A 72089-nucleotide genomic window follows, 5' to 3' on the forward strand; every position below is an offset into this window, starting at 1 on the left:
GTTTGATACTGCAAGGATGCGATGACGAAAATTTATGATAAAAAATGTTCACGTTGTTACACAACAGTACTATACTTTCGGAAGCTTGAAGTCTCCCTTGAAATCCCCCTGACTAGTAGCAGAAATTCTGAGAATTCCGTAATTCTCTAGAAATTCTGAGAATTCCGTAACTCTTCTAGAAATTCTGAGAATCCCGTTACTTTTCTAGAAATTTCAAATTCCCTGACTCCTCCAGGATATCTCGCTCACCTCGCCACCATGTATTTCAAGTAATACAAATCTCCTCATAAGAAAGAGTAACCAAAAGCTTTCTGATTTTTTAAATTTTTTTAACGCGATATTTCTTTTTCTCATTTCATTTTTTCATCCTTCCTTATTTTTTTCACTTCTGGTCTCGAAGGAGGGGGGGGGGTCAGGACTCCCCGGACCCTCCCTTGGCTACGTGCCTGGTTAGGTCATGCGTTATGTATGTGTATGTGTGTTTATGTGTGAGTATAACAAACGGTTCTGCAAACTCGAAATATTTTAACATCGGTTCTCGCGAACCGCTGCGAACCGGCCGAATAGCACCACTGGTTACACATGATATTCAAAATAACTGCCTTCAGAAGGCAATACCTAAAGTCTCTTCGTGGCCAATAATGGGCCTACCTATGTAGATGATAAATCTAGTGATACCACAATTTCAACCAAAATGTTACATATGCCTTTTCTGCAATGACCAATTCAATTATAGAGATTTCTTTCATGCTTTTAGCACAATAATTTTATATTAGATACTTTTGAATGGAAAAGCGTTATGGGACAATCGAAAAATTGTATCAGTGATGTAATAAGTTAATAAGCCCAAAACTGTACACCCAATAAATTGCCTCATATTTCTCTGATTCACTGTTTACTACATTTATCAATAAGATTTTTTTTTTTAAAGTAATAATATTAGAAGTGCAAAAAGCACGTATCTTCTCATAAGTCCTTAAGCACTATTTCTTTGCTACTTTTCACCAATGTCCGATCTCTTTACGCCAACAACTAGCTTAGAGCTGCTCAGCTATTTATAATGTGTGGATATAATCATCAAACCCGTTAGAAATTTGGCATGTGTAGAATGTGTCATATCTTTACTTCATTTAAATTGTTTGACGATATTTCAGTACTAATTTTCATTCTCACTCACATGTAGCCTTGTTTTCTACAAAGAAATTTTAATTTACTTTAGCCATTGACGCTTATACATATTATCTCAGCGCTTAGTTTTAACAAATCACAAATACAATCTAAAAGAAAAACATTACTACTGAACAATCAAGTATATAAGGAAAGGAACAATAGTCCTTCTCCTAGAGATAATTTTGACAAATGGTTCTCCTTCGACTATCGGGATACATTTTATTGTAAATTATTTACTGTGCAACATAAAAAAAAAAAAAATAGTTACAGGCAATGCTCCCAACATAATCGCCTGAGAAGAAAAAATCATTACTATACTATGGCTTATGCCCTTTCCCGAGAGGAACGTATCACGTCACCCTGCAATGTTTTTCAAGAAATATTTATTTACGAGATATGAAGAATTGATATTTTTTTTTTAAAAAAATCATCTTCCAGGTGCCTGTTTCTCAGAACTACTAGTTTTGTAATACTAGTGTAATGATTTTCAAAATCAAATAAATGCAATTGTACATACCATAAAATCATAGCAAATTAGAGGAATCAGCGTTATTATTAGAAGTGTTTAGATTATAGTTCTACTATTATTCTAGTTTTTCTACATCACGACATTTCTCAAACTACTTGTCTTGTAATTTTACAACTTGTAAAAGAAAATAGAAGACTAATAGTTTTGAGAAATAAGTGCCAGGAAACTATCCTTTGGTTTGCATGTACGGAGAAGATACAAATGCAGCATCTGGAGAAGTACATTAGAAGTTTTAAAATTTGGTTCTAGTGGTTTTTGGCCCTTTGTACTTATAAATAGGCAAACAGACTAAAAGCTCTCCCTGCTAGTTTAGTGTTTGTCACATGCGCTTTTGAAACATGGGGACTCAAGGGCGCCGATTTCTCTGTAAATTTGGGGGGGGGGGCATTCAGATGCAGAAGGCATATATATGAGGAATTTAAGACAAATTGCATTAAAATTATGCCAAATATTGTATATTCATAAATACAATGTGGGGGCAAACATGAGCTTTGGGGGGCCCGAGTCCCCTCGCCCCCCAGGACCGGCGCCCTTTCGGGGACTCAAGTTTTATGGTGGTAGAAAATGTAATACAGTACGATATTGTCCAGATTATACTTCAAACTGTAAGTCTACGTCTTATTTTGCCTTTATGCTGAAAAAAAAAAAAACGTCAGCAACTACGAACAGGCTAATAGACAAATGGATATCCACAAATAATATTTCCCGGATACATAATTCATAAAATGTGTTACATGGAATGTCGAATTCTGTTTCGTAATTTATTTATTTCTTTATTTTATGATAAGAAGACTTCATATCTATCGTTGGAAGCAAATATAAAAGTGGATCTGAAAAGATAGGAGGACGGATGACGTCACACAGTCCCCCATGCATATCTTTGCCCATTGTAATGTTTTATGAAGTGGGAGGACTCAGAGATATTTTTTGCAAGTGGGGCAACGGCGTCCTCCCGCGTTGCTCCTCACTTTTACCCCTGGTTGGAAGTTGGAAGAAAGTAAAAACTTGTATATTTAATTATATGCTAGGCACTGAAAAATTAATGAGTTCTCATTATGTACCAGTCTTTGTAAAATTTGCGAACTGTAAGGAAACGCAAAAACCTGGAACAATCAATTATAATTCTTGTATATACCCATTATTTCAAATGAAAACGTAAAAATTGGTTTATGTTGGTGCTAACCAAAAAAGAATGTCCTAGCTGTGCATTACATACCAACATATGTATAACATACGAAGAATACGTAGTTTCAATGGTGAGACATGAGGGGTATTTACTTGGTGGGCTGGCTTGTTGGCACATTCCAGTACAGTTTGCGTCGATCAAACGGAAAATATGGAACATTCACAATAGCAAATATAATGGCTATTTGCGTTTCCTGTGTTGCGTTGTTGTACGCAACATTTTGTAAAGACTGGTTCGGAAGTATGTATTTTGTTTTATGAAAACTAAAAAATGTCCAACTTCTTCACTTGAACAAACTGGACTTGATAAATAATACACTTAATTTTATACAAGAGGTCTTATTTTGTAACGATTATGCAGTTCGCAACCCAACGCAAATAATACTGCTATTACATTTTCTGCAAACTAAAGGCCTCATTCAAAGTCGTTCTGACGTATGAATAGCGTCATACTAAAGGCCTGACTACTGCAGGAAACATATGTTAGTCGAACTCTTTAGTATGGCACTAAACAGACATCAGAACGAGTCTTCATACGGCCTTAAATCTCTGGTTTTGCTTTTGGTTAACGAAGACAATATGGAATGAGACGCAAGGAATAGTAATAGATAACTTCTGAAGCTTCGTCTAAGTTCATTAAATACTATTTTATTCTATATTTAATTCGTATTTACATTTTAACATTTTTTAAAATTCTTATAAGTGTTCACTAAATAGTTGAATTTAAACAAAGGAACATATTTAGTGGTTTTATTGTTTTCAGCGTTGCTTTACGCGCCTTGTGTACCTGGCAGCAGCGTTGCGTCTGAAACAAGCGAACGTAGAAAGTCGCACAGTTTGAGAGGTGCATATTGAAAAAGAGAGGAAAGCCGGACCACGTTTTCCCTCGTTAAACGTCGTAGTGGTGCCTGTGGTGTGCAAAACGTGCTCTAAAGTTCGAAATATTGTTTGTACAGTACTCAGTGTATAAAAGAACAGTGATTTGCTGCGTTTTTCGCACGGTTTGTACAGTTGCTTGAAGTGTAGGAGTACGTGGTGTTCCATTTTATATTTTCGATATGTCGTCCAGTGGCGCTACTCCGAAGAAAGTGAAGAAGGTGGATGGAGCCAGTGCTTCGGGAGAAGTGGAAGAAGGGCGCGATTATGATGCAGAAACACAAAAGGCGTTAGAAGAAATAGATGCATGCCAAAATGAAATCGACGCATTAAATGAAAAAGCCAGTGAAGAAATTTTGAAGGTCGAACAGAAGTACAATAAGTTGAGGAAGCCATATTTCGAGAAGAGGAATGATATTATTAAAAAGATACCGAATTTCTGGGTTACTGCGTTCGTAAATCACCCTCAAATATCAGCTATCCTTGATGAAGATGAAGAAGAGTGCTTACATTATCTGACCAAGTTGGAAGTTGAAGAGTTTGAGGACATCAAGTCAGGATACCGAATCAAGTTGTTCTTCGATGAAAACCCGTATTTCGAAAATGATGTTCTCACCAAAGAGTTTCACCTGGGATCTACAGGTAACCCAGCTTCACAGAGCACTCCAATCAAATGGAAGGAAGGTAACGACTTGACAAAGAAGGGCAAGGAGAAGGCTACCGGTAAAGGAAGAAAGCGTCCATTAGAACAGAAGACTTTCTTCTTGTGGTTTACAGATCACGGTGATCCCTCAGCTGATGATATAGCGGAAGTTATCAAGGATGATATGTGGCCCAATCCATTGCAGTATTACCTGGTACCCGACATAGAAGTTGAGAACGGCTTGGAAGGGGAGGAAGGCACAGATGAAGAAGACGCGGACGATGGTGTGGTAGTGGTTGAAGAGGACATGGATAGCGACGGTGAGGAAGCTGAAGCGGAAGAAGATGAGGACGCAATGGCAGAAGAATCCGATGAAGAAGGTGAGGGCGCAGAGGGTGAGGAAGAAGATGAAGGTGAAGGGGCAGGAGGGAAAGGTGAAGCCGAAGGTGGTGATGAGTGAGAAATTGTTTAAAAAAAAAACTGAACTTGTGAACTAAGATTTAAAGAACATAATGTTGTGAAGAAGAAAAGTGACTGTATGTTACGAGACTTTACTGTCAGTGATTTCACTTTCATTAATTTACAGAAAGGTGTTATTTGATGATAATACTGTGCAGTCCAAAAGAAAAATGGAGGTAAAACCCGTATTCGTCATCCATTCTCATTGTCAACGTACATTTGAATCTGTGTATTATATATAGAGAGAGGTTTGTAATAGCTGCCATATATATATATAAATATATATATTCATGTTTTGTCTAAAACTTCTAGATAAAGACAGTACAAAGTTCACTTACAGTAATCCGGACAGCTTTTTTGTGCACACACACAAAAGTAACTAAAGAAACGGTAACAGGCCTCATCACGTTTTCCTCCCGGTTAGACTTTGTTTAACAGTTAGATTAGAATTACTTCAATAGTTGCTGTTAGTTGTGTAGGCCTACGTGTAAAAGAATTTTGTGTCATTTTAAATTAGATCAATAAAATAACTTTCTTATTTTTCTTTATGTATGGTACCTTCTCTTTCTGGTTATGTAAAATGATTCCGTACAGTTACTTTTTGGTTTTTATATATATATGAAAAAAGGTAGATACTCATCTATTGTTTCACAAACTTTGGTCAGTACGTGTAAAATCTTCATACATGGGTGCATTTTGTGTCAAAATATAGATTGAAGTAAACTATTTCGTATTTTACAAGAAACTAAGAGCTTTTTTTGATTTTCAAAACGGTCAGGTCTTTTAAACCATATCCTTTCTATAATCGTAAGATTTTTTGAAAAAGTTTAAATCTATAATGTTGAAATTTGTGTGTGTAATGCCTCAGTTGTTTTTGAGTAGTTATGTGATCCTGTTTTTACTTGCTAAATGAGTCTTTAGGTATATATTTGCTCTGTGAGATTTACAAGTTGTCGGTGCAGGGTCAATTTCACTACTACGATGTGGACACGAGATGAATAGCAAAATCTACTCTTTAAGTGGCTGTCTCCTTTAGCTTAAATGGCATAATCATGGAACGTAAAACTCAGATTTCATTTTCTTTAAGTGATCATTTGTGCTTAATTATTCGGGAAGATAGAGCCAATTCGAGTATAATTAGGCTGAAGTTGTGCCAATATTCTGTGAATTAATTTCAAGTGTTCTGGTTTTAAGAGAAGGTCTTTTTTTGCTACCGCAGTTTTATGTTCCTTGGTGGATACTGCCATCTTAGAGTTATACAGCTAAGAATCGGAATGTTCTTATGGATAAGTTTTGGTTAAAACTATAAAGGACCAGCGTTCAAGTCTATAGAAAACTATTAAACTTCAGTAAATCGTTTAAGATTCATTTGATTAAGAGAGTCCTTTATACTTTTATTCTAATCCTATTCAAAAAGAACTTTCCTGTTCCTAGCGTGGAAAACGATAAGTGCCAATCATCTAAAACTAAGCAGCGGTAGCGAACAATTTGGACGAATATTGACAATAAAGTAATCGATATAGTTTTCGAATATGCGTCCTTTGCAGGTTGCTCAGTGGTTAGTTACCGTAATAGAACATGAATAGGGTGAATACAATGATGACTGGTTGATAGGTATACACGTCCTGTGGATTTGTGCTACTACTGTTAACTTATTAGATTCGAAACTGTTATTAACAGGTAAACTTCCATACATGGTATCCGTACATTAACTGATATTACCTCAACATACTGTAGTCTTAGAAACCATACTCAAGAAGCACAATGTTCTAGCTAACAGCGTATCAAAAAGTGTTCCTAGTTTTGTGTACTGTATTGAAGTCCACAAATATTTCGAGCGCTTTCTTGGTGTTGGAGTGAAAATAGTGAGGTTCCTAAAACTTCCGAATAGACGGAGTTTTTCTTAAAAGCTAGGTAAATGTTTAAGTAGAATTTTGAGACAAGACGTATGGTTGGTTTTCACGTAAACCACACTTGCACTAAAGTGATTCTGTAATGTCGATGTGGTACCCGCAGTAACTTTATTTCAATTCGGTTGGATTTTACAGTAGATTTCATGTAAGATCGATTCGTAGATTTAGTACCGGTATTACTCACGATAAATAACATCAACTAAACTATGTAAGTACTTACTCAATCAAATCATACTGTATTCAAACGGTTACATGCCTGTAGCTTTGTAGTTCTAGGAATTTTGTTGTGTAATATATTCGTAACTTAAATGATACGTTGGACGAAGGTTTTCTGACTGGAAGATACTATAAAATCTACCGTGTTGAGATTGATTTACTGAACAGCACTATTTTTGTGCAAGTGTGATTTACGTGAAACTTAATATGTACCATCATTTTGTTTAAACATTTATTTCGTTTTCAAGAAGTGCATTTGTTCCGAAGAAAGAAACTTTATCAGCCTCTTTTGACTTTACACAGTCGGAGAACAGCAAGAAAACGTTCCATAAATTTTTGTTTTAAATACAGTACATCAAAGTAGGTGCAGCTCCTGGTAAGTGATACTATAACCTTCATTTTTACATGGATGCTACGTGTGGAACTGGAACTATTAAGAGTATACACTGTTATACTAGTGTTCACTAGTTTGTTTTTCGATTTGGATTACATGCACAGAAGTAGAACTTGTTTGCCAATTGAAACGGTGTATTTTCTCTTCGTAGTGTGTGGCCGATTTGATAACTGTCTGGTCGTGTGTTGACTTTGTGGCTTTAGTGCAAGAAATAACGAAAGACTGCTGGTTGCTCTTTTATTTTATTTTTGATTGTATTTTGTGGTGTGTATTGCTTTAAATTTAAAAAAAAATAAAAAAAAAAAAAAATCCTCTTGTGCTACTGAAGGGTTAAAGACAAGAATTAATTCTTTGGAGAAAAGTACTCATTGAATATGTTTAGGAAATCATCACTTAGTTGTATCACTCACTTTGTAGAAAGCTTTTTTTTTCTTTCTTTTTTTTTTTTTAAAGTTCTATATACAGAAATAGATTTCAAAAGACTTTTTACCCACTTTAAATAATACATTTTTTTTAGTACGTTCGTGTTCCGAGCAGCAAGTATAAACTTACATCATTTCTGCAATGATAATTTTCAGCTAAGCTTTTGCTATCGTTTTTTTTCAAAAGCCTTCGTTGTTGGATGTACTAATGTTCAAGCAGCTTTCAGAAAAAAAAAATCTTTCTTGAAATAGCGCGCGCGCGTTTTTTTTTTTTTTTTTTAATTAAATAAAGGAGCAACTAGCAATTATCCGGTAAACTTCCAGTAAAGTGTGTGTAAGTCTACGCATAGCCAGTCAGTTGTTAACTGGCTATTGTTTGGTTATCGCATCAACTTGCCAATACAAAAGAAATCGAAATAGTTTAAATTAGCCAGTCGCGTGCAGCATTTCATAATACCATAAAATCCTTCGGGATTAACAAAAAAAAATTACGAGGCATCCATGTAATTTGAAGGTTTATTTCAGTATACCAGATTGCTGTATATCAAAACATTTGATCCCAGCTTGATGCACTCGGACTGCTGTTTCTGAAATTCTTTGATTATGTGAAATCAAGATCATTGGCCGATGGTTACAATAGAAAGCGGATCATTTCACCTATAGATAGTTCTATACTTTTATATGACGTCTATGTTACAGAAGGTTCAACACGAGTAGTGAAAGCTACAGTATGAGATTAGTGGATACGTATTTTATAGTGAAATGTGTTGTCTCACGAAAGTGTATGATAGAGAAGTTCGACAAATTATAGATGTTAAATATTTAGTTCATTAACATGATACGGAAGTAGTGCAAGTGTGCATTTTTTTTTTTTCCTCAATACGACACTAAATAAGAGTGAATGGATGCCACTATACGTGCCCAATGTTCGAGTAGTGTCATGTTCCTTACCCTGCTCTACGTCAGTAAGGGTTATTGCGTAAGTATATTTTGAGAATTCTAGTTTTAAACCCTTCACACTGCAGAAAAACAATGGATGAAAAGGAATGTTCTGAAATGTGCACTAACATAATATAGAACGGATCAGCTGTCCTTGAAGAAAATTAATGGTAAAGGAATGTAATCACTCAGGTTGGTTTGGAAAGTAGTTGATATGTCAAACAGAAATGAAAGAAGTATGTGGATGCTATATAATTAGTAAACTTACTCTTATTTAACATACTATTAGGTGTACTGTTTCGGTGTCTTGACACTTTCCTTGGCAGCCATGTGCTACTCATTTCTCTTAAATTTTGCCTTGCTCAGTTCGTGTGTGCTCGGTAAACATAGATGTGGTCGTGAAGAAACTTGAAATGTGATGATGTAAATTGCTTGCAGTAGGATTGTCCTCTTCAAAGTCTTATGGCTGTGAAAATCTTACTCATATGATTTTTATGAAAAGTTCACAGCAACAAGTTTTCGAAAAGAAAGTGTCAGCGAACACCTAAACAGTACAGTACGTTGAATATTAAACACGGGTAGAAAAGAGTATTTTTACAAATTATGAACATGCGTCAGTTCATATATTTAAATAACACCTATGCTATGCTTTCTAAATTAATGACGGAATAAACAACGGATACTCTCCTTTTTGTAGTTATACTTAAGATCAGTTGTGTTATTCAGTAATTGATATCTCCATACTGGGTGAGGGTGTATGTATCTTTTCTTATAGAAAATAATGGGTCCTGTATAGTGCGAAACAGCGTTACGAGCTCATTTATGGGGGGGGGGGGGGTGCAAGTTGAAAGTTCTGTATTTGTTTTTTAAAAATCTATTCTCATGCATTACTGCCGCGAGAAAAATGTTCCGTTATGAGTTTATTATATTTTTTTCACAAAAAAAGAAACTATGTAACACCCACTGACTTTCTGCCACTTTATAAACTTTAGGAAGTAAGGGAAAAACAAAGGAAGCGTTTCTCTGTGTGTTTGGGTCGGGGGGGGGGGGGGGAGGATACGAAGTTCTATCAGGAAACTATCGTATTCGGCATTAATGGATTAATTTCTACTATGCCTTTTCAAACCACATTTTTGATTATTATTCGGTTGCGATATATCCGTCAACAGAAGTTTATGTCCACTTCATTTATGTTGTGCTGTTTAAATTGGCAGAAGTCAAATCAATTGATGTTTTTTGTTACTGAAAACTACTGAGATTGGTAACTTAATTTCGAAGTGTTTACAAATATGTATGATCTGTACATGTACTTCCCGTAGTGATTACCTTACAGAACCTTTAAAGGGTACTAGGAAGACTATTTTCAAATGGGTGGATTATTGAAAAAGAAAAAAAGTTCATATATGTGTACAAGATTCGAGGATGGCATTCTGTAAGACTCAGGCGTATCTTCCAAGATATTACTGTAAACGACATTGCGGGATTTGTCTCTAAATGTAAGTCAAAAGAGATCAACTAAGTGATTTCATGATGTAAGACTCAGAATAATATAACTAAGTGGCAAGATAATTTCATTAAAGAAAAACGCGATAAAAGTAACAAATTTCGAGTAATTTTAGGTCACAAATTGCATACTGCAATAGTAAAATCAATTCATCATGTCCAGAAAAGTAGCAATTGTTCTGTTATTCTAACCAACTTCTGTGTAGTTCACGTCTGCAGTGTTCAAGAGATGACTCACAGTTTATGTTGAAAGCTTTTCGAAACCTCATTGTAGGAAGAAATAATCTGGGTAAGTCGGTAAATCTATGTTGCTCTTTAGTATAATTATCTTGTATGTGTCGAGACCCCGTGGATCATGTCCTGCAATCAGCTCTCTTGGAGGTGGGATATGTGATGAGGAACGGCGTTTACTGTAAAGGTTGATTGTGCAGCCACCAATTGCGTCTAATTGAAGCCAGTAATGGTAGGTTCTGTCCTTCATAACTTCGGTGTTGCAGAAGTAAAAGGTAAACTTACTATTATATTGAACTATGGCGTAATGCTCAGTTAAAAGGAACGAAAATAATTACTTCTTTAAAACGGAATTTCAGACTTGCAAAACAAGACTATATCGCGTAAATTAAAAGCATTTCTACTATGCCTTTTCAAACCACATTTTTGATTATTATTCGGTTGCGATATATCCGTCAACAGAAGTTTATGTCCACTTCATTTATGTTGTGCTGTTTAAATTGGCAGAAGTCAAATCAATTGATGTTTTTGTTACTGAAAACTACTGAGATTGGTAACTTAATTTCGAAGTGTTTACAAATATGTATGATCTGTAAACGGACATTATGAACATGCGTCAGTTCATATATTTAAATAACACCTATGCTATGCTTTCTAAATTAATGACGGAATAAACAACGGATACTCTCCTTTTTGTAGTTATACTTAAGATCAGCTGATTCAGTACACAAGGAGTGGTATTTAGGACATGTATTACTTTTTTGTGTTTTCATATAGTTTCAATTTTGCTGAAATTCGACTTTAAAAAATCATTTGTTAATGATAATGACTGGTCAAATTTGGAATTATAGATATCTATGCTGCTGAATTGGTATTGTATCTGGTCGAAGCAGCTTATGATCTTTCTCAGTACGGTTGTATGTGTTTGTTTTCCGTTGCGGTTTTAATACTGAAAAAAATCTAATACTATGAAATGTAATAATTGGTCGTACAGCTAATAATGGTACACACACATAGAAAATTACGTTTGTAAGAAGTCGTCTGAAGCAAATGCATCTATGTTAAGTTGTATTTTTGTGAACCATTATTTTACTATGGATAAAACCCTGATTAAATTACCATAGTTGACCAATGCGCTGTAAGACTGTCGAAACTAACAGTTTAGGTATATGTTTCTTGATCTGTAGAGTGTCTCGTAAGTTCATCTGAATAAATATTCACAAACTTAAATTTTCAACGGGGGAAGGGGGACGGTAGTTCAGTGGTAAAGCACTTGCCTCTGGTGCGTGGGGTCCCTGGTTCGATCCTGGGCTAAGTAAGTTTGTAGTGAACACCATCGTATCCGTGGGTTTTCTCAGGGTACTCCCGTTTCCTCCCACATTATCATTGTACCAAATCTCGCATCATCATTCACTTGCTTTAATCCTTCGTCTTCCTAAGCTTAAAGGGCATAACTTGCGACGTTAAATTAAAATATTTCATTTCATTTAAATATCCATCTGCGAAAAGTTAGAACAGCGGCTAATCAACTTTGCTTTTCGGTTACTCTCCTAGGAATAAACAAACAAGACGGAACAGGATGCAATACAAGTCAGCATTAATAATTACCGGGAAAGAGCTTGCAGTTGTAACCCTTTATTGGAAGTTTTCACATACGTTCATTTTGTTCATTACCGATAGTAAATGTCTTAAATTAACTCTGATTAGCCAGATGTTCTTGACAATACTACAATATTAAGTTGCTTACACCGTTTAATGCTGGAAAGTAACTTTGTTTTGAGTTGGTAATTTTAATCTTGGTTGAAGGAAAAATGAGTCATTCCACTCCTTATTTCAGTATTATATAGAGCACTCATAATATGAGAAAATTATATTGATAAATGGAAGAAACAATTTATTTTTAATACACCAATTCGTCTGTAGGTGCGAATTCAATTATGTACAAAGAGTGAAAAACTACACGACTGGACTGGGACTTGAACGCATGATCTTCGGCGTGCCAATTCCTTAAGCACTACGTTACCCAGTCTCATACATTCCATCATTCTTGAAGGCGGTGTGGTTAACATATCGGTACGGTACGCCGATGATCCCAGGTTCAAATCTCAGTCCAGTCGTGAGTTTTTTCACTCTTCGTGTGTACACTAGAAGGAATTGAAAGTACAGAGCAGGTCATCTAATCTGGGTTTGTGGCTAAACCGTAGTTTTTCCCTCGTTGAACTTCACAGAATTCACATCTGTAGAAAATATGGTATAAAACTTCCCCTTTATGTTATTTTTATTTATATATTAGTTGAATATATCCATGCTTCGCACGGGGGCTGTATTTGGAAGCGACTACGAAAACTGAATTTGATACTAATATCGGTCATTTTGGGCTATTTTTTACATGTCTCGGATCTCCCCCCCCCCTTCTCGCTGACTCCCGGCCCGCATTCGATTGTAACTAAATTTGCAAGTCATCGCTAATTGAAGTGTCACTATTGATTTCAGCGACCGCAAAAACTATGGATTTGACACTAATATGAGTCATTTTGCATTACTTTTATGTCTCGGTATCCCCCCCACGGCCCGGTGCCGACTAGCGTGAATTTGAAAGGTAACGCGATCAGAATTTCACCATTGATTTCAGTGATCGCGAAAACTATGAATTCGACACTAATATCTGTCATTTTCTACTACTTTTACATGTTCTGGTAAACGCCTCCCTGAGACCACCCTGGTTCGAATTTTGACAAAAACGTTTTAACTCTAGTCTGGAGCCTGAACCGATGTGTTCGTGACTAAAATTTGGTAACTCTCGGTGAATTTGTCTGGTTCCCAAGCCGATTCCGGTAAACGCCCCCCCCCCCCGCCTGGTTCGAAATAAAAAAAAAAGGCTTCATCTTGATCTGGGGCCTGGGCCAAGATACCCCTGACCAAAATTTGGTAACTCTCGGTCCACTCGTCTGGTCCCCAGGCCGCACACAGATAGACACACACAAACAAACTCTTGATTTTATTTATATTAGATTTATTATTAAGTATTCTGGCTGTTGACAGATTCTGGGACTAATTTTGAGGTTTTAATTTATTTATTTCTTAGGTTCGGGCTTGGAAATGTTTCTTTCACTTTTTTCAATCGTCAGTCTCCTCTTTAACTCCCAATATTTATATATTTATTGTACAGTAATAGTATTGTGCTAGTTTCGGTCATCACAATGGGTAAATTTTGTCTTCAATTTTCACATATTTAGAGTAAATTCAGTACATTATGTATTGTTTTTCTGTCAGGTGGTTGGATAGTAGCAGCAGCACTAGAAATCATACGTACACACATGTCCAAAATGATTGTTACATATCTACAACTGTCTTCTTGTATGAATGTAATTTGATAATGATCTTGCAGGGTACTTTTAATGCTGATACTATGTGTATAATCGGGAAGTGTATATTTGTAATAAATTTCATACGAAAAGAAATGAAATGAAAACTTGGAGTTTTATGTCCCACGGTTATGCCGGTTGGGCTAAAGGAGACGGTGGTGATGAGTGATGAATAAAATGGTGGAATGAAGAAAGTGGGAGGAAACGGGAGAACCCCGAAAAAATCAACGCACGCCGTGTTTGTCCACCACAAAGTTCACTTGGCGGGGGCTGGGATCGAACCCGGGACCCCAAGCACCAGAGGTGAACGCTCTACCACTGAGCCACCGCGGCCCCTCATACGAAATGAATTATAAATATGAAAATTAGAATGAGTGAAACAAATTGTTGCTAAATGGACAAGACAGTTTTATTTTCGTTTTATTATTCTTATTTACTGCTCTTTTGACATGAAATTTGCCACATACATGTCTTTGCCGATTATACAATACTAACATTATAAGAAATACCGGGCGAATTCGTTATCAAATTATATTCTTACAACAACATATTTATATGCATGCGACAATAATTTTGGACATGAGTGTACATCATACAGGGAACAGGATGAATTAATTATATGGTTGTTAATCTCTCAGGAAATGAGTGTAGTGAATGCCAACAATCCTTTCGCCTAATTACGGTTGAGGGGAAAGAAGGATAACATATTTGTATATCTGGACATGTAATCTGTAGAAACAGCTTTGTTACTGTTTAAGACTGTTATAAAACTTTTTTTTTTTCCTTCAAGGAATAACTAACACATTATACACGCTTTCATTTATAGCAAGTTAAAAGCGTTTTTTTCCATCTTTCAGAAAGAACAATAGATTTGTATCTAGGTTTTACTTACCTGAGTGAAATATCCATCTAAGGACAGAAAATTGATCTATACATAATAGATCGTACATAATAGATAATAGTAGGTATTTGTTTCTTTTTCCTGCAGGTTACAATTAGTTATTAAAAAAAAAAAAGGAATTATGTTGGGATTAGAAAAATCACAGAAATATACCTAGGTAAGTAATTAAAGATGGCGTGGTGGTCAGGAATTGTTAAAAAGAGTTTTTTTATGTTTGTTTTTTGGATGCAGTCATTTTCAAGGTCGTATAAGCCGTAGACTATAGTTTAAGGTAACTTTTAAACCAAACACACTCCCACAAGGATTGACCCTAGAATTGGCGGAAGAAATGTGCATGGTGCTTGTGACTGATACTTGGGAGCGGTTTCCGTTTGAGATATACTACAACTGATAGCCAGAATTTTGCACTGGATATCAGTAAGTTTGTTATAACTGCAATCTTTGTAAAATTTTCAGAGTACGAAACTCTGGGAAAAATAAGGGAACTTTTCATATTACTTCAGCATTATCGTGTAGCATACATCAAGATGATTAATCTTCAGTCGTCTTTAAAAAGGAATGTTATTGGCTGTGCAGCATATATACCTGGTGCATTGAAGGTCCGGCGCTATAGGCCAACTTCGATGTTAATAAGTATACAACAAAAAGTTGGAAATCGGTGGTATTCAATCTAATATGGTACTAATTTAACAATTAACCAGACGTTTGGGTTTTACACTGGTAAGGAATCTATGTTAAATGAAAAAGCAACTTCAGCAGGTAATCCGGTAGTTGTTTCTCCTCACCATATCAACAATACAGGATTGTTAGAGAGCGGATTCAAGTGTTCTAAGCTCCTTGAAAAATATGCTTGTTCCCCATGTAATTTTTGCGTGTTTTTACGTTCTGCTCGAACTGTCTGCTGAACTGAAAACGCTGCGAAAATAGTGAGTATTGCATGCTTGTTACAACTATTTTGTGCTCTCTGTGTAAAAAAGGTGTTTCCTTTTGGATTTAAGTGGTTGGTGATCTTGCCTTCGGTATGGGAGGTCAGGGTTCGATTCCCGATAGTAGTGCATGTGGTTCGAATTCTACCACGCTCAACTATAGGTCCGTTTCTCATATAGCCTCGGTAAAGATACAGTAGTCCAACAAATCAATCTTATGTATTTTATTCAGCATTATTGTGAGGTATTTCTGTTAACGATAACTGAGTTTGTACAGTATGTCAATAGTCACTGATATTGGAACATATTAAAGATTGTAAACTCATGTGATGCACTGGTGTGTAATTTACACCTAGTAAAAGTTTTGTAGGCATGATACTTTCCACATTTTACAATGTTGAAGGAAAAGATCTTGAAATAGTGACTATGGCTGCCTCAACACCATAAAATGGCATAAAATATTGTGAGGAAGAATTGGGAGTTATCAAATACGGCTAAAGATGATGGATTTTTTAAAAATCATGGAGACAACCAAGACGCAGTGTATTTATATTGTAAGGATTAACTTCACTAGTATAACCGACCCTGTGTGAGCGACAGTAGCACCTGAAACCATACCTAGGTTTTTTTTTTTTTTTTTTTTTTTTTTTTTTTTTTTTTAATATTTGTCCAGCAGTTTGTAAACAATTTTATTACTGACAATCATTTCCAATGGCATATGGCTGGCTTTTATCTATGTTTGACATTGTTTACTTTTCTTCCATCTCGTAATGTTTTTTTGCGAGATTATAAATCTCACTAAAATTATGCTCATGCAAGAAGACTGTTGCATAAAAGATTACAAAAATGGCTTTTCAATCATAACTTGACGTGTACATTTGAGTGCTGTGAAACAACGATTATTTTCAAGATGAAACGTAAAGTTGTATACCACGCTTCAGAAACGCTCATGTCTCTCTTGCAATCATTAATTCTCAGCTCCTTTCGTCTTACCAAGTACTGAAATACATTAAACAGAGATAGGATATTTATTACATTTCTTGACCACCATAATTTAACATGCGTGCTTCAGTGAATTTGCATGAACTTTCTAGATGAATATTTATATTTTGGCAGATTCTTTATTAAAATGGCTTTTAAAGTAAAGTGAATGACTAAATATAAATTTATGGTGCTTTTGCACATAGCATTATAATATTTTGTGACTTGTAGTAACTTTGACGCAATTCGAATATTGGGCAAAATTGTTTTAGCATGTATAGAGACGTGATAGGCTACGGCAATCTACAACTGCTTCCGCTTTTGTAGATTGAAAAGGGGAGTAGCAACCTCTTGCCTTACCGAGCTACAGAATTCTCATACGTTAGAAAGAGAGTAAAGAAAGATTCTTCGCATTTTCAACTCTGAAGTGATATTTCCACTGTATATGCATGAGTCGAAATAGTCATGCTGTGTATTCTTTCAAACTTATGAGGATTCTTCTGTAAATTACCTTAATTTTAATAACTTAGGTTTTTTTTTTTTTTTTTTTTTTTTTTTTTTTTTTTTTTTAGGTATTTAGATTAATGTAGTTTAATGTTCTATAGTAGCGTTTCTCAAACTGGTTCTCGAGGTCTGCCCTTGTGGTCCTCGTAGATTGCAAATTAATCAAATGAAAGACAGAAAAAATATAATTCAAGTGAACTGCGTATCACACTATAGTTCATAATTTCAAACAGATGTACATTGTAGAATTTAATAACATGAAGATTATACAAATTACAATAGCTTATCTGGATGGATTATTATAAAATAACCTTGATAACCATCGATTACAGTGAAAAATTAAGTGAATTTTACTCTATTATTTATATTGAATAATACAGTGGCCGCAATAACAAAATGGCGTTAGTGGGTGGTAATCGGAACTGTTCGAACAGTCGTATTTTCTTAAGTGACATTGTAACTTAATGTGTGCCCAACGACGTTGCCATAGTTTTGGTCACTGTTACACTATAATTAATGATTTACACATGTTGGTTCTTTCTTTCTGTATAGGGAAGAGAGAAATGAACAAACATTGACCAACTTGTCTGCACATATGGGTCGTTCCTTCTCAACGGAAGAAGAAATATTCTGTTGAAAGCAGGTTGAAAGTGTCAAAGCAATACCAAGCACTCGAAGTTTCCAGATTATTATTATTATTATTATTATTTTTTCACCAAAACATTTAAGACATTCCATTCCTTACTCATGTGACGGAGATCATCTTTCACTCATTGCCCTATTCTCGCCGAGAGCTGTCGTCCAGTTCGAATTTTGTTGGCAACATCGAATTTCGGAGAAAGTATCTGTTTCACTACTAGGTAGTGGAAGGAAAAAGCTATATCACCCACCAAGGCTTTTAGGCTCTTGCCTAAAGAATATACTGATGTTAACATATGCTCAAAAAAACTTTCGCAGGAGACAAGAGTAGGGTGGTTTGTAGAGCATTTTAACTAATGAAAATGATCGCATGAAAAGGTTTGGTTTGAGAAACGCTGTTCTTTATGTATTTAACTGAATTTGTTTTTTATTTTTAAAAAAATCTTTTTGATATAGTAAGTACATTATTGAGGCAGTACCATGAAAAGTTGTTTTCAGTAATAATACGTGAAATTTTGAAGTTTTAGTAAGCAATTTTTCGCACAGTCATGCTCAAAGAAACCTGGCCACCCACCTCTCTTTTAAAGACCAAATTCTAGGAACCATGTGTAAGAAAGTGTATATCATGGCTTGAAAGAATAACCTTAGTTGGTGAAAGGAGATTCACCATTAATCGATTTAATTTGAGCTATAGGTAAAAAGTATAAGATCTTTTAAATAGAGGTGAGTGGCCAGGATTTTTTGAAGACAACTGTACCTAATCAACTGTGTGAGAAGTTTACGTTAGATTCTTTCGTATTTACATATTAAATATACATATATGATTGGTGAAGCTTAATATTGGTTAAATGTCTTACTATTTTCTTTTAAAATGATTATTAAAAAGACACGCGTTAAGTTTTAACACTGATGACTCCTACTTAATGACGAGTAATTGTACTGTTTGATGATTAAGATCACTAAAATAGTTTTTACTATGCCTAAACAAAGAGTTTTTCCCGTGAAGCTAAATGACTAGGATCTTTGGTTCGATTCTCAGTGAAAATACGTCTGATTCCGATCCCGTGATAAGTATTGTGTGTCATATAGCATCAAGCAGGGAAAAAGGTATTCAAGTTTCAAGGCTTCTCCGGCTCTTTCCTCAGTGCTACACTACCAAGCTAATAACAAGATTAATGAGCTCCAGTAAGAGTGTGAAATGTAATGGTGTAGTTTTTATTTTATTCGAGTAATGGGATTGTGCAGAGTGAAAAATCCTTTCGTTATGTCTTTAGCTAGCAGTAGCATAATATTACACATTGAAGAAGGGGCTAAAGAAGGCTTGAAATCGCGTGTTTTAAAATTAACACGATAATGTTTAGGTAAGATGTCTTGGTCTTTCTAAATATTGAATATGCATCCTGTAGCATCGATCAATAAATGTATTCGTAATTGTTCATAAATCTACACAAAGAAGTGTAGTAGTAATATATTTAGAAGCTTCATGTGCGGTATTTAGGATCAATAAAGTATATTCATAGTTTAAAACCACAGAGACATCTTACCCAAACATTTTACCACAACCGATTTCAAAGCTTCTCTGGCACCTTCCTCAGTGCTACGCTACCAAGCTAATGACATGATTAATGAGCTCCAGTAAGAGTGTGGAATGTAATGGTATAGTTTTTGTGTTATTCGAGTAATGGGATTGTTCAGAGTGAAAAATCCTTTCATTATGTCTTTAGTTTAGATAGCAACGTAGTGGAATATTACTCATTGAGGAAGGGGACAGAGAAGCGTTGAAATCGCGTGTTTTAAAATTAACACGACAATGTTCGTGTAAGATGTCTTGATCCTCCTAAATATTTAATATGTATCCTATAGCATCGATCAACAAATATATTCGTAGTTGTTCATAAATCCACAACAGACAAATGAATATTTGTGTTATAAGATTCAAAACATGCTCGAAGAAAATACCGTACATTTTTGAATCGAAGATTTCTCATATTTTTTAACAAAGGAGTACAGAAAGAAAAAAAAATCTACAGCTCATACTGGGTATATAAATCTACACTAAAACATATATATCAGATACAGACCTCCCTTAGTTTCAATCACTGGAAGAGTCTACTGAATCTGCATACGTTCAAAGCTAAAGCAGAAGACGATGAAGTGAGTAAAGTTGTAGCATAATAGAAGCTCGTAATAATTCTGTTCACTAATGAAAAATTCCACATAAGTCACTAAAGCAAGACGTCCCCATACTTTTGGACACGAAATTGCGCCAAAAAATATCGTCTTGGATTCAAAAATATATAGTGTGCGGAGTTTTGACGGGGTGTAGGCTGAAATGCTAGAAATACAAAATAATATCCGTGGTAGAGCGCCCTCTCTGGTATGAATGGTAACAGTTTCTATCCCAATGCATGTTACCTATAACATATAACATCCTGTGTTTTTTCTTTTATTTTTTTAATTAAAGTATTAACATTAAGTGCTAAGTAAAGTAAAACCTTATCATAGAACTACAGCAAGTCTTCCATAGCTATAACTAAGACTTGAGTGTATCTACAAGATTCTTGGTAACAACAATAATAATAAAAGTGGAAACTCACAAAAATTGGATCATCATTCTTGCAAGGAATTGTTATATGTTAATGAATATTTTGTCTTTGTTTTTTAATGCTTGTAGGACGCACAGACAGAGTATGTTTAATTACCGTAAGACGGGATTACTTTGCACAAAGTATGAAGAGTCTCACAGTTCTCTGTGGTAAAACCATGAACAGTACAGAGAAAGTTTCAACTGCCACCGTAAGATAGAACACCTAATTGTATTTTGGCTATAATGTTGGCGGTTAGCATAGCATCATTGGCGGACCCAGAAAAGTACTTTGAGAGGAGCTTCACTCACAAATGCTTCGGTTTTTTTTTTTTTTTTTTAATCACTAGATTTTTGGGGTAGCTCGCAGCTTATACGCATAGGAATGACTAACATTAGATTTTCTTAAAAAAGAAATCATGGAATTTGGGTGGGCTTCAGCTTGAAAGTCCGAAACCCCGTAAATCTTCCACTGATTACGGAGTACGGTTGGACAATAAGGAATAACTAAGGAAAATCAGTTAATGGGATTTTTTTTTTTTTTTTTTCTGTTCGTGAGTTGGCATTTTTGTGAGACATATGCTGAACTATTAGAATGTGGTTTCTGTACCGGCAGCAGAAAATACATAATTTTCTTTACAAATATCGAGAATTCAAACTAAGTGCTGATACCGGTACAATCATTCTAATATCAATATTAGTAGACTGCATGCAGTTTTGTGTAGAAAGTAAAATGTATAAATACTGAAGGGAAAACATTGCACAGAAACGTTATGTTCGTATGTTGAACATACTTTTTTGTATGTTGTGCAAAGTAACCCCATCTATGGGGTTACTTTGCACCAAAGTTTATATTTCAATAACTATGGTCATAGTGAATGTTTACTAATGAACTTGCACTAATGTTTTCCATATACATCTAGCTATTATATGTTTAAAATTCAGTGTTCTAAATCTTTACTTTTGTAAGTTATATGCGATTTTCCTTAAAATTGCTAAAAAAATATTGTGCAAAGTAACCGCGTCTTACGGTACCTGCTGTGTTAGAGATTTGCTACCTTGTACTTTTCTGTGTGAAAATACGTATGAAATTAGCTAAAATCAAGGATATAAATAAGTAAAATAAATCAGAAAGCTACTCAGTGGGTAAGGTGAAATCGAATTATGAACGGGGAAGACAATGTAATAGGAATTTATATGGAGAAACTGCGAATTTAGTTCTAGTATCCTGTAAGAGTAAAGAAGGAGAGAGGAAAAAAAAGATAACAACTGATGGATAGGATGAAGAAGATAGTAATGACACCTTGTGCATCAAAATTTCTCAATTCGCAGTAAATACTTGCTATTTATGGCAGTACATTTATGATGATGAAAGTTTCTTGAAGGAAAGAAAGAAAGATAAAACATACACGAATCATAACTTAGTTTAAAGTGAAGAATTTATAGTATCCTAAGCTGAAACATTCATATGGCATAATGCCATATAATTCTTATATTACTTTCGACAGTCAGTTGATAATAATTGCGTCATATTGTGCTATGAATCAAATTTGTCACTTGTTTCATGTAGGACATTTCTGTACAAACCACAGTATTCACTGTAAGAATGTATAAATATAAGAATTTAGCTCTTGCAGCCACCGGTTACGCACAGCAATAGAAATATATTTGGTGAAATAGATTATCCGGAATATTCTAAAAGCTCAAAAGTTGTAAAACTATTTAGTGAGAAACCTGTCGAGCAAAGAGAGGATATAATGAACTACTACCCCCGACATGTCGAAACGTATATACTAATGAACAACTTGCGATTTTATGGATTATTCAGAGACGAACATGAAGATTTCAAAGAAGAAATGAAAATTGCACGAGCTATTAAACAAAGAAAATAAGTTCACACGGATTTAAGCGAAGCAGATATTTTACGTACGAACATAACGAAGGAGACTAGAAAGTTCAAATGTAGTTTACACATTATAATGGAGTGAGAATTATACGAACAGAAATAAATAGATTATCCGGAATATACTTAAACTTCGAAAGTTGTAAAATCATTTAGTGAGAAAAGTTTGTAACCAACATTTAATGACAAATGATTTAAAGACTGGGGGTAACGGTGCAGGAAGAACGAAGATTATTGTAATATTAGTGTTAGGTAATTGCACTTCGTGTGTCGTTCGAGTTGTTTATAAAAACAATGTTGTAAGCAGTAAATGTTATGGTGGATTCTTGTGGTATTTGATGTCACTTGCGGAATACTAACACAATAAGTGTAAACAACGTAAATGAATGTAAGTAAATCGAAATATATCAAAAGGAAAGTATTGCAGGACATTTGACCTATACTATATCCAATGGAAAGTAAAACTCCAGAAGATAATATCCAAAACACTTGGATGTGTACAATATTGCGAAATAGCAGTGAGGGGCTAAAAACATGTGGGCTACTAGTAATCGCTGTGATCTTGCTAAATACATACAGAAGCTCCGTGAAGAAAACTACTGCGTTTCAGTTCGATGCAAAGTACAATGACAAATATACAAATGAGAAGGCTCAGAAATGAATTAACAACTTATTTTCATTACACATTAAGTCTTCAGCTATTCTGTGCAGAATAAACGGTTACACTGCTTTCATATTATTTCGATCAGTCTTTGTTGTCTGTACAAAACTGAAGACTATAGTACTGGGTAATAAGCTTACAACAAGATACTTTCAAACGTTTGACTTTGTTTCTTATTTGGTTTACGATTTAATTTCCGTTTTAGTTAGTTTAATAATAATAAAAGCTGATGAATTAATATTTTTATTACCTTCTTGAGACTAACGTGAAAACTGTGATGATGATGATAAACCACATGGTGAAATGAAGAAAGTTGGTGGTAACGGGAGAATCCGCTTCGGAAAAAGGGACCCCTTGAGCTGTAGGTGAATGCTCTACCACTGAGCTACCGCGGCCCCAATAACAACTATCTATATATTTCTTAATATAATCTAAATCAGCGTTTCCCAACCGGTGCGCCGCGGCACACTGGTGTGCCGTGAATGGGCCGCTAGTGTGCCGCGAGGAAGTCGAAGCAAATTATTAATTCTATAGCAATCAAATTGCAAGACGAAGGAAAAATGTATATTTTTATTTCACATTACTATGAACCTCTACTATGAATCTACAACTTTAAGTTTCATACCGTGTTACTTTTCTGTACATTTTTAATGTTGAAAATATATATTGGTTATCATTGTTGTGACTATTATTGCTTCTTTATTGTTGCAGACTATTTTGTAACTTGAAAATTTAAAATAACATTCAATCCTTTCGACAAATTAAATACATTTGTATTTTAAAAGTAAAAAAGATTTGTTTGTTCGTTCGTTATTTAGTGATCTTACTTCTTAGTGAAAGGTTGGATACAGTTTTCGAACAAGAAAGCTTAGTTTTAAAAACCTGAGTCCAATATTTCATTGCAATTGTTTTATATTTTTAAATTAGAATGAAAAATAAGCATAATAATTTACCACGGGGAAAAAAACCGTGGTTGAGCTTTCTTCTCTGTGAGAAGGAGATCAATAATCGCAGAAAAAATGCTAGTTTTATATTTACAAATAATAATATCTATGAGTGCGCGGCGAGAATTCAAGTTACATCCGTAGTGTGCCGCAAGTTGAAAAAGGTTAGGAAACGCTGATCTAAATATATAGCAGCATTGTTTTGGTGTATGTCCGATGGTATAGAAATGATCAGTAACAAATTTGCTATACATGTATTGCTCAGTACACATCGGATTTTTTTTTCTGATCACACCGTTGCTCGTGTGACCGATTCAATTCTCCTTCGTGTATATTTCTAACAATGGCATGCATTTTAAAGAATAGTATTTACGAAACAAGCTCCGTGGATTTTTTTTTTTTAAATAAGAACTGAATTTATAAAATGCGTTACCGTATTCTCAGGTAAAACAAAGTAGGAATTTAGTTGGCTTCTTGATAAAAGTGAATAATACATTTTCATTCTTTTTGTATTTATACAATAACTGAATATGAATTTGTACCAAAATTTTAATCAGTCAAAGGACTATAGTACAATATGGCCGATACGATTTCTGAAAAAGGACTATAGTACAATATGGCCGATACGATTTCTGAAAAAAGAAAGAAAGAAAGAAAAAAAAAAAAGCGAAAACGAAGAGATGCCTTTCTGATATATCTGGCGCGACGTAATCTACATTATAATATTCAAACCGTAATTTGTTTCAGTATGAGAATTTCTAAATGCTGACTTCTTTTTATACCCAATACTCAAGTTCGATTCAGAATCATTTCGTTATTGATGTGCAGTGTCATGTGCATATAAATCATTAGTATATTGAAATCAGCACTCATGATATTAACATCGAGCTGTTGTTAATTGAATTGAATTCACAAGTTTCGGGAACAACAAAGAACATTTTACTAAATATGTAAATTCCAGTTTTCGCCACCACTTGAGTTGAAAAAAAAAAAAAAAAAATCTGAATGCATAATTAGGTCATGACTTCAGAATTTTATAAATTTTATGGTTAAAAGCCTAAAAGAGAACAAATATATACAGTAAGATATCTCATAACCGGCATTACCAAAACAACTGCACTTTTATATTTTTTTGTCGATTCGCCTCGGGCAAGCGAATCCAGGCTGGACGCTTTACAGAATAACTTACTCTAGTCTGCTTATTGGCTAAGATAGATCACGTGGGAATTTGTACTGTACGCGACCAGAACTCACACCACTAAACTTCATTCACAAATAATTCAGTATATGCTGCAAAACTGAGTTTACATGAATACATTTTAAACTCTTTGTTTATGTAGTTCCGCTATGGCTACTCCCGCAAAAACAAGAGGAATGTTCTTATGTTTAGATTAAAACTTGAATAAATTCTCGAAATATATAGTGTACATTCAGTTATCCGGAAAATGACCAGTCTCGTTGTATCGGTTACGAGAAATCTTACTGTGCGTATATATATATATTTGTTGAAATTTTCGTATAAATATTTTGAACCGAGAGTTGATTGTACGTACGTATTGTTTTTAGGATTTGCTTCTGAATTATGTGAAAATTAATTGGTAAAAACGAAGATTACGGAATGACATTTAATTTTTAATGGGACTTTCTGATTTCTTGCCCGAAAGTTTTAGATTTTTGGACCGTTTTCAAGGAATAAATAAAAAGCAAGTATTCGGTCAGTTATTGCAATCATGTACGTGACCGTACTTCTGTTAGAAACAATAAATAAAAAGTGGTTAACAGTAAATATAATACTATTTCCGGGTTAGAATACAGAATTAGTACAATCATTGAAAAAAAAAAAAAAAAAAAAAAAAAAAAAAAAAAAAAAAAACTTTCAATACTATTTTAATAAGTTACATATTTCTCATTATATCACTTAGAGACATTGTCAAAAAAACACTTTTCACTGCTTATTATGAACTGGTTCATATTAACCTTGTGTTTATTCTAAGAAACTCATCGCATTATTTCCAATAAATCTAACTTAGTCTGCATTTTCCGTATATGTCTAATTGGTTTTGAATTCCCTTTACTCACAACCAAGGTGGTATCTGCTTGAGGGGGAACAATTATGGTAGTGGCTCCCTCATTTGGTTCTATTACCATAGTTTATGAATGGAAAATCAAGGAAATAATTAGCTTGATTCGGAAAAAACTTCCGAGAAAATAAAATTTTATCCTTTTATTGGAAGTTTCATATATGTTGCTTTATGTCATCTTAATGAACAAAACCATCTTACTATTGCCTCTGTTGTAAATCTTTCTTTAACAGAAAACCTTTCAATTGTCTAAAACTTTCATCGAAGAAGAGTCATTTTCGTATGAAGTTAGATGTTTCTATCGTTCTTACACCTATCAGACATTTCACTTGTTGGCAGTTGCACCCGAAGAAAATTTTCTAGGGAGGTGCCATCTCCATGGTTGCTATATTAGTATACATTTTCGTGAGCCAGAAGGGGGGTCCGGGCCCCACTCTGCCCTCACCTTCCGGCGCCCATGCTTGTTGGAGACATGTAGCGTTATCTAGAAGCATGACGAAGAGTTACATGTATTAGAATATATATACATGTTTCAGGCCTCTCTGCTCTCTTCTTCGGTGCTCTTCTATTACTACACCGCTCATTGAAACATGATTATTTACTTTGTCCATCCATAAAATCCCATGCTTCAATATAAAACCTTTGTAAAGAGGACAATGTTAGATCATCCATGCTTTATTAAAATTATTTTGGTTGAATTATGCAAACACTGAATCATACAGAAATATTTATAAACATGAATGGGAATGTTGTTTGAAAGTAATTACTTACTTAATAGTTGTAAGAATTCTGAAATGTCAAAAAATAGGATGTATTCTCACTGACAATGATTGAGAAGACTATTATAATAATAAAATGTAGCACTGACACTTCTTAACTTGTTTCAGGAATAGTTTCAAAAATCGAAAAACAATTGAACGATGACTGTCGCTGCTTGTCAGTATGCAGAAATTTTTAAAGTGTGGTTTGATCTACTGATGTCCTTTTTACAACGGTTTTTATTGAAGTATGGGTTTTCATGGATTAGCGGAGCCTATAAAGATATTTTAGTAAGCGGTATAGTAGTAGGAAAAAAAAAGCCCGAGAAGGCCTGAAAGATGCTATTATGATTAGGTCAGAATGGAAGAAACTAGCATTTTTTTCTAATAATAAATATGCATCCAATACCTTCCATTAGTTATCTGTATATTTATTATTCTTTCCATTCCAAATTATTTCATATGACATAACAATTTGAATATTGATTTAAAGTTACAAAGAAAGTGAATTTTTGTCTCTTTTCAGAAAGATAAGTAGCTCTTAAAATGTGGAGGAAGATTCCGTGTAAGCGTACAGATCTACAGCTGGGCGTAACACTATGTGGAGGTCAATGCTTCAGGTTTGTACCGGTACACTTACATGATAAAACTTACTTTTATTTTTGTTTAATGATCATTACTTTCTTCAAAATGTGCTAAGAACTTTAACACTTTACCAAGCGTAACATGTTTTATCGTACAATTATGGAAAGATAATGGAAAAAATAATAACTTTCAGTTTTACGTCCCACGTAGGCCATGTAGGGTAAAGGAGACGATCATGATGAGAAAAGAATAAAATGGTGGAAAGAAGAAAGTGGGAGGAAACGAGAAAACCCACGCACACCGTGTTGTATCCACCATAAAGCCTACTTGGGATCAAATCAGAGATGACCGCTCTACCATTGAGCTACCGGAACTCCAACAGATAATGTGCAGAATGAACCTTTTAAATGAAGGGAGAAGAATTGTAATAACTAATCTTTTGGAGTTACTAGTCTCTTCAGAAAGTTCATACCACGTGTATAATCCATTTTGTTCATAACATTGGAATGAATGAATTATTTTTAATAACTTAAAGCTAATGTAATATTCATATAGCAATAGAAATGGGATCTTTGTACTTCATATTTGTGCGAATCTTCAATGGACCCTATATATTTCAACCATCTATCTTCTTGTGGCCGTCTTCAGGGTTGAATCTACGTACAAGGAAATATCCTGAAGATGGCTTCAGGAAGATAGGTGGTAGAAATGTATTGAGCCTTCTGCGTACGAGATAGCGCTAGATATCGCAAATCACAGAGTGTATGAGTCGCAGTGGATTAGGCCTAACGTCATTTGATAGCTGACAGTTGAACCTAGTAGATGTGCAAAAATATCTTATGTTCAGATGTAAGGTATTGCGCCGTGAAGATAAATAAACTTTCCGCGAAACCGCCACATTTTACAATTGAAGGGGTGGATTCCAAAAGAGCCTAAGTCAATTTTTGTCAATTTTAAGATATTGGTTTTATTAAGTTCCATTTTAGCATCTCCGTATATTGAACTAGGTCTTATGCCAAAACTCCATAAATCAAATTAATTATAGGCAAAAGAAAACAGTGGTGTTTTCCAAAATATTCATAGTCAGCAGTATTCTCTGAAGTTATTTTCTGCCTCATGCCTAAAAACACTTATAAAACTCTTGCTATGGATGATAATTTCATCGTTATCTTACGAAAAGTAGACAATTACAATTTTCTTTTATGTAGATTACTTTCCTTTCAAAGAAATTGAATAATGTAAATACACATATACACACAAAAAAAGAAAAAAAATCGTCTTCTGAAAAACTTACTTTTTTTGACAGGCTCTTTTGGAATTGAGCTCTTTAATTTTATTTTGATAAAGGTAAACTTACAAAGCCGTGAAGTAATTTGTGCTATTTATGGGCAAGATACGTTATCGAAAGCTACAGGCAAAAGATCATTCAGTCGCCTTCATTTTGAAAATTTCTATGTCCAAGATGCTCCACACATTGGGTGATCAATCACAGTAAAAGTGGATGGTATTCTGGTCAAAGTCGAGCAAGACTGGAATGTAAGCAGTCATGACATTCCCAGAGACCTACCTTGTGAAACCATTTAAAGCTGGCTACAAAACCAAGCTGATATTTTGGTGCCACATGATCTGACTTAAAAATATTTACTAGATCGAAATTCTATCTACAAATCTGTATGATCTCAATTCATATCTGAAGCGGTTGATCATGACTGATGAAAAGTGGATAACTTACGACGACGACAATGTTAGAAAAAGATGGTGGTAGAAACGAGGAAAAGCTTCACAGTCTGTAGCAAATCCCAGAAAGGTTATATTATGGGTTTGGTGGGATTTGAAAGGGCATCGTGAATCACAAGCTCTAGCTGTCCGGCAGAACAATAAAACTCGGACCTGTACTATCGACAATTAGTGGGAGTGCATATAGCAATTCAAAAGAAACGGCCGGAACAGATCGACAAAAAGGATGTTGTATACCATGTAACAGCGCCAATGGCGGGTATATACATATCTTGAACAACCCGTCAGAAACTGACGGGTAACAGGTTTTTAATGCATCTGCACTCTGCAGTATAACTCGAACCTATCACCGGGGGGCGCGGTGGCTCAGTGGTAGAGCGTTCACCTCTGGTGCTTGGGGTCCCGGGTTCGATCCCAGCCCAAGCCAAGTGAACTTTGTGGTGGACAAACATCGTGCTCGTGGGTTTTCTCGGGGTTCTCCCGCTCCCTCCCACTTTCATTCCACCATTTCACTCATTTCTCATCATCACCGTCTCCTTTAGCCTAACCAGCATAACCGTGGGACGTAAAACTCAAAGATTTCATTTCATTTCGAACCTATCACCGTCCGACTATTGTTCCGGTCTTTGCAGAACTTCCTGAATAAGTTAAGTTAGTTTCAAAATAGGTCTATGAAAACCACATCTCTCAATTTTTGATCAGAAACCACAGACGTTCTATACCAATAGGGTTTGATGTTGACGGAAAAATGAGAGGTTATTGAACAAAATGGTACAGTGTGGTTTCATAAAGTTATCTTCAAATCACAATAAATGTATTCTCAATTTTGACCTCCAAAGGTTTAGAACTTTTGAAATTACCTGATATACGTATATATGGTCTATTGAAGATTCACACAAATACACGATAACAGAAATTTAATTTATATCACAGTAGTATAGTTTGCGTAAAATAAAACCTACTACACTGAATAAAAAACTGTATTCAGAGCAGTCATCTGATTCTGAAGATGTTAAAAGAGTATTATATGTAATTTCAGAGTGACTGTACAAATAGACATAAAGTCGTAAGTAACATTAATAGAATTTACCTGTGTCGGTAGTTCTTTACACACATCTTTATGAGAGAATGAGAAGTTCTGTTTCAAGTATGCTCTTGCTGGCGCTGCTGTCTATGTATGCTTTTCCGTACCTCCCTCAAACGAGAAGAGACAAGTTGCTATGGCCGAGATCCTTCAATAGTTGGATGAGTACAGGGTTGCCATTCCAAATTATTTCCCGGGCTTCGCTGTGCACTGTCATGTTAGCCATTAATAAGTAGCTTATGATCTTCATTCGCCAAGACCAAACGACTGAATGACAAATGAGCAGCACAGCCGAGGTCATTCACTTCTTCCCCCAAAGCAAAGGGAATAATATTTCCTCTGCAAGAAGGCGGGGGGTTGGGGCCGAAGTAGGTTTCAGATATTTTCCAAGGGCACAGCCTCTACAAATATTTAAAATGAAAGGACAAGTATTAAAAAAAAAAAAAAAAAACTTTTAGTACATCTTTATGTTCCGTATTGGTAACAAGAAGAAACAGGCTGCCCATTTGACAATAGGGAACATATAGGTGTTACTGAGTGATGTAAATTAAAAAAAAAAAAAATCATTTACTGTAATGGAATTATTGGCCATTGACTGCAAAGGATATATGTAGACTTGAGTAAATAACACCCTAAATAGAAACATTCAATTCATGACACATTACTAGTGTGTAACAAACGCCTGTAATGAATCGGTATTCGTTTTGTACACTGAAAAAACATATCTTTAGCAACAATTTTTGCACTAATGTGAAAACATCGAATGTTTATCAATCAATGTTGCATTTAACAAACTGAATTCCGCATGGTGCTGTGCATTTTAAATGGTTTTGCGTCACTAATGCGAACATAGTACCGTATTTAATATTTTTAAAACTAGGTTTTTATGTAGTGCTGGTAATTATTCAATACATAATCATCACAGTAAGGGTTAAATATAATATGAAGAGTTGAGTTGATTTTGAGTTTAACGTCCCGTTCAGCAGCGAGGCTATATGAGACGTGGACCTACTGATTAACGTGGAATCCGAACCACATGAGCTCCCGCCGGGAATCGAACCCGGGCCTCCCACGCCAAAGGCGCGTACGCTAACCGCTTAGCCACGGAGGAGCTCTATAATATGAAGAATGCTGTGTACTTGAAAAGTCGCAGGATAAAAATAAATATCAGTGTTTATTAGAAAGTTATTATAGCAGGGCCAACAATAAATGCTCTCTAAAGTTTCTTACGACATACGTAGGGAAACTGGAGCTCCTACCTAGTGTTACCAGCCATGGTTACTCTATCTTACACCATTAATTAAATTGCCATTATAATTGTACCAAAAAAAAGTGTTGACACGTGAGTAGTGGCAACGCTGTTGCGAGCTGTCAGAGACCTCTTGCTGGCTCCTCTATCACAACTATTACACACACCACAAAATAATAATAATAATAATAAAGCAAGAAGGGGTCTAATTGGACAACTAAAATTATATTATTACCTCTCATTTTGCTTGCATTGCAAATGTAGTTACCATTTTCACTATTATTTATATTTCATATCATCATATGATACAATAAGATTTATTGAAAGTACGTATTGTGTGTCATAACTGATATTCCTAGTACAAGTACTTTTTTTTTTTTTTTTTAGCATTATGAATCTTATATTTTCTTTCAATTTTACATTAAAACATTCTAGTTTAGTATCTTTTGTTTACTACTTGTTTAAACATGTGTGCAAATTATAAAGAAAAGTAATTTAATAAACAGATATTATGAAGGTAATAACTATGAAATGATTCAAGATAAGTTGAAAATAACGTAAGATGTTTGTTTGTGGTAAGAAGCTACCTCAAAATGACAATGTCATATGACTCTTTTTCTATTTAAAAAAAAAAAAAAAAAAAAAAAAAAATGGGTCTCAATCCAAGCTGGCGAACTTGAAGAGTACCTTCATGATATAAATTCAGTAACAGATACGATTCTAGCTCCGTTATTCCTATTCAAGATATGGTCTCATTCCCTCCAGGTATTTCCAGTTTACAATGGTTTATTACAGACATTTGACTCATAGTGTATGCTATAAATAGATTCAAAACAGGTCGCTTGAGGCAGTATTTAATGTTATTCAATTGAGCTGTTTTTTCCAAATGGGTTACTGTGGTCAAATATAGAACCCTTTTAGGGGGTGAGACTAAAATAACTGGGAAGTAGAAAATTACTTTGTATTTTTAATCATAAAGAAAAACTCCTTAGTAACATTTCTCCTTGTTGCATTTTCTTCCTTATCTAATCATCTTCGATAGAGATTTTTCTGGACAATTTGAAGAAGACAAGACCAGTCGAGATTCATTTACTACTCTCCGTTCGCACATTTACTTATAAAATTTTTGTTTATAAACATTGAAATCTCAATTGTGAGTATTATGTTCATGTTTAGAATACTTCTTATAACTACATTTTTTCCATTTAAAGTTTAACGTCCATCGAGTATGCTCCGAGGCTAAAGGAGACGGTGATGATGGAATAGAGGAAGTGGTAGGAAACGGGAGAACCACGGGAAAGTCAACTTGGCAGAATTGAGATCAAACTACCAGTGAGTCACTGCAGTCCGTAATTTTCGTTTGAATACAGAAGTGAATGCCTGTTATACACGTATCCTATGACACCTAGTAGTAAATACTCACCAGGGAAGGGGCCGAACGGGGCACTCGAGTTGCCGAAGGACATATATCAGACATGAAAGGTGTGAAGCTTTGTACATATGCAAATTTATAGCAGCTGATGGCAACATGGAAAAGCAGGAGAACCGGAAGAAATATGGCCGACCATACGGCCCAGCAACACAGAAACCTATGGAATCACTCGTTCTATGCGTGCATGGCCACAGAAATTAAGGTTAAATGTTTAGCAGTAGATGCATGATAAGATCTGCTATATCTGTAAGTAACATCATGGCCGCCATATTGAGTGGCCATCTTGAATTCAGATTCACAATGTAAAAGAGAACGTGGATCATGTGGCATATGAAATAACACTGAAATTTTACCAGGAATCCATTGGTATTAACCATTTTGTAGTAACTTTATTGTGAGTTGAGAAGTAACGTGCAAGAAAGTCGTGAGGGGATATTTGAACAAACGTCGGAATAATGTTGGCACATGATACATATCTAGAAAAAAAATACAAAGAACATTTGCACGTGCAAAGAGGTGGTGAAACAAAGGAGGACTGGAGTATACAGGTACAATTACGACGTTCTTCTCAAAGAAAATAACATTACACCAATCCATGAAGGACAGTTGATGTGAAGAGTATCTATAAGACTGTGATGAAAATACAAGAGCTGTTCTCACCTGACACGTCATGTATCTTTAACGTCTGATATTCTTCGACCACGGTATTAATATTCACTAAAAACTACATTTGTGATCTTCTGCACGGAGATTATTGTCGCACGTCCCAAACCCAATGACACAACTACTTGGGGATTCATATTCATGCCCACAAGAAGAAATAACTTTTCCATATGATGAATTAGAATATATCTTGTCATTTTCTAGCACTTCCTCAACAGTGGTTCACTGACCAAGGGCACATTAACCTTTCTACTAATCATTCTATCAATAAGCTTTCTCGCGTATTTTCTGTCTGCAAACAGAACACACAGTAGGTGGCACGGACTCATCTTTGGTCTCTTCTTTCTCTTTCCCTTACTCGCAACTATTCTACATGTAAACACACTTTTCTTTGGTCTGTATACAAACCAGAGTTCTCCAAGCTCTACTTTCGCGTCATACTAGTGAGTCTATCACAGAGTTCATATACGTCCTTCTTGCATGTTACTTCTCAACTCACAATAGTTACTACAGAATGGCTAACACCAATGTATTCCTGAAGAAATTTCAGTGCTATTTCATATGCCACATGACCCACTTTATCTTTTATACTGTGAATTCAAATTCAAGATGGCCACTTTCGATATGGCGGCCATGATGTTCATTACATATAGCAGGATGCTTATGCATATAATACTAAACATTTAGTTTCAATTCTGTGGTCATTCACGCGTGGAACAAGTGATTCCTGAGGTTTCTCTGTTGCTGGGCTGTACGGTCGGGCATATTTCTTCCGGCTCTTCTGCTTTTCCATGTTGCCTTCAGCCGCTATAAATTTGCACATGTACATAGTTTCACACACTCTTTCATATCTGATACATGCCGTTCAGCAACTCGAGTGCCCCATTCGGACCCTTCCCTGGTCAGTATCCTAATTTTCTCCCGGCACACCATTTGAAATTGGCTTGGATAATACGAAGTATACGAGGAAGAGAGGAGTCGAAACAGGTCATTTCAATAAAAGATTCAAACAAGTCATTTTCAGAAATATTTCAGAGATTGTTATTTCATAATTGGGGCTTACTCGAACTCAGTCTCACTATTTTAAATGAGGCTTCTTGCTCTTACCTATTTCATTTCAGTTCATGCTATTTCAGGCTCGCATTCAATCGAATTCGGAGGGGGCACGGTGACTCAGTGGTAGAGCGCTCACCTCTGGTGTGTGAGATCCCTGGTTCGATGTCAGCTCGCGCCAAGTGGGCTTTGTGGTGGACAAACACCGTGTTCTTCCATTTCCTCACACTTTATTCATTCCACCATTTCATTCATTTCTCATCACCGTCTCTTTGGCCTAGCCGGCATAAGCGTCGGACGTAAAACTTTTTTTTTTTTTTTTTTAATGGAACTCGGTCTCGCACTCGCCAAGACCTCACATTCCGTTGCTAACCTCTTTGGTGTTTGAATTCAGGATCTGGCTTACTGTCCACTTGCAGGGGTCACGCTCACACTTGCCCAAGAGTTTGAACATCTTTCACACAAACATGTTTAAAAGAATTGAATACGTAGTTCAATATATCCTCTATATTTTTCACAGGCTCTACCTTCTTTTATAAATCATCTTCAGGCAAACATAAGTAGATATTTATTTTGATCCTTTAAAACATTGCTTGACAATAAAGTCTTTACTACTTAGCAGGCTAGGATTTTGGAGAAGGCAAATGTAGTGTTGCAGAATGAAGTGTTACGAATTTTATTTTCTTTTGTCTTTTAGGTGGAAGAAAACTGGAGATGAAATCTGGACTGGAGTATTTGCGAAGAAAGTGTGGGTTTTGTCACAGACAGAATCGCATCTTTTGTACAAAGTATATCCAAATAAGTCTGAGCCAAATGATACGCCAGTGAACGGAACTAAGAGAAGGAAACTTGATAAATCTAAGGAAAAAAGGGAAGAGGTATTAGACGAAGACGATGCTGAACAACTTCTAAAAGAGTACTTTCAACTTGATTTTTGTCTCCCTGAGTATTACAAACAGTGGTCAGATAAAGATCCAAACTTCAAGGAAGTCGCTGAATCATTTTATGGTGTGAGGATCTTAAAACAAGATCCTGTCGAAAATATATTTTCATTTATTTGTTCGTCGAATAACAATATCTCCAGGTAAGTGAATGCTGTATATAAGTAGAGACACGATTTTGTAGTAAATAAAAATTCGTAATTTCGTTATAAAAATATGCGTAAAGTGGAATAAAATCGGTGAATAAAAATTCAATGTAAGAACACTATTTCCCTTGGCAGTTACAATTAGTTACCTTTTATTTAACCTTATTTTCCACTTTTCAATCATCATGACATCGACATGAGCTCATGCATGACAATATTAAACTATATTTGAGTTTTTAAAAAATAACACTAAGCATCCCCATTGAATAAAAGTATCATTTAAAAAAGGCAAACGCACACAGAGAACATTAATAGAAAAAGTAACTTTAGTGTTCACAGTTTACTTATGAAAATAACACGTAAGCATTGTTTCAATGTATTCTGGTGTTAAATTTGTTCTTTTCTCGGTAACACAAAACAACTTCTTTTTATGATTTTCGCTTTTGTTCTGCTTCACACACGAATCGCGTCGCTTTCAGGCTAGTCTAATATTACAAAATTTACACAAAAATATTTATTGACGTGCATCAAAAACGTAGTAACCATGGTCTTTAAATTGGGCTCTATCGAAACCTGTGGTTTTCCGCATTGTACCTATTGCTTTGCTGTTCACAAATACACGAGGCAAATGTGAGACCACACTCGTTGCAGCCAAGAAAACAAAAACTGAGGGAGGGGTGGCCCCAGACATCCGGCAGTCCCATATTTCATTGTAGTAGACAAATGACGAACTAGTAGCGTTTACTCACGGTCAAGTATGCGGAAGGGAGAAATAATGGTAATGAATAAATCGTAAAAGCGTCGAAAAATTGTCACTTTCGCGTAAATTTCGTGGAATATCGAGACTTGTTGCAAATTTCGTTAATTCGACAGAATTTCGCGTTTAATCGCGAGCGTTATATGGCCTAACAAATAGTAAAAAAAGATATATTTTAGGTACACAACATTTTCACACAAAACAGATACATCTCGCGTTTTCGCGTGTCACCAAAAGATCGTGTCTTTCTATATAAGTAGTTTTTGAAGTAATAGTATTTACATCGTATATTCCAAGGTAATCGTGCATACCAACAATATACAAATGGGCATACTACTTTTTGACAGTCACTTAAAAAAAATAATCGCATTATTTTTATGAAGTTACAGGCAGACTCCCGCAGACATATTCAAGTTATTAAGCTGTCAAATATAAGACATGCCAGTCCTATGGTCAAGTCCTGCCCAAGAGTAATACTTCATCCTGTTTTTACTTTTTGTTTCATGTCACGTGAATATTCTGTCATGTCCTTTATGCTATAGGTGACATTTATGAATCGTAAAATCCTAGTAATGAACAAATGAACAACGACTTTGACGTTAAATTTTCTTATAGACTAAGTCATGAAATTGCCTTGGTGTAGTGTAATTCAGTTTCGATAAGAAATATTCTTTAAGTCAGATATTATAAATCTTATTAAGAGCCTTAAGCTGGGAATCAGTTAGTCGCATCTGTCTCCAGGTAGTAGACAAACATTTATTTGTTTATTTATTTATTGCATTAGAAAACTTTATTAAGTAGGCATAGTTAGTATAGGAAGTTAAAATTTCTGCCCTTTATCTTGCAAGGCTTTGTTTTAGTCCCCAACCCCTCGACTTGCAGCTATTCACCTTAGGACCCCTTTTTAGGTGACTGAACGCTTTCCTTATTCGTTGTTTAGATAGTGTAAGTTGATCATATTTAGCAGGTTTATACTACATAGCCCTAGGAAGTTAACTGAATAAAATAATTAAACATCTTTTGAATTAGTTTGTAATTGTTATATACCGTTTCTGTTTCAAAATTACTATTTTGTTTCGAAAGTACTGTTTCTATTTTCTTCTCAGAAAATATCCAGGTACAGCAAACAGACAACTGTATGATATTTGGTACATTACTACAAATGAAAACAGATATCCGTTGTGTGAATTTCGTTTTTACTCAGAAAATTGGAAACAATAAGGATATTATTGAAAGACTATCAGGCCTTAAACTGTAACTGCTCAAAGGAACTGCAGCATACTCCTTATACAGATTAACACTCTATTTCAAACATATTATTTACATAATTACAAGAAATAATAATAATAATAATAATAGATTCATACAAAAGAACCTCGCAAGGTTGAATGCAGTATAGGGGTACCAGATCTTATGTTTTTTTCCGGAAGTTTTACGTTATTCTGGCACGTTGCAGTGGCGTAACTAAAGGCTTGGGGGCCCTCCCGCACTTCACTATTTGGAGGCCCTCTAATGGCTTTGGGTCCTCCCGCAATTCGGGGTCTGCAGGGCCCTTATTTACGCCCCTGGCACGTTGTACGTTATGCATTTTTATTTTAAACTTAAAATAATTTCTTACGTTTCTTCTTAAATAAAATAAATAGAAAATATTCGGCACTATTGCCTACAAATTGAGGAAAATCCTCGTTTTCCATTCATAACGTCTTTGATCAGTGAGAATCGGCTAATTTTGAAAAGACAGCAAACGATGTTTTGAACGTTAACACTAATTTATTTATTTATTTATTATTTTACATAGATCAACAACTTATCTGTGTCAGGATAAATTGAATTCCATATTTATTTGTAACGAAGACGATCAATGTTATCATTAAATTACTGGTCTTGGCAGGAAAAGCTCATTAATTTTTATGAACAAACTTTCAGCTGCGATTGCAGCTTTTGGCAGGGGCTTGTCTATTGGGAACCCAGTTAAGGAGCTAAAGGAAGTTTGAAATTTCAAATTTCTCACAAAAATTAAGACAGAAGAATGAGTTCCTTACAGGTCTCGATGTGCAATTCATAGGTAACATGGACAAGATTTTTTTTTTTTTAATTATCACTTATTAATAAAGAAGTAAATCCCGCACCAAAGTTGACTGTAAACCAACTGCATGAAACTTATACACCTACAATAAATCAGTACATACATATTTAGTTTTGGGTAATGTTAGGAAGAATTTTCCTACCAGGCCTTGTAAATTGTATACGCTATGCATTGCTACTAGAGCAGAAAGAGTAATTACTCAAAATAAATATTGTAAAAATGGCTTTATGATATAAAATTTTCTTTGAAATCAACGTAATTTCATCTTGGATAATCAAATATGGAAAGTTCACGTAAGTCATCGCACCAGATACTTACCAAAGATTGGGGTTGTGGAGAAATTTGGCATTCATATTGTTAAATCACCAAGAAACTAATATGCCTTGCGGAATACAAAATTACTTCACTCATTCTAGATGACACTTCAGTTTTTACGAAGCAATTGCGATTTTTTCCGATATTGGCATGACGGAAGGAAATACTCATACTGTACAAGGATATACCAACGTATTAGAAATACGAAAGCGACTAAGGTAAAAGTAAAATTGTTGTATTTCGTAGGATTAGGTAAACACTTAGGGACACTTTCCATAAAATTACTAGAGTACAGATATCAAAGAAAATACAAATAGTTTTTGAAATGATTTTATTCTGGTTAAAAAAAATGATATATGTCCTTAGTGTAATGAAACCATGAACTAAGAATTAAAAAAATCATAATTTTTATTCATAAAAATGGCAATTTGGTAGGTGAAAATGGAACGAAGTTTTTTGTAATATCTTAACTGTTGGATACGTGCATAACATTATTTTTTAAAAATCACAAGGGCAGTATTTGTAATCAAGAAATCGTTGGAAGCAGAAGCAAAATAGTCAAGAATCACCTGTAGTCAAATAACAATGTTTTTCAATAGTAATTAACATTTGGATAAAATCACGAAAAAGACGAAAGTAAACCTCAAGGTAAATTAAAGTTCAAAAATACTTATTTTTACATCATTAGGTAACAATAATATTTTGTCAGAAAATGTAATTAGGACTTTCCTAAGATTTTGTAAATTTTTATATTGGCTTTTGGCAAAGTAAAAAGGGTAAATAATTATGGCAAACAAGGACAATAGTCCATATAAAATGACCAAGTTTGCAACTTAAAAAAAAAAAAAAAAAAAAAAAAAAAAATCATTCCGCATTCTGCATTCTGGATCCTGCATCCAGTATCGAAATGGAAAGATCCATACGAAATTACAAATACCGCAAGAGAGACCACTGTTTGGTCAAAACCAAGCGAAATATACACTAAGGTAAAGTATGACTACAGGGAACTTTAACTGTCTATTTTGCATGTAACATGATATTAAGTCTCTGAAAGTAACAGGCAAATATCTGAATATTTAAGTATTCAGCTTATTTCTGTTATAATTGGCTTAGCATTGAGTGAATCTAAGAATTATTTGTTACATAGTTAAGCTAAACTACTATGTCCGGTCTTGAACTCAATACTCTTGATTGTTTACAGTTAAATAATTATATTGTTACAAAAATATCCACTATACATTATACTACCATTGTAAACTAATTGAGTCATCAATAAAATATTGTCATTTGTGACAATAAGAGATTGCAACCATTCATTTAATTTCACTCTTTAATTTGACAATTTAATTTACGTATTCATAGTTTCCATTTTAGTTATTGATATAATTAGAATTAATTTGATCTTTATTTTCTTTAATATTTTATATTTTATTTAATTATTTATTTATGTATGTATTTATTTATTTATTTATTTATTTTTTGACTTATGGTACATCAGGATCCAGTTTCTACTTTATATTCTTATTTCTGTGAGGCCATCTTAATATTGCCCTCCCATCTGCGACTAGGTCTTCCTAATGGTCTTTTTCTGGTTAAAATTTTGAAAGTGTTTCTAAGTTCTTCTTCTTTCTACATTACCTGCCCACCTAAGCCTCCTAGACTTGATGATCCTAACAATGTTTGGTAACCGGTATAAATTATGCAGTTGCCCATTACGAAATATCCACTATTACCCATTCCCGTCCCTGTTAGATCCGAATATTCGCCTCATGATTTCATTTTCAGATACTTTCAATATGTGTTCTTCCCTTAAAGTAAGCGACCCTGTTTCGCAACCATACAGCACAACAGGCATGATTATTGTTTTAAACTTTAAGTTCTTCGACAGAATTCGCGAAGATAAAATATTTTGAAATGAATAATAACACGAATTCCCTGCTCTCAGTCGACATTTAATTTCTTCGTGGATATGGTTTTGATGTGTTAATGTTGATCCTAAGTAATTGGAAATATCCATTTTATCGAAAGTATTATTTGATATTTAACGTTTCTATAATTTGCGTCATTATGGTCACGGAAAATTTTCATGTATTTAGTTTCCTCTGCGTTTACTTCTAAACCCGTATCCCTGCAGGCGTTTAATAAAACCTCTGCCTGCATTTCTTGTTATTGTTCTCATATTATCCGCTATCAGATTTACGTTATTAGCATACGCCATAACCTAGTGAGTACCATTCAGCAATAGGCCTTGGTTGTTCTCTTTGATTTTTTTATGTCGTATTCTAGAACAACATTGAATAATATTGGCGAACTAGCTTTTTCGGTATACCAAATTGAGTAAGAATGTCGTACAATATTTTCCTCCTAACCGAGTCGTAGAGGCTTTTCTGGAATCAATAAATAACTGATATACCAGGGTAATGTATTCCCATTTCTTTTCGAGTATTTGACAAATGATAAATATCTGGTCGATAGTGGATCGATTTCGGCTAAATCCGAGCTGGTAGTCTCCAATAATTTTACCTTCATATGGGGTCAATGGAGAAAATCCTGGATTATGATAAAAATTTCATAAGTGCTAGATCCTTGCAATGAATATCTATCTATCTATATATTGCTTTTATTAATATCACGTTAACCTTTTATAGTTTGTCATTTCTTTTGAAAATTTGAATCATCTTACTGTACCATTTCACAATGGTAGTTGAAAAATAATATCAAAGATCAATTCGCTTATCAGCATTGTTTAAAGAACAATGATTTTAAAATTGATTATTTAGTGTCTAATATATTTCCATAGATACAAGAATGTTTGAAAGATTTCTTTAAATTGTTTATACATTGTAAAAATTATACTCTTGGATATTTTCTGGACGAATATTTTGTTTTAATAACGCTATTATCACACGATTTTAAAATATTTTTCAGGATATCCTCAATGGTTGAAAAGTTATGTTTGTTTTACGGCGAAAAAATTGCAGAAGTAGACAGAGTTCCATATTTTGCATTTCCATCTGTAAAAGCATTGACTCATTCATCTGTCGAACAAAAGCTGAGGGAGAATGGATTCGGATATAGAGCAAAATTCATTCACCAGTCGGCACAAAAAATAGTTGAAAATGGTGGAGAAAAGTGGTTAAACGAGCTTTGTTCTCTGCCATATAAAGATGCCAAAGCTGCTCTCATGACTCTTCCTGGAATTGGAGCAAAAGTAAGTTCTGAATTAAATTTTGCCGTTGCTATTTTTCAACATGAAACTAAAGATCAGCCACCAATGACCATTTTCCTTAAGGTAACCGTAAAGGTCCACTATTACCAATAGATGGTAGCACATCCCCTCTATCTTTCCGCTGTATTTTGTGGGAAGCAACAATATTCAAATCAAATCCAAGAAATGAATATTCGAACTCTGTCCAAGGAAAAGTTAATAACTAATCAGAGAACAATCACTTCGTTTTTTGATGTTTGGCTTTTTTCGTTGTATCGTATGTTCGTTGGTTAGTTCATTTGGAGTTTATCGTTCCTTTCAGCACTGAGGCTATATAAAACGTGGACCTACAGTTTAATGTGAGATCCAACTACATGAGCTTCCACCGGGAATCAAACCCGTGTCTCTCACACCAAAGGCGCGTACTCATCATATAGCCACTAGGGAGCTTACTTTTGTTATTTAGGAACATGCTCCAACTAATGAAACTTTTTCAAAAATGAAGGAGACAGAATATGAAAAAAAAAATTGCACGGATTATTGTGTGATTATTTACTTAATTTGTCTTTGAACCTAACTTGAATATTTATCTCTCGTATTTCATTGCATTATTTTGTATATTTTCGCTTCCTACAAAATACATTGGAAAGACAAGAGAGTACACGTGCTGGCATCTATTGTATTATTAGCGGTCCTTTATACAAACCTTAATTTGGTAGTGGAATGAACTATTATTTCTTTTGTATATTTATTAATATTTTGTTGAATACATTATTCAACCTTGCCAGTAAAGGATTGTGTCCTTTCTTGGCTGAGTTACAACAAGAAATTTATATTTAACACCGTATATTCATGATCTGAGTGATTTATACGTTTTGCAATACGTTTGTGGTGTGTATGATGCGTGTCAGAAGCAGTTAAAATCGCCAAAGATGCTCACTAACATGTGTATGGATAGTGGTAGATTGTGTCCTAAAAGATTTACAGTTCCGCGTTTCGTGTGTGCTTACAGCAAGATGATTCAAGAAATTTCGTTTGGATTGCAAGAGCTCCTCCAAGGTCAGGTTGGCCGAAATTTGTAGCCACGAGGGGGGATTCGTGCGCCAGGCCATTGAGACAAATCAGACTAACACACGGAAGTTATCAACCGAGCTCAGTATTTTACAATTCATTGTGGTTCATCAACTTCACGACCGTAGCAAAATTTTTTGAGCTGCCGAATTGTGCCTCATAAATTGACTCTAGCTTAAGCACAGAGTCGAGTGGATATGTGAAAAAAAAAAAAAAAAAAAAAAAACCTCCTAGAAAATCCAAATGATCCGCTTTTCCTGAAGAAAATAATAACATGCGACGGAAAGTGTTTTTTTCCCCCCGAAATTTAATGTTCACAAGCAGTAGTCACCAGACGCAGAATAGAGGAGTTTCCAACATAAGTTGATGCTCTGCGTCTGGTGATATTATGAGAAAATAATTCACTAGAGTCCATCTTGAACGGTCCAATTACTAATGACAGCTTGTGCTCTAAACAGTTGAAGCGAAATATAGTGGTAAGAGTACTAAAAAATACACTGTATTGGTGCAGCAAGAAACACAAAACTTCGTACTTCTTGAACGACCGGGAGCAAACTTTAGGAACTTAAAGGAATTTCGCACCTTCGGATTATTACTTGTTCCAATTTATAGCTCACATCTGCTCGGGAACTGCAGGAATTATTCGCCTCGAAAAACAAGAATTGATTTAGGCGTAGAATCAAGGAACTTACAGAAAGGCTTCAGCCAGGCTACTTGACAGCCTCTTGAGTGCTAGGATACTTTTGCTGTAACTTAATACATAAAAGTAGGTAAGTAACTGAAATATTGAATAACTTCTACTTACCCTTGGTTAAACAATAGCTATGATAAAAAGATGTGAAAAATTTCACTAAATTGATAAATAAATAGACGTAGAAAGTGCAGTAAAAGTGCACTTTGCCATTATCAGTGAAGTGATGTGGAACGACTTCAAACAGTGGCACAGATGAAAAATCTGTCGACGTTTATTTACTTCAAGTCTACACACTGGTATTAGAAAGACTGTTCTTGTTATAACGCAAACACATTTAAGAAAAAATCACAACCATTATTTTTATTAAGAAGATCATTTTACAGAGATGTAATTCTTCGAGGAATGTACTTTTTTTTTATTCCCCCCCCCCCAAAAAAAAAGCATACTGATCATGGCGAGCCTTTTTCGGCGAAACTGGCAGTGAACTGGTTTTCTCTCGAATGCTTCAGTTAATTCTTATGCTTTCATTATTATTTATATGTACCGGTATTCTATTGTTTCATTAAGTAATTTTAAAATTTGTTTGTGACTTTTTAAAATCATAGAATTCTATATGAGGTGTCCCAACCAATAAAGGCGATCACAACACCCACCCTTATTATCTCATAGAAAGGTTACATCCCAAGTTCGGTGACATAATTCGTGTTTTTATTTACTTATTTATTTTTCACGTTTATCGAAGAGAGTTGATTGGAATTAATATTTTCTTCTATCATTTACGAACGTTATATGAATTCCTTTTTTAATTTGACATGTAGTTAGCACATCATATGGCTTTCATAGATGTGTTCTAGTCCAGAATTCACTATCTTTTAATTCAGGTATCCTCGCAGTTGCCTCACTCATCTCAGTAATCGTACTGGAATTACGCGCACCCACCGAAAACACACACATTATCCATTCAGCTATAAGGGAACATTGAATCCTGAATCTAGGTGTAGTAATTATTATTATTTTTAATTGTCGGTATAAATATTTTTGTTTTCTAATACTTTAATAGCAGCTATGTCCATTTCATAACATAACGTCCTGAGTAGCAGTAGCACTCGTCCAATAACATTTCAGTCATGACCCTTAGTTCTATGTGGTAACAATGTACTCTTAGCAATAAGATAGTTACCTTCAGTTGAAGGTATGTAACAAGGGCTTCACGTTTTGAAATGAACATTACTGTGCTACAGAGTGTGTGCATATAATTATCTTTCTACCGAAGTTTTACATTTTTGACGAGGACATGGTGGCTCAGTGGTAGAGCGATAACCTCTAGAGCGTGGAGTCCCTGATTCGATTCCCGGCCAAGTAAGTTTGTGTTGGACAACATGTCTTAATCTTGTCTTAATCATCCATCTCCCTTATCATAAAGAGTATAATCGTGAGACGTTAAATTGAGATTTCATTTCAGTTTTTTGATCACATTAAATGTTGTGTACTCTTCATTTGTAGGTTGCTGATTGCATATGCTTGATGTCTCTGAACCATTTAGAAGCTGTTCCAGTTGATACTCACGTATATCAAATTGCAGCACAGAAGTATTTACCACACCTGAAAGGATACAAGTCAGTCACAGATAAAGTTTACAATGAAATTGGAGACCATTTTAGAAGTTTGTACGGAAACTATGCAGGTTGGGCACATACGGTACGTTATCTATCCTTCTAAAATTTCTATTGGAATTCGTGCTTCCAAGTTAATCCGAAGTTTTGGATTTGTTGTTGTTTCAAAAAATCTGGTAATATATTCATTTAACAATTATCTCTCATAAGTAGGGATAGGATTTTCAGGGATGGTTTTTGCAGGAAAAACAAAGAGGAAAAGCTGCTTAAATAAGGCGGGGAAAAAATGGCAAGAATGGTGCTAGTTTCTTCAACTATTTGGTAACTTCTCTTTTGTAAAATTGGAAACAATATAAACTACGTACTTCTTTCTCTCTCTCTCTCTCTCTCTCTCTATTGTGTATTGAATACATTATATATCTAGGAAGGAAAATCATAAAGCTGTTGTACTCAACAGTATTCAGTATCTGCAAGTTGTTAAGTGTAAGCACATTTCTATTTGGAGACAAAAGTTCTTGTAGATGCTAAAGCTTTTTTCCACACCCACAGGGACTAGCGGACAAACTTACTTACTCGAAATGGCAACTCTGTAGGTTCTAAATATTCGACAATATTCGGATTCTTTTAAAGATTAACCTCAAGTTTTCTTTAGCAAAAGCAACATCTATTGACTCGTAAAACTTTGGTGAAACAGACTCAATAATCTTCCCTAAGCATTGCTTGGGATTGTCGTGATCATTTAACTGTTACTTCATGGAAATAGATAGCCCACTATTCTTTCTAGAAGCGTTATTGTTCCAAGTTTTTAATAGCAACCGTCATATATTTGTAACCAAATACGAAGCAGTTCTGTCTGCAAATCATGAATCTTCTCTTCCTGAAGAAATTAATGCGTCTTGGAAATTGCACCGATGTTGTTTGGGTCCAGAGAATTCGAACTTGCGAAAATTCTTGAACAAGAAACAGCACATTCAATCCACGATGGTTGGGAATTTTTTTTTTTATTATTTATTTATTTATTTATTTATTTATTTATTTTACATGTGGCAGCAAAAGAACAAGAAAGGAATTAGAAGCAGATTAAGGGAATAAAAGAAAGAAGGGTCCAAAAGAGGAGGAAAGGTGCTGGAAAATTATTTTTGTTCCAACTGAGAGCTACATTTGATATATCGGGTACTTTCGGAGAGCTCAATTTTTGCTGAAAAAAAAAAAAAAAAAAAAAAACTGAGTACCTAAAAGTCCTAACTCTACTCATCAATATTTTGTTCTCGTCGGAAGCTTGTCTTTGAACTGTAAAAAAGCAGATAGTCATTTCTAATAATGTCAACACACTTGAAATGCATGCTACACACTATGATTCATTCCGAAATCTGTGAATTAAGTTGAGCAACCTTGTTATCAGCATTGTACCGACAGACATGATATATATTTCTAGATATGTAAATGTTCGACCAAAATTTGAAAACAAATATTATTTATTTCTCCAAAGTGAGAAATGCTGTCTTAAATATCAATATAATATTTCGAAGCTTTCTGTATAAAAGTCGAATCGCTGTTCCTCTCTTTTACACAACAAAAAGCCTCTGACTTGTGGCTCTTAGATTGGTGCTGGCAACGTTAGATTTTTGTGGCTAAGCCAGTGCGGAGACAGTATTCTAATAAGCTATCAGTTCCTACATTTTACAATGAAATTGCGAGATCATTTTCAGTTTGTATGGCAACCAGGCTCATATTTACGCACGGACCACAGGGGCCCAGGGCAACAAATTTCGATAAGTTATATCTAAAAATCGAGATTGGAGTATGGTAAGCGGTAAAAAGAAGCTGTCCACAAGACAGAAATTTAAGGAAGATCTATACTGAAAACAGTGTTGGCTGCCATTATAAAATTACAGTGTTTTGTCTTTGGTCAGTTTCTGTTGTTTGCTTACACATAACTGAATACGAACAAAATGGGAACGGAAGGGGAGGGGAATGTATTTGTGTTCAGAGGCATGGGGGTAAATGTTAAATACTGCTCTAATGACAACTACACAGATTTTTCTCTTCTTCTAACGGTACCTATTTATATTTTGTTTACGTAATCCTATCTCTTCTATCACCCTATATAAATCGTTGCGTTTTGTTTTGAGCTTTTTTTCCTACTTTGCTGTGAGTTCCTCTTACAAGTAAAGGGTCCAAATGGATGAATCGAGTTGCGGGATGAGACATAGTGCGCCTGATAGAGGATGTGAAAATATGTGTATGCGCTAAGTTGTAGCGGATGAGCGCCATAAGAAGCAGAGGGGGAGAGGATCAAATTTGGTGAGAGAAGGGCTATGCTATGTTAGAAATAATCAAATAAACTATTGAATCGTGAAAATAGTGAAAGATAGACATTGCAAACGGTGATAGTTTCAAATATTGGTAAAAGAAGAATGGGCAGAGTAGAATGAACCTCCTCCTCACGAACCTCCGCTGCCATCTTGAAATCCGCCATTTTGAAATCTGTGATATTTTTGAAATGGAAATTTAGTCATGTGATATAACAATTAGGGCCAGCATGTTCTCAAAAAGTCAATTATGAAGTGATCATTATCTGTACTTACTTGGAAGATTTAGGATCATCTTTATAGTTGTTTTCGAATATCTTCTGTCTACCCTCGGACATTAGGTCCCTCGACACTTCTGCGCGAAGAGTCCATTACGAAAAATAGGTATGTGTATGTACGGACAACAGGTGTTCATTTTCTCCTCTGGGAGCGAGAGAAAGAAGGTGGGAAGTTTAAACATAGTTGCCAGCCTACGTAAATTGATCCCAGGTCAGCAATACATTCTGATCAGGTAATGATGTCACGCAGTGAACAGAGCGCGCGCATTTTAAATACAGCCTAGCATTGTGTTTTAGGGGCTTCGACATTCGGTTGATCGCGCCAACAACCCGCTGGAGAACTTCAGTTATTGTCTTTCTCTACAGTACACATATGCTTGTGCGTGTTCAGTTTAGTGTATTTTTCTAGTTCTTTTTCTTATCTGTTTCGTGGTTATGCTTGCGTGAGCGTGTGTGTGTACGCGCGTCGTATTGTTATTTTATTATGATGGAGCCAATACCGTCAACCAGTGAAGGCAAAGTATTGTGCTTATCCCTCCTCCAAATTTTGGATTTTTTTTTTTTTTTTTCGTCTTGCACTGTAGATCCCCAGTCATGCCCTACGGACAATAATAATAATCAGTAATCGTGCTTTCAGTGCTGTAGGCCTATTTAGATTTCATTCTCATGTTATTATTTATAAAATCTTATCAGGTACGGTAGAGATTTACTGCGCCGGGTTGGTAACACTGCAAACAATACCTTTACCGCCGATCCGAATAACCAACGCTTTCCTTCCTTTTCTTTTTCTTTTACAGTCCATTCCTTTCATTAAGATAGACTTTCCTTAGCACTCTGCCAAGTAGAGGTCTCAGCCGAATGGGTAAACAGTAGGAGACTGATACTCGTATGTTGAAAGTTTGGATTATCACAAAAGCAAATGTAAGTTAAACATATCTACTAGCCAAGAAAACTAAATTTGATATCCAAGTTGTATGTACATTATTATTTATGACATTACTTCAAATTTTTTCATATAGTGCCGAAGAGAACTGTTCCGCTTCCGATTGTTTTCTTTTCTTTTTCTTCTTTCTTTTTATTTTATTTATTTATTTATTGTTTTTTGGCTTTTAGTACAATGTGGAGTTTATATAGCTACCTTCTGTTGAATGACATACTTACTAATATTGACCATAACACAATAAAATCCATAGATTGGAATGCATTTATTGTGTACTGTACGTAGACCGTTTTTTTCTTTTTTCTTTTTAACATCTTGCTATATTTTTCACTCAACTTTCTTTGTCCAACTTCTAAGCAATAGCAACTTGGGACGAGCGCAGAATGTGATATCTGGATGAAAAATGGGCTACTGCAGTTGAATGTGTTTTCGTGATAATCCAAACTTTCAACATACGAGTATCAGTCTCCTAAATTTTCGTAAATAACTATAAAGATAATCCTAAATCTTCAGAAATAAGTACAGATAACGATCAGTAAAGTTCATAATTGACTTTTTGAGAAATGTAGACCCTAATTGATATATCATATGACTACCTTTCCATTTGAAGAATATCACAGATTTCAAAATGACGGATTTCAAGATGGCGGCGGAGGTTCATGATCTACTCTGCCCATTCTTCTTTTGCCAATGTGTGAAACTATCATTGTTTGCATTGTCTATCTTTCACTATTTTTACGATTCAACAGTTTATTTGATTATTTCTATGACATAGCATAGCCCTTATCTCACAAACTCTTACCCCCTCTCCCTCCGTTTCTTATGGCGCTCAGCCGCTATAACTTAGCACATATACATATTTTCGCATCATCTATCAGGCGCTCTATGTCTCATCCCGCAACTCGATTCATCCATTTGGACCCTTTACTTGCTAGATCTGTTTGTCTTTCTCTCCTTTTAGCATTATGTATCAAAATGAAAATATGAATAGTAGGTCATGAAACATGTGTCACCCATCGCCTTTCAAAGGCTTGACAATAAAAATGTAGAACTTCTGAAAATGTAGTGAATACTCATTTTCCTTAATATAAAATATATATTCTGAGTAAAATGAAAGTTAAGATCGTCTGACTAGGAATAATCAATATATACTATAGTCGATTCCTCCCCTCTTTCTTTCCCTCTCAAAATGTCAAAATCAAAATTTAAGTGGGACTTACATTAGATAGTTGAATGACACAACACTCGAAAAACACTTTTCAGGTTAACTAGTATGTAGTTAATATACAATCTAACGTTTCGTGTTTTCGCATTTAACTCTTTTCGTCTTTCACTTCATTTTCCTGCACATATAAGAAGAAACAAAGTACGGTAAGTGATCGATGATACTCATCTCATCTTGACCAAAACGTGCCTTTCATGTTAGTGGTAAATCTTGAGGAACTTACCTAGATAGTACGCACGTAAAATGTGCAGAGCAGGCCTTTAGTACTTAAACAAATTGTTAAACGTTAGTTCAAAACATAAGAAAGCAAATAAACGCTGCTAGAGAGTAAAAAAGAAAAAGAGGAGCATGTACTAGAAGTTTCAGTTTCGCCCGGTAGATGTCAAACTGCTAGAGGACGTTTGCTGCCATCTAACGGCGCGATGTGTAAACTTGTACTACTTTTTATCAGTAATAGAAAGTGGGATATGGATAGCCAATTGTTAAAGTCACCACTACCCGTGAAAATGCTTAACGGTTTGACTACATTAACAATCTCGGTTAAGATAATCGCAGTAGATATAATTCAAAAATTCATTTTCGTTCAAGAGTTATTGTATGAAATAACGGACGTACGTACTAGCATTATCATCTTATAATGCCCATTTGTGTGATCCTAATAATGAGACGGTTAATTAGTTGTGTGGTAAGTGCAGTTTATAATAAAGATTTGCTTAGAAATACTCAGTGAAGGACGATATTTCCACACAGTAAGGAAACTTATCAGTTGATTCTATTCTCTGCTCTTTAAAGATGAAACATTGTGATTCGAACATTTAAATAAACGAATAAGAATTCGAATCGGTCAGGGAATGGTGTTATCTATTGTCCTTTCACAATTCATCGTCACCACCTGCTTTTCATCGTCTGTAATCTGAAGTTCATAATTGAGCGACGCAAAACTAAAAACTAAAGTAACTTTACCTGTATATATATAGATAAGATTAGTTTCTCTCTACCACCTGTATTGTGCTAGCAGTGACTTAATTCTCATTTCAGCGCTTATGGCCACTTAAGACGTAGACTTACAGTTTAACGTGAGAACTGAGTCACATGGGATCGAATCTATATAAAGTTCTTTTCATTATTGTTGAGTTTTTAAAGTTACAATACACGTGCTGAAGACGTTACCGAGTTATTTTTTAATGAAAAAATGTAATACACTTTTTATTGAATTTTCAAGTCTTATATTGACAACTGAAGGTAAAATTTAGACAAAAGAACAAACTGAACATGCAAATTCTGGTAAATTATAGCTACTTGTCTACGTGAGAATCCACTGTTACATAAAGTAAAACAAAATTTACATATGATTACAAAGAATTGAAACATTAGTTTGACCTTATTACATTGTTTATACAACGATTTAAATCAGTTGTTTGTTTGGTGATTATAACGGTGTTGTGATTAAGAAGAATCCATCAAAAAGACACTTTAGAGTAAGAAAGGTTAATAGTAAATCTAGTTACTGTAGTAATATTAAAGCTAATGCAAATACTTGCAACTATTGGGAAAGGTAAGAGACTATAAGTATCAATAAAATTTTACGCAATATTCACAAGTAACTATACCGGTATACAATGTGAAGATTGTATTGGGTTTCTTTGGGATCAGTAGGACGAAGGGTCAAGGCTCTTAGCTCTAGATTTGATCTACAGTAGACTGTTCTACATTTAGTTTCATCTAACGTTTCGCTGCCATTCTGATCATTTACTTCTTTAACTCCCTGAAGTTTAACAAACTGGCCCGTCATTCAGGCAGGACTAAATTCCGGACTCATAGTATCTGACGATTCTGCAATACGTCGTAAATTGAAGTCTATCTTTACCTGTATTTTGATATGAATATATCTCCATACATGACTAATAATATATTATCTCAGTCAGTCTGGATGTCTTATAGATTAACATATTTTAAATATGATAAAGATCACTGGGTTTACTCTATTGCTGATGTCGGAATTACGCATATGATGAATTTCCTATTTCATTTTTAGTTTACATTATAATGTTACAGGGGATAGACAAAAAAATCTAAAAACACTCCATACAGGACACGTAAGTTTGGCCCTCCACTGTACAACACGTGTTGCGGTTGCCGATCGTTTTTTGTTTTCAATGTGTCTTGTGGATTTTCCTCTTCCGTCAGCAGTAACCAGTTCACCTGTGAGTGTCGTGGTGTGAAAGTGGTGCGGTAAAATGGGCGACCTGACAGACTTCCAAAGAGGCATGATCGTTGGTGCCCGTCTGGTTGGAGCTTCAGTGGCAACACTGGCGAACATTGTGGGGGTATCGAAAGGCACTGTGTCCAATGTCACGAGGGCATACACAATTCATGGAAAAACGACATCCGCAAAGCACAACAGTGGTTAACGACAGTCCTGTCAGATAAGGACCGGAGGGCAGCAGCTAAAAGCGGATTGTAGCAGCTAAAAAGAAGACCACTGCAATGAAAATTACATCTGAACTCAATTCCGGTCTACAAAACCCGGTTTCATCGAAAACAGTGCGACGGGAACTTCATAAAATGAAAATTCATGGTAGGGCCGCTATCGCCAAACCCCTGGTCACAGCAGTAAATGCGAAGAGGCGTATCCAGTGGTGCAAGGACCACAAGGCGTAGAATCATGTGCAGTGGAAACGTAATGTGGTCCGATGAATCGACCTTCACCTTGTTTCCAACAACCGGTCGTGTTTACGTATGGAGAACACCGTCGCAGGCCTATGATACAGACTGTCTACTCCCAACTTTAAAGCATGGGGGTGGTTCTGTTACAGTATGGGCAGTGATATCATGGTTTTCTGCAGTTCCCATCATATGCCGGCATGGAATGATGAATGCTAAGGTGTATGAGGCCATTTTGGGGGACCAGGTTCTACCCATGGCCCAAATATTGTTCCCTGATGGTGATGGCATCTACCAAGATGATTTGGCACCCTGTCACGCTGCAAAAACGGTGAAATCATGGTTTGAGGAGCATGACCAGGAGCTATTACACCTCCCCTGGGTCCCACGATCACCAGATATGAACATCATTGAGCCATTGTGGTCTGAGTTAGAAAGGCGTGTTCGGTCTCATTACTCTCCACCAGCATCTCTTACAGAACTGGAGCATGTTTTGGAGGAACATTGGTACAAAATTCCACACACCACAATTCAGGAGCTGTATACGTCCATTCCACGTCGGATCCAAGCTGTTTTGGACGCAAAAGGAGGCCCCACACCATACTAGGTATGATTTTCACACTTTTGCACACGTTTTAATTTTTTTTTTTTTTTTTTGTCCAACCCCTCTATCTAAGATCATGCGTGTAGAAAGTATGTAATACGTAACAATTGACCGCTTTTGTATATTGAGTATTAATGAGATATATGTAAGTAAGAGGGATCATAACTCGTTATTTTTATGAAGCCTGTCTAAATTGCCCTCCTTTTTTTCTGAGAAACTAACTGTGACCAATTGGTACAGGTTTCAATGAAATAATTTGGCTGCTTGAAGGCAACCTGTTTAGATAGTATCAAACTAAATTGGAAAACTTACTACTTATTTTATTTCGTTTTAGGTGTTATTTTGTGCAGATTTGAAAATGTTCCAGGGAATGTTGCAAGAAAAAATAACAAATTCTAAAAACAAGGCAAGAAAGAAGAAATGACCGCAAATACAAAGCGCATATAATTCATCATCGAATCCATTGGATTATAATAATGAATACCATGACTTATCACCTACCCAAATCGTGAAAAGATCGAGTATTCGTTTCAAGGAAGCTTTTGATATGTGGAAAACAATGAAATGGAAATGTACATGGATATATATCTTCAATATTGTGGCGTCTATGATGTTCTGATTGCGCGAAGTGACGTAAGAGAGCAATATTGAGAATAACGACTGTCCAGTACAACGAATTGTGAATTGTGTTACACAAAGCATATTGTGGTATGTTTAGCAAGTAGAGCTACGATTTCTGTGACTTTAAAAAAATATATGTAAATTTTGCCTATGTAACCTTAAAGTATTATGTTAAAATATTGCTAAGGGGCTTCTTTAGAAGCTATTTTACAGAAAAAGAATCAAGCATAACTTCTAAACAGTGGATTATTGGTTGGTTGATTGATTTGGAGTTCCATTTCAGCACCGTAGCTATGTAAAACAGTTAAGTGGTAATCATGTAGAGAAGAGAAAGCTATTGACAAGAAAACCATTCCTACTCTTTGTCTTAGTGAAACATAAACGATTCGTTGTTTTACAGTACACTTTTTTTTTCTTTTAGATATCTTTCTTTACTTAATCATAACACTTGCAAGATGAAAAATTGTGAAGGAAGCAAACAGAATTTCTTTGCATTGGGGTACAAATATTATTTCACCAGGTATTACCTAATGATGCATTTGAAAAACAAAGAAAGAAAAAAAAAACTAAGATCAAATTATGCAATTTTATGGTTAAAGGAAACAAAATGATAAAATAAATGAATTTGTGATTGTTATTCCTACTTCTGTATTGAGATTTTAGATCTGATACTGAAACATTTCCCTTTGTTTGTAGTATATTGTTTTAGAAAACGTCTTTATTTTTAACTGATACGAATGTCATGCTGACTTCGTTTAGTATACAAGTTTTGTATTTTTTTTTTTTTTACTTTTTTTTTTTAGTTTTACATTCATAAAAATTTCCAGCATTGTAATCACATGGATTGCCAGAGCAAATAAAAACTGAAGTTTCATAATATTACGCTTCTATTTATTTATTTATTTATTTAATTTCTTTACCGTTTGGGAAACGGGGTGTAAAATAGAGAATGTCCGGGATAGAGAAGACTGGAGGAAAAGGACTAAAGACGAACCCGTCCCGATATAAACATGGAAAAAGGCGGAGACAAAGAAGCAGAACTGTTTGAATTGTCTTAGAATTATGTTATTCAAAAAATAGGATTTCATTTTTACCGCTTAGCAATTCTCCTCTTCAAACTAATCCACTTAGTTTTTAGTAGGTTATCTGCACTTTTCTTCAGGAGACAAAAAAATTACGGTTGACGAAGAAATTCATGGGAAAATATAAGTGTGTAGTACAAAGAACAATGTATAATTCCTCTTGCCTGGTCATCTTTGTTATATTATCTGAAAGGGGCTTTCAAGCTATGTACACACAACTTTCAACTTTAAATTGATGAATACAGTAAAATTACGATTATCCGCGGAATTGGGTGACGCGACAATCGCAGACAATTCGCAAAATGGCCCAAAAAGAACACAACTACATTTTATTTTCAACATTTTTGGTATCCTTTATTGTCTAAGTTAAAAAATAGAATTTAAAAAATAGGAGTGCGCCTTACATGCGTTCTTTAATGTATTTTCAAGTAACGTACACTTTCATTCATTCTTTATTCATCCATTTCGTACATTATCAGTAACAGACCAGTACATAGGATTTGTCAAATAATATTAAGATATTTCAATATAATTGATTTCACATTAATTTTACTAAGTATCACCCAAAGTAAACAGAGCTCCAATCACCAATTCTCAGTGCTTTATTGTGCAGGATAACGTGGGTTTTCTCGAGGCACTTCTGTTTCCTTTTACATTCCACCAATATTGTCATTAAAATCATTCAATTTCATTAAGCATCCGGGTCCTTAACCTCGAGTTTACGCGCGGGACAAAAGTAGGACATATTTAGAATTGTTCAGCAACAGATGGCTTTCCCGTATCCTTAAAAAAAAAGTAACATTCGATGCAATTATGGATTGCACGAAAGATACACATTAATCTGTGCTATGGTCACTACAAACTAATGTTGGATGAGGACAAAGCGAAGCAAGGGGCGCGTTAGTGATGGTATGCATGCAATACAAGGAGATTTTTAACATTTTCTAACATGTTTTTTTTCATAGTACAACTGTTCATGTGCATAAGGATAGCAAATGGACAAGGTTTTGTAAAGTCAATCCAATTAAAAATTTCGTTTCATTATTATTTTATTTTTTACCTTAAGGTTATTAATGTCTTTCATTAGTCAGGCTTCGATACTTCCTCTGGTGTGCTCACGCAAGTATAAGTGGAAAGTCAATAAATGAGTTTTAAGACGAGTCGATTTAGTGCATAACATGTGTGTAGTTTATGACCTTTATTAATGCTATAGTAAAACTACGCATAGGATGCGCTGATACAAGACACCTCCGATAAAAGCAATTATATGGTGGCTCACTTTTTTTTTTCGGTAAATCTACGTGTGCAGTGAATCGCTTACAAAATAAGGGCTTTCGTGCTTTACGTTCTTATGCAACACCAAGGTTATGAAGCTTAGGGCCTATTTAACATATACTCTGAACCACAACTGGGACTTGAATCCGGTGCAGTTGGAGGATGCGTAGACTACAACGTAAAATCAACCCTTATACTAAAGGTTGTTCCCACCACACTTTCTCGCGTTCAAACAGCAATGACAGGGCAATACCACCGGTCCCTGTACCATCCCAATAAGTGCCAGTAGATCCAGATCCAGAAATATGAAAAATACTGGAAAGAAATGTTGAATTGGGTATTTTTCGTAAAACTCACACTAACTAAACTAGCTTAAAATGGTACGATGTGAAATGCTGCGTGTTGTTGATACTATCTTGACAAGGCATGCTGATGTGCCATTAACAGTTCCATGTGACATTTCGATTCTGAGGTTTATAACCACGTATGTTGTTGAAGACAAGAAGGGGATAGCTTTGGAACTGGGGAACCAATACAAAGTTAACCTAACCTGAAGCAACAAGAAATACAGTAAATATACCAAGTAAGGCATTTTAACTCAAAGAAATTCTGGCCTCCCACATCCAAAAATATGCCAAAAGGAGTTCCTGCGTTTTATAAAGCGGCACGGATTATTGAAATTGAACAGAAAGTATGGTAAGTGTAGGAAGGCACTGAAAATAAGGTAATAGAGGGACATATATATTGAAATGTGTTGATTGTATGAAAAAAAGTGACCACATGGAAAACTTTACCCGAGTATTTATTCCTGTACCACAAGCGAATGTTATGGGTTCCATAAGCTGGTATGGGAATTGCACAAACTGTCACGGTATGAAATTGCAGAGTATATGTAAGGAACTAACCGAACGGAACGGTTTATACGGAAATGCACTCCTTGCCTCTGTTGCGTTCTTGCCCTGACTCGGTTATATAGCATTCGTGCTTTCAAGTTGTACCTAGCAGATTGGTTTGCCGTTTTTACATTTTTTTTATGGCATATTACCTGAGGCAAATTTACATGCAAAACGGTGGTCTTCTTCAAGTACATGTGCACCAAGGAATCCTTGAGAAACTTAAATTGGAACAGTGAATTTCCTGATACATATCAAGATTTCAAAATTTTTGAACCTAAAATACTGAAATTGCTCTGCGGCACAAAGGCCGGAACATTTAAGGGATATAGTATACGAGAGTGCCTCATCATTTAGCGAGGACTCACGAAGTGCAGTCTTTTAAGGATTATTCATTGAGGATATAGGAACTTGAAAATGAGGTAAAAATGCGACTTTCATTTAATTACTGAGTAATATAAAATAAAATGTACGTCGGTTTGCGTTGCGTTTCGTTGTGTTTTATGGTATGCGAAGAATAATAATGTGCCCTTGTACGTAGTGTATGAGTGTATGTGGGGGATTTGAAACACATATCGCATGTCACGTGCACGTGGATGCTTCTTACTACTTCTAAATGTAATAAAATCATTTTTATACGTAGTGCAACAGTAGGAAGTATCCACGCGCACAGATCATGAGGCACTGTTGTATACTATTACCCATTTAAGGCGTAAGTACGTTTATTTCAACAGGTACAACTATAGTTAATCGTCGTCGGCAATTCAAAACCTGCTATGTGCATTTTGCAGGAGAAGCGAAAAACAGTATCCTGGTTAGATTTTTCGCTTTATAAAAGTGATGTTATAAGTAATATTTGATGCTGCACGTAACTGGTACCTTCTCAAGTTACTTGAAAAGGTATCAAGTTACGTGCAGCATCAAATATTACTTATAACATCACTTTTATAAAGCCAAAAAGCTAACCAGGATACTGTTTTTCGCTTCTCCTGCAAAATGCACATAGCAGGTTTTGAATTGCCGCCGACGTAATTTTCCTGTGCGATTCTAATTTATGTATTTCTGTCATTAAGAGCGGAACCTTGATTCACACTAATGGCATACCTAATCTCGTAATAGTATGCAACTTCGCATACTGAGACTACTACCAGAACGCCCCCAACTTGGTATAAGTTTTCTACGTACTTCAATGAATGAACTATACTTTAATCTGTGTAGGACTTATTTACAATTCATTACAATCTATTATTATTATTATTTACAATTTATTATTTTTAGAAATGCTACCTTCCGACGGTAGTAATGACATCCGGCTTCAAGCCGCTTGGCTTGATGCTTTGATAATCATAGTTGCCAAATCTTATTGGCAAATGTTCCTAAAATCAGCTTCGAAATTCGTTAACAGGTATTAGCCGAATTTATACCTAAAAACAATGGTCCTTGTTATTTTTTCTGTTCTCTTTCATAGTTTCTTTCCTTTTTCCTTTCCAACATAATTACAACGTAAATCATGTCAAATAACTATTAGCAAAAAAAGTACTGGTGCTCATTCTTTATATGACCGCAAAATTCTGCGTTCTACACCACAAAGAGAAAGGTAAAAGGCCTTATGCAGAGTCGTTTTGATGTATGATTAGCGTCATACTAAACACCTGACTACTGCAGGAAACATATGTTAGTCGAACTCTTTAGTATGGTGCTAATACTCTTCAGATCGACTCTACATAAGGCCCAAAAGTTTTAACAATTGCTATACCCTGAATCAAATATTAAAGCGCAAATTTTGCGTTACATTGAACAAACCAAAAGCCAACATATGACAAAACAAAATGATCCATCTAATAAGCAGCGTTTCTTCCAGGCATGTTCTCTTTTTTTGGGGGGGGGCACTGACCCCGGAGCACTGAGAGTGCCCCCGGAGGAGACCAAAAAATACGTCTATAATATAATAATAAATAGAATAGTACCGGCAGTGCCCCCCCCCCAGAAAAGTAAGAGTGCCACCCGGAACATTTTTTTTCTGAAAGAACGACTGCTAATAATTATTATCGAAAATAGTCTCAATCGTTTGTGGTATTATGATATTCACGTGAAAATCATCGCCAACCAAAATGTTTGAGATGCGTTTGATTAGATGTAACAAGATTGTGTTGGATTTTGCATTTAAAAGTTTTAGTCTTTCTAATGGGGCGTTTACACTTGGTCGATTTAGTCGCACGACTAAATCGACTCGCTGCATTTGCCACTAAATCGAAGCAACTAGGCCGAATCAGATCGATGGATGTGTTCAATTATTTCAACTACAGAAAATAGAACGTCTTTCAATTCAGTTGCCAGTCGATTAGTCGCCTTCAATCAACAAGCGATTAAGTTGAAGTCCCGTTTATACGGTCGATTAAGTTGAAAGTGACGTCAATTCAACTGAATCTACCGTGTAAACGGGACTTCAACTTAATCGCTTGTTGATTGAAGGCGACTAATCGACTGGCAACTGAATTAAAAGACGTTTTATTTTCTGTGGTTGAAATAATTGAACACATCCATCAATCTGATTCGGCCTAGTTGCTTCGATTTAGTGACAAATGCAGCGAGTCGGTTTAGTCGTGCGACTAAATCGACTAAGTGTAAACGCCCCATAACCAACGTAATTTGAAATTAATTTTGAAATATTTTGATTGGTGTCAATTTTCATTTACTGTTACGTTTAGGAAAATATTCTTGTAGAACACAAATAAAAATTTGACCGGTACAAACTTAATCGTTTGGAATATATTTTTAAAATTATATATATAATTTTAAAAATATATTGCAAACGATTGAGTTTGTAGCAGGCGATTCCCACTTGACGTCAAGCTAGCATCGCCACGTAGTTTTTGATTAGCATTCTGATTATTGGTAAGAAAGAAAAAAAATGTAATAGTGCAATTCAGCACAAATGTCGCACAACTGATATTCCGTAATTTGAAATTAATTCAAAAATAGTTTGAGTTGTAGTAATTTTCATTGACAATTAAGTCAACATAGCCATTTGATTTAATTTATTATTTATTCCAGTTGACACGACAAACGAAAACTTAAACAGCACAATCCCTCACAAACGGTTGAACATAGTGACAATCTTGTCTTGGATATTCCTATACCGGGAGCCTGATATAAAATTTTACTAAGATGAATTCTTCTTTTAAAGTTGGTCTTAGATTTTAACACACGCTTTGAAGTTGTGGGACCTGCGAATCCAAAGCAACGTGTAGAAGACTGGTTGAAAAATGGTACACCTTATCATTAAACACAGTCTTCGGATTTCTTTATTGAAGTCATTATTTATCTGTTACGGGAAATAAACGAATATTTATGTAGAGAAACTAAAAAAAAATAACGTATTCTGTTCAGAATTGTCCAGAAGAAATGGAAGAATAATTGAATTATTTTAATCCGTTTACACCTCTGCCAATAGGATCTTCTTCGCCGCCAACATTGCATTCAGTGTTGATTAAGGAAATGCAAATCGTGAGTGTAAGACATATTACCTATCTATATACTAAAAATACTGCTGGAAAATATTGTCCAACCTAAACTGTTATATGATAGCTCCAGTGGTGCTATTCACCCGAGCGAACCGGTTGTTAAAATCTTCCGAGTTCGCAGAACCCTTTGTTATACCGAGACATAAACACACATACGCATGAACTAACAAAGAGTGAAGGAAAGAAGCCAAACAAATTAGTGAAAACATCTGTACTTTTCCCGCTCGCTTGTATTGTTGTCAAAACAAAAGAAAAAAAAACGGGATACTGGGATCTGTGAGTGTAATGAATGTGATACGTAAAGGGGTTGTCCACATATTACGTAATGGGGCGTTTACACTTAGTCGATTTGCGTTCGATTCAGTTGACTTGACGTCACTTTCAACTTAATCGACCGTGTAAACGAGACTTCAATGTAATCGCTTGTTGATCGAAGGCGACTAATCGACTGGCAACTGAATTAAAAGACGTTCTATTTTCTGTGGTTGAAATAATTGAACACATCCATCAATCTGATTCGGCCTAGTTGCTTCGATTTAGTGGCAAATGCAGCGAGTCGATTTAGTCGTGCGACTAAATCGACTAAGTGTAAACGCCCCATTACGTAACACGGCAAAGGCGGAGAGGAGTAGTGCTCTCAAACGGGTCGGGTTGACCCGACCCGACCCGTAACCCGACCCGACCCGAGTCGGGTCGGGTCAGTTCGGGTCGGGTTACGGGTCGGGTCGGGTCAGGTCAACTCGGGTCGGGTTATCGGGTCGGGTCAGTCGGGTCAGCTCGGGTCGGGTTATTCGGGTCGGGTTGTCGGGTCGGGTCAATCGGGTCAACTCGGGTCGGGTTGTCGGGTCGGGTTATTCGGGTCGGGTTGTCGGGTCGGGTCAATCGGGTCAGCTCGGGTCGGGTCAATCGGGTCAGCTCGGGTCGGGTCACTCGGGTCGGGTTGTCGGGTCGGGTCAGTCGGGTTATCGGGTCGGGTTATCGGGTCGGGTCAGTCGGGTCAGTTCACTTTGGTCAACTGAATTTAGGTTGAGTTTACACTCGGCTGGAGTCGAAAGCTGCTGTTTTTCACTAGCTGCCTAATTAAAAATAGCAATTTTCAATTGATTTTATAGAAACCATAAATCTATTTTGAACACTTGCAGCTAGTGTTTTTATGATAAATGCTTATTTTTCTACTTGTGTGTACTTTAATTTTTAAATGTGGAAGATTGATTTTACCAATCGACTGTAATATTAATATCTACGCCAATATGGAGTCTGGATTTAGAACAAAACTAGAAGTTGTTTAAGTAACGCCAAAAGAGAGATTGGATATGGACGACCAAGCCCAAGCAGGACCGCGGTGGCTCAGTGGTAGAGAATTCATCTCTGGTGCATGGTGTCCAGTAGCGTAGCTAGAGTTTTTTTCAGGGGGGGGGCAATGAAGGGCCCAAGAGGATTTTGAGGGGGACATCTCCAATATATATATATATATATGTGTGTGTGTGTGTCTGTGTGTGTGTGTATTCAAGGTGAATGTTTCCATCTTTATTGTTCATGATTTTACTCTTTGGAAAACAGTGAAAATATAAGAATTTAGTACCTCAAACAACTAGGATTCATTAATGCAATTGATTTCTAATATAAGTAAATAGTTATTTAATCATGGTGTTTAAAATATGTGTAGCTGGTTGACTTAAGTGGAAGCAAATACACTTTTACAGGTAAAGAAAATAACTTATAGGTGCATGCTTCTACTTGAAGAGGATCTTTCTATTCGTGTGGGCAGGAGCAAACATATCCACAACTTGTTAAAGATCTAACGATTTAGCAATTTTCTTCTCAATATAAAGTAACACTATGTTTTTCAACCTATCATGAGTCATTGACTTGCGTATACAAGTCTTTAATCTTTTCAAAGAAGAGAATGACCTTTCACATGTAGCACTAGAAACTGATATAATCACAGAGATGATACCTAGCTTGTAGGTTTCTAGGAATGCGTTTTTGTAGACACAAAGAAGTTCAACGAAATTCGTTAAGGAATCAGCTTTCGTTTTCTTCTCGTCTTCATACAACTTAATTGTTAGAGCAACCCACATTATGCTTTATTTCTTGTTTAATTATGCTTTTTTATATTATGCTTTATTGTTAATTTCAATGATTATTTTACATTAATCGTGTATAATGTATATTTATTATACATCAAACATTCTAAATATCTTGATCTATTTATTGATATTTTTTTGCAACTAATTTCTCTCATATTTAATGAACTTTCTACTTAATTCATTGTAAAGAGATGTGCTTTGCTCGAATAAATTTTTTCTATCATTTGTGTGCGCCTTACAGGTACATATATACAGAAAGGGAAAGTAAAAGATGCCACCAAAAAGTACAGAAAGTGCTTAAGTTCAAAAAGTAAACATAACAATACAGTGATGACGCCAGAGGGGGGCAAGGGGGGCGAGCGCCCACCTAGTAGCTACTTCTGCCCCCCTGACTGCCACCTAGACTGCCCCCCCAGACTCGTACAATCTTTAAACATTCTTCATGTAGTATTATATATCAGTATCATAACCAATCTCATTGACAAATTGTAGTCTACTTTCAATGAATTTACTATGTGGCAGATTAATCCTCAAGCTTTCTTCTTTGAGCGTCTGGGTATGCACGCATATTTCTGTTTTCTAATTTAGCCCCTTTTGAGGTAAATTTTAGTTATACTTCTTTCTTATGATTTTTAATAATTGTGCCTAGCGAACAATAGTAGATTTGGTCGACTTGTTTTCTTCTCATTGGATCAACTTCGATTGGAAACAAAAGAAAGGTAAAACCAGTTACGTAACTTGTTTGTATTTGTCCAGGTTTGAAGTTTTCAGTTTCATATTTTGTTTTATTTAAAACTTCTTTTTTCTGAAACATTATTCTCGGCTTCCAATATTCAGAGGATGTGCTTATAACAGCTTAGTTTGCAACTACCAGGGCTTAATTTTTTGAAGGAGATAAAAAGAGTTGTGTTTTCCCTTCCTGCAAATGATAATAATAAAATTATGGAATGAAATTGATTCCCAATAAAATGTATTGTCAGAGTGCTGATCTTTAGTTAGTAATTGGTTTATACTAGTGCTCCTTTACTTATTTTGTTTCAAAGTACTGACGTGACGTCTACCATATTGACTAGGAACTGCTGAAAAATTCGTAGCCAACCCAGAAGGAGTGCACGTGGATTGGTGAGGTTTTACTTCTTCTCTTCCCCCGAGAGTCAATATACTACCTTGTACAGTGCTCCAGCTTTTGCAGAAAAGTTAAAAAAATCTAGATTTCCTCGCACCACTGTTCGTAGCACTACCCCTATCAGATCTAAAATGGCGTCTTTCAAGTGTTATTTAAATTTGGGAAATAAGTACACGTAATAGTTAGACGGAGCTAAATCTGCAGAATAAGAATGATGATCTAGACATTGAAATCCTAGATTATGCAATGTCAGTTATGTTCGCAAGGGCTTGATGGACAGGTGTATTCTCCTGAAAGAACAGAATTCCTTTCTTTTCATTTTCCGCAGCGTTGTACTTTTAATTTTTCTTTCAGTTTTGTAAGTAATGTAGAGATTCTGGATTAAATATCTGACCATTGAGGAGGTAGTCTACCACTCCATACTTATACGAGAAGAATGTTCCAAACAGTTTCTCAACCTACTTCTGTGTCTTGAACTTCTTGGGGCGATGGAGAAATGAGTGCTACTGCTCCATTGACTGTTGTTCCGATTCAGGATCATAGTGGTACAACCATATTTCATCTATGGTTACTATTCGTCAGTGAAATTGTTCAGCATTACGGTCAAATTGGAAGAATACTTCTATTAATGCCGTTACCCTTTTATTATCCTGACATATATTTTGGGAACCCATTATGCCGAGAACTTGCGCATACCCAAGCCATTCTGAATTATGCTACCGACGAGTTCCAAAGAAATGCCCAGAATCCCTGACACAAGTTTTGCTGAGAAGGTAAAAACTGAGAAAGCGGGGTGCAGACCTCAGACTATAAATAGCTTAAATTATTTTTGTCACACAAAAACTGGGGTGGCCTAGGCCCTCCGGCCCCGGGCTATATCAACCACTGGCTGAAATGCTGCAATTTTCAAGAATAATGTCACAAATTTCATCCATAATTTCAGGAAGAGTCGTTGCTTTTAATCATCCTGGATGTAAAGCATAATTTGTTGAGAAATTGATACGTTTATACTAAGCCACTTACTTCTTCACCACTATATATAACGGAGGAGAGTCCCGTGGTGTTTCACTGATTTCCTAATTAATTTACTTCGGTGACTTTCCTTGGTGGAACAAAAATGTTATAACAGTAAGGATCTGGATGTTCGTGAAATTATCTGTTTGGGCACACATAATCACTTCAGAGGCCTGAGAAACAATAAGAATTTCATTATTAATATGAAAATTTATATTTGTACATACAGAGATATGTTTTTCTAAACTACGGTTTCATTTTTCTACCTAGTACCTACACTCCTTCTGGATTGGACTACGACATTTTCAGCAGCTCCTCGTAAATTCTCTCTGTGTCTCTCTCTCTCTACATATATATATATATATATATATATATATATATATATATATATATATATATATATAGAGAGAGAGAGAGAGAGAGAGAGAGAGGGAGGGAGACAGCGAGAGATACGTAGCATATAGACGAATGTGTTACTTGTAGCATACGCGAAAGTAATTCAATTTATGTTTAGGCTTCAAAAGTTTCATTGAAAAATATTTCATGTGCAGACGTTACTTATTTGTTAGTTACAAATTTTATTTGAAATAAGTTTAATTTATAATCATATAGATCTAACATAAAAACAGCAACGAAATACACAATGTAATGTAAAATAAGTCAAACGTAATAAATATGTCATTTTTGGTATGGCAAATAGCCGCCCCCGAAAATGTATCTGCCCCTCCTTTGCCCCCCTAAGAACTTAAAGCTGGCGTCGTCACTGTAACAATATAGTATGGAGTTCTTGCATACTATTCATTGTTGGCGGAAAAATTTCTTCTTTTACTTTCTTTTCTCCACATCAAAAGATTACACCGAAAAGTTTACAGAAATGAAAATAAACTCTTCATTGTTGCATTGTTGTTCTCAATGATTTTGCATTGTAAATATTGGCTTTAAAAAATATTAACACAGTATGTTAAACTTTCAGTTAAAGAGAATTTTCCAAGAATTGTGCTATATATTTTAAATTATGTTTTATGCTTTATTTTCTAAAATTATACTTTTAAAACTAGTTTCCCAATGTAAGTGCATTTTGGCGTTCACCCAGTGTCGTGACCATAGTGCTCTCAAACGGGTCGGGTTGACCCGACCCGACCCGTGACCCGACCCGACCCGACTCGGATCGGGTCAACTCGGGTCGGGTTGTCGGGTCGGGTCAGTCGGGTCAGTTCGGGTCGGGTTGTCGGGTCAGGCTACTCGGGTCGGGTTGTCGGGTCGGGTCAGTCGGGTCAGCTCGGGTCGGGTTGTCGGGTCGGGTTATTCGGGTCGGGTTGTCGGGTCGGGTCAATCGGGTCAGCTCGGGTCGGGTTGGGTTGTCGGGTCGGGTCAATCGGGTCATCTCGGGTCGGGTTATCGGGTCGGGTTGTCGGGTCGGGTCAACCGGGTCAGCTCGGGTCGGGTTATCGGGTCAGGTCAATCAGATCGGATCACGGTTCGGGTCAGTCGGGTCGGGTCGGGTCATCGGGTCGGGTCAGTCAATTCGGGTCACGGGTCGGGTCGGGTCGGTCTTCAACCCGACCCGACCCGACCCGTTGAGAGCACTAGAGACGAGCTTCAGCCTTGCGTATGACACGTGGGAGGAGGGGGTTAACGTCTTCGTTACGTAACGTGTTTTTTTTTTGTAATCTTTATTTTCATTCTCAGGTTTATGTACAATGTTTTAAAGAAATAATTTTATTAAGTTCTTTTCAGTTTTGTAAATAGATATTTATATTGTTTTTGAAAATTGTGAACATTCAGTATGTATAAATTGAATCATGAAGAAGGGATTTGAAAACGCTACTAGACATCAGCATGATTGGTGATGAACCCTGCGTGTATTACAATACAATAAAGCTCTGTTTTGTGGCTATCGCTGTAATGCATTTACGGTACAAACTTTTCTGGAGTTAGTTGTTTTATCGATCGTAACTATCGCTTTAAAATGCCCTAGCGTTCCCACTCTTATCACTATTTCTGAAAATAGATTTTAAACTTTTGAAAAATGAAATGAAATTTTTGAGTTTTACGTCCCACGGTCATGCCGGTTAGGCTAAGGGAGACGGTGATGATGAGTAATGAATGAATTGGTGGAATGAAGAAAGTGGGAGGAAACGGGAGAACCCCGAGAAAACCCACGCACACGGTGTTTGTCCACCACAAAGTTCACTTGGCGGGAGCAGGGTTTGAATCCGAGACCCCAGCACCAGTGGTGAACGCTCTACCACTGAGCCACCGCGGCCCTTTAAAACTTTTGATTTGAATTATTACCCACTCTGTTCTTCCAAGGGGTTTCGCATGCGAAACAGAAGAAACTCTTTTTCGTGAAATAATATTTTCAGCGACAGAACGATTCAAGCAAAATAAGATATGAAAAACCTAATTCGTCGGATATTCATCTCATACTGATTTTTTATCCTTAGATTTGAATTTTCTAAGAGATATCGAGTTTATTTGCATTCTGGGATTGATTTAGGACAAGAAAAATTTGAAAAGGGGTAAATTGAAGTCCAAAGATGGCCAAAAGCTTGTTCACAAATGAGATGTCCCTGCTCCTTCATGTCTGCAGCCACGTCGAGTCTGTGATCTACGGGGAAGGAAACTTCTTTCTATCGTCGACACTTGGAAACTTCAAATACAGGGACCGTCCTGGATTCCAGAAAAACGAGGTCAATGTCAATTCTCTAGATCCTGTTTCACCTGTATCTTCCAGCAGCAATTCCTCCTTGATAATCATCAGTGACCTAAGAGGTTGTGTGCGATCTCCTTGGAAAAACGACAGTATGGAATTTCGAAGAATTAAGACTGGTTAATTAAACAACCTTCTAATACTTTGATTTGTTGGCGAAAAAACTCTACAAATATAGTCAAAATACAAGCATTTTGTAATGAAAAGTTCTGCCATTAAAATTATTAGAGAAAGAGAGAGAGAGAGAGAGAGAGAGAGACGGTTATAAAAGATTAGAATAGCACCACACGCATGGGTTCCAAAAACAAAAAATGTGTGAAAGAAGAATTATACAAAACATAAAATAAACTATTTAACAAAAGAAATATTTTGAAAACGACATGTAGAATTAGTTACAGATATATTTACCAAAATGGGTGGAAATGCGATTCGAAAAAAATAAAGAAAAAAGCTATGAAAAATATGATTTGTAAATGGTGTAAATATTATTATATTGTTATTTCTGTGCCGGTGCTGTTTCATCAGTTAATAGCTCAGAATATTCTCTAAAATATTCATTAAATGAATGTAGTAATTGGGAATGAAACTGATGCACAACACGGTACTTAACTGTAAGAGTTATGATTGAATTTAAGTAAAATTCAAATATTTTAACTTTGAGAATGACTAGTTGGGGAATACGTGTGTGTGTGTGTGTGTGAGAGAGAGAGAGATTATGACTAAGAGATAAAGCAGTGCATTTTTTAAAGAAATCGCTACTGGGTATCCAGGCACAAAAGGGCACTTGACACACATGTCAGCGTTTTTAAAGTGCATTTTTGTATAATGTACACTTTTGAAATAATGACACAAAATGACGTATTTGTCAGACTTCTGCTAACCGTTTCATTTCCAATTCAACACATCGCAATCAATACAGGAGCATTGTATGTAACCCTACTTTTCATATGAAAATAGAATGCATGCGGTGTATTGCAGATTTCGGTATTAGATACTATTACGACAGTCCATTAATTATGTAACGCTACAGAGCACGAGAAAGGTTTACAATTTGTTACGCTTTGTGACATAAGGATTTTTTTTAACAATTCAACTATCGCAAACTTTCAATCATTTTGTGGCATCTCACTGATCGTAAGATTACTAAAGAAAAGGAAACATTTCTGGCAATATTTAAGAAAAACTCGCGCTGAAGAAAAAAACGGGAAAATGGACAGTGATTATAATCTGAGTACTAGAGATTCTAACATCTGAGTATAAGGAAAAAAAGGGGATGGGCACGAAGGTAACACGCGACAGATTTAGAAAAAATATTTTAGTAGGGGCTTCTCTTTAGGAAACTTTGTGTTTAGAAATTTTTAATTTAAGGGGAGGAGCTTGAAGGTTATGAGTAACATTTGATTCGTTTTCTATAGAAATCCTAAAATTTTGGAGGGGCTCAGCCCTTCCCCCCGGCGTAAATCCCCGCGTACCAGTGTTGAAGGTAACTGTGCAACAAATTGGGTTAAAAAAATGTTAAAAATAGCGCTTTGTACTTAATTGACAATCCCTTACTTTCTTACAAGTTTGTGCCATCTATTAATTGCGTCAGAAAAAATGCGTGAACAAATATCAGTTACCAATATTGCCCATAACAGACACGATATGTTTGATTGCCAGGAAATGTTAGGCCAGGATAAAACAGATTAGGTTAAAGATAACAATCTTTGAGAAGACTGGAATTCGGCGATAATGAGAATTGGAAATTTCTGGAAAGTGAACCAATACGAACGTAAGAACGTAGCTCAGGAATAGCTGAAAGTTAGCCTCAACAGGCTTCTAAAATAACAACTTCAAAATTATGTATGCACTCAATATGACCCAACGTAAACAAAAAATCAAAATTGCTTTATCGAAGTTTATAACCTAATATGCGTCGCATCAAATGAATATCAACAACATAGTGCATAGTAGATCGGTGTGATGGTAAGATGTGTGAAACAATCACGTTATGGTAAAGAATAAAAGACAATCTGACTTTAAAGGAAAAATTGTTTGTGATCAACTCTTCTCCATAAAACGGAAATGGATGCTAGGAAACCCGATATTCAATTGTCTCCAGAAAACATAGAAGCAGCAAAGCAAAACAAACATAGCAAGCCTAACTAATTCTGTCGCTCTACTACCTCCCTCCTCTTCAATACTTGATAATAACCTCCTCTTCAATAGGCAGGTTAGCTTACTCTCAAATATGTTGTAAATGGTGGGCCTACCTTATAGATGACAGACGACAATCCTGGATTTGACTTCACGTAGCTACATTAATAATTTGGCATGAGAGATTTTCACTAAAAAGCCATCGGCGTCGGCACTGAATCAGCAGCTCCTTCTTGCTCTACATATTGCCGATTTTGATCTAAGTGGCTATCGTCGCAACGCAAAGTGTTCCTCAAAAGTGTTGTAAATGTTATATTCTCAGTATTTTATCAGAAATAATGAAATGAAATGAAATCTTTGAGTTTTACGTCCCACGGTTATGCCGGTTAGGCTAAAGGAGACGGTGACGATGAGCAATGAATGAAATGGTGGAATGAAGAAAGTGGGAGGAAACGGGAGAACCCCGAGAAAACCCACGCACACGGTGTTTGTCCACCACAAAGTTCACTTGGCGGGGGCCGGGATCGAACCCGGGACCCCAAGCACCAGAGGTAAACGCTCTACCACTGTGCCACCGCGGCCCCAGAAATAATGGGCCTTATGCAGAGTCGTTTTGACGTCTGATTAAAGCCATACAACGGGGTTTGACTAAAGGATGGTTATCAAAAATGTATTCAGAGTCAGATTAGGACTTAATATTTGACGAAGTTAATACTTGTAACTAATTAATCTAGAGCAGAGACTAATCTTTTACCCACGGTTCAGCGTGCGACACATTTCGTATTTCATGTATTTTCATTTTTACAGACTGCGCATGCGCTCATGTACTTTTCCGTAGTTGTCACATTTATTTTTCTCATCCGATGCATTGCGGTTATATAAGTTAATCATACCCAAATCAACTTTTTAGTTGTACTCAAAGTAAACTCTGAATACCAAAAAGTGCACTTTCCTTAGTAGTGAGCTAGTATTCAACTTACTAGTCTGTGACTACACATCGATTAACTAATTCTCTCTGAATACCGCCCAATGAGTCTTAATTGTAACAAACCAAAACAGTATTGTAAGCTAAGGATAAGTAAAAATTCCATTTCATAAAAATTAAAAATCCAAATAGAAAGTTTTCTTCTGTTATTTTCTCTCAGAGACTATAAAAAAGGTGTATAGTCCAAACGTGTTTCGGATCGTTACTGATGTGAGAGTTCGGCTTCAACCTTTCTACCTTTTTAGTCGTCTATTAACTTTCTCTGTATTAGAGTAGAATGAAACTGCTAGCATCTAGAGGTGAACAAATGAGTACGCGAAACGAAGGAAAGAGGAATAGCTGAAATCTCAAGAATGAAGCTATCCAATTTTATACCTATCCACAGAATACAAGCTAAAACATGTATAGTCTTTCCAGCCTTAGAACAAAGTAGACGTAAACAAAGCGAAATACATTACTCCGCGGCTCACACGTGCTTTGGCAGCGAGAGACGTGAACAGCAAGATCGTCTGCTAGCTTACGATCGTCGCATAACTTCCAAAGTATAAGACTACTGTTGGTTGGTAAATAATTAACGTACTGACACTGACTACTGCTATGTTGGAAATATGCATTTTCTCAAGTTGTTATATAAACGAGATTGCCTCTGTTCCTGTTGCCCTCTTTTGAGTTTTATAACACGAGACAAATATGGACGCCATGGAACTCTGCATTCTGCAATTTCAAATGAGCGGGGTCGGTGCGAAAACGCATGCGCAGTAAATACTATATGTTCAAGTACTGGTGAGGTTGAAGTAAAGCTACATCTGTTGTTAAATATTATATATATTGCTTCTTTATCACAAAATGCAGGATAAATTTAGATATCTTTATACGAAAATGTTATTTTAGTAGGGATTACATTGCGGTAGGATACTAGTGCAGTGAGACCAACAACCAATCACTGGTCATCGACTCACTGGTAGTCAGGCGGGTTTGTTTACATCTACTTTTTTCTAAGGCTGGAAAGAGATTAGTCACAAAACTAAAGTATATTGAAGTAATTTTAAATTTATAGTAATTCAAGTAATTTATTGTTCAAGTACTCTTCCAGTAATTTAAAGATTTATGAAGTGCATTGTGTATCCAAACTGCTGGGACTGGGTATCCATTTGGAAGCAAAAAGGTAGCTTTAAATATGCCCTGAGCTAAAGGATGAGCACTAGCCTGACAGATCCGACGAGACTGATGTCGTCCTGGTCATCTG

At 35.7% G+C, this 72089-nt stretch overlaps 2 protein-coding genes across 3 annotated transcripts; both read left to right on the forward strand.

The window, feature by feature from the left end:
• Window positions 1-3693: 3693 nt before the first annotated feature.
• On the forward strand, window positions 3694-5607 carry Set (NAP domain-containing protein SET). Its single transcript, XM_081764975.1, has one exon. The coding sequence runs from the start codon at window positions 3943-3945 to the stop codon at window positions 4861-4863; it is 921 nt and encodes a 306-aa protein (XP_081621101.1). The 5' UTR covers window positions 3694-3942; the 3' UTR covers window positions 4864-5607.
• Window positions 5608-17201: 11594 nt separating this feature from the next.
• Ogg1 (8-oxoguanine DNA glycosylase) lies at window positions 17202-54825 on the forward strand. 2 transcript variants are annotated; one of them, XM_081764977.1, is made up of 6 exons: window positions 17202-19950; window positions 27254-27347; window positions 35228-35614; window positions 41704-41986; window positions 45252-45446; window positions 53719-54825. In XM_081764977.1, the coding sequence occupies exons 2-6, from the start codon at window positions 27274-27276 to the stop codon at window positions 53806-53808; spliced, it is 1029 nt and encodes a 342-aa protein (XP_081621103.1). In that variant the 5' UTR covers window positions 17202-19950; window positions 27254-27273; the 3' UTR covers window positions 53809-54825. The 2 variants fall into 2 exon arrangements, with proteins under 2 accessions (XP_081621103.1, XP_081621102.1); XM_081764976.1 differs by lacking the exon at window positions 17202-19950 and having other exon boundaries at window positions 23807-27347.
• Window positions 54826-72089: the final 17264 nt, after the last annotated feature.

The sequence above is a fragment of the Thermobia domestica genome, chromosome 7 (genome assembly GCF_964235325.1).
Source record: "Thermobia domestica chromosome 7, izTheDome1.hap1.1, whole genome shotgun sequence".
Classification (NCBI taxonomy): domain Eukaryota; kingdom Metazoa; phylum Arthropoda; class Insecta; order Zygentoma; family Lepismatidae; genus Thermobia; species Thermobia domestica.

Coding starts and splice junctions, on each gene's coding strand:
- Set (XM_081764975.1), top strand. CDS start 3,943: ATGTCGTCCAGTGGCGCTACTCCGAAGAAAGTGAAGAAGGTGGATGGA.
- Ogg1 (XM_081764977.1), top strand. CDS start 27,274: ATGTGGAGGAAGATTCCGTGTAAGCGTACAGATCTACAGCTGGGCGTA. Junction 35,615..41,703: donor TCGAATAACAATATCTCCAG/GTAAGTGAATGC, acceptor AATATTTTTCAG/GATATCCTCAATGGTTGAAA. Junction 45,447..53,718: donor ATGCAGGTTGGGCACATACG/GTACGTTATCTA, acceptor ATTTCGTTTTAG/GTGTTATTTTGTGCAGATTT.